Genomic DNA, 66,570 nt, shown 5'->3' on the forward strand with positions numbered 1-66,570 from the left:
GAGCTGAACTGCTCGTGGCCAATGGATATGTGCTGCGCCAGAGTCACTTCAGCCCCTTTCAGAATTCCAGTGAGATTAGGACTGAATAACATCTGCCTAAAACAAGACATCAGAAATCTGACTGAGGGGGGCACTTTGGATCAGCAGCACCTTCTGGAAAGAGTGTGGGCTGCTGAATAGCTCCTAAGGGCCATGCCATGTTCTGGTGTCCGGGATTTTTGGGATCCCCTGCAAGGTATGGACACTGTGGGGGGCAGGGGGAGTGGGGAACAGTTCCCATTCAGTATCCCTGACTACACCCTATTTCCCTACCAGCTTCAGACACTGGTAAGACCAGATCTTACTCTCATTCTGCACAACTTGGTATCATTACTAGTTTAACACTTGGTATCAGGCCAAGTCTGTCTGCTCTGATCCCTGGCCAGCTGCCCCTGGACTGAAACTCCAGAACTGCCACTTCCTGATTCGAAGTTGGACTAAATCATGATATCCCTGGGCAGACTTGGTGTTTGTCATATTGGCCCCCTCCAAGGAAAGGGGAGCTTGATCCATTTTCTTATAATCTATTTTAGTTTCCAGTCAAGTTCCTCCACCATCTCCCGTTACAAGATATCCCATAGTAAATCTTAACTGACAGTATTTGCAGCTATTTGAGTGTATCTACAGATGTTTTGAACATGCTTCAAAGTCAAGGTTCAAATCAACTATGGTCTCTCTCTTGACCCTGTATCTCATTTCTTCTCTATGTGCAGTAAGTAAGAAGGATCAATAGCAGCAGGCATGGGATAGTGTACTTGTCATTCATAGCTGCCAAAGCTTCCTTGATTTTTCTCCACTGCTATCTCTCTGGAAAGTCATTACTGGTGTCCTCTCTCCCTTCTCTCTTCAGCTCCCTCTGTCCTTTTTGTGTGGCAAGAATTTGTGGCTCTGGCCACTAACTGGGTTTTTTCTTTAAGCTGTTGTGATGAATTAATACATATGTCAAGTTTCTTGCAAAATAGTAGCTGCTCAATAAAGGGTTATTACATTTTTAAAAAAATGATTATATATTCAGAGGGTGACAAAAATATGTATGCACATTTTAAGAAAGGAAAAAACTGCATTAAAACTGTAATACTCAAAAGACGAATGCAAGTCACGTTTGACTTCTGCAGTTACAAGAGGTGCTCAAAGTGGTTACCATCAGCGTCAGGCACTTCCGATTATGGTGCACTACTGCTTGAGCAATGCTGCCCAAAGTGTTAACATCTCTTAAGATGTGCATACATTTGTTTTGGCAGCCCTGGTATATACTATAACTTAACTTACTGTTCTGCTCCCACATACTGTATCTTTACATTTCTCAGATTGAAGGTTTTATGACATAATGGATTCAAATCCTGAGTCCACTGTTGGGAGGCCTCAGGCATGTTATTTAGCTCTTCTGGTTCTCAGTTTCATATCTGTAAGATGGAAATGATACCTCTCTCGCTCTCTTGCAAAATAAACTGTGGTCATATAGATAAAATGCTTAGCACACTGTGTCGGGCTGGCACACACAGCGATAACGATCATTACCATTGTCTTTGGGCCTTTGCTCATGTTAGTTCCTCGTCTTCAATGCTGCTTCTCCTCTTTTCCATTTTTCAAAATTCTAGAAGATCGGGTTGAAATACCCTTTCCTCTCACTGGATTCATGTTTCCTTACCTGTGTTCTACTGCATCCAGGTGATGAGTATTTGACTTACCACTTTTCCTGCTTGACTCTTTATCCTTGCATTCAAAACACTCCATTTTCTCTTTTTCTCCCAGTGCTCCTCTAACACTTCCATCACCTGATTCTCGACTTCGTTTATCTTTCCTTCTGCCTGGAATGGGTTTTCCCATTTTTCTTTGCTACTGGAATCTTATCCTTCAAGTACCAACTCTATGAATTCTTCTCTGTTTTTTCCAACTTAGAATTACTTAACCCAGCTTCAGTAACACTGTTTAATTATATATTATGAAACTTAACCATTACAACATTTTAATTATATGCACATATATATTCCCACAAGACTGTGAACTATTGGAGGGAGGAATTATATCTTATTCATATTTGTTTCCCTTAGTACCTGATGCTGTCCTCAAAATACAGTAGTTATCCATCAAATTTTTGTTGTATTTGTACTACACAGATATACAAATTTATAGTGTCTGCCTATACCAAGAGGTCAGAAATACGACTGAAGGTGGCACTTGTGGATCATCAGCCCCTTTGGGGAAGTTCGTGGGGTGCTGAGTGGTTTTCAAGAACCAAATGCATAGACAGCTTAAAATGGGTTACAGTCTCTATCTGAAATAAAATATCCAGACATGAATCTAAGTATAGACTAACATCTAATGACTAACAAAGTCCAGGAAGCAGAAGAGAGATTGGGTCATATGCAGGGGAAATAGGTCAGTGAAATTTTAAAAAATCTAATAAACTCTGGCTGTGATTTTTAATCCCTGTGTAGTACATAGAATCCTTACTGAAATTTATGGTTGTGGAAAACTGGCCAGTGTTAGTTTCAGCATGGTTGACTCAGGGGCACTTCCTGTTATCAATAGAAAGCTGCCATACAATTAAATGGATCAATGATGCAGTGAACTGAATTAGTTGTGTTTTGATAGTCAAGTAATTGAACTAGTTGTGCATTTTACATTTTTTTTTTTCAGTTGTACGAGCATGATCTTTGAATCTATCGTGTAGGAAGCGGCTTGGGCTGCTTTAGCTTATTGATTTGAGAAGCATTAAAAGGAACCAGGCTTAGTTAGAAAGACAGTAAAGTAACATCAATAAAATGGTGCAGGGAACGCACATTTGATACACTGAGTAGCTTTATGGAGACTTAATGATTTTTGAGAACCATTTGCAAATCTGGTCTAATTCAATTAGTACCGTATTAATATAGCTTCAAGTATGGTGGAACATTCTGTTATATATTTACTGCATTTGCTTCTGGTCTACAGAACATTATAATACATATTATAATGTCAGTGGTGTGCTGGTAGGCAGGTTTTCTGTTTTGTTTTGTTTTCTTTTTTAAAGCCCTGATTTTTTAGTGTTTTCCTATGTCTATGGTATAAATACTTCCATTATGGGCTGGTTTTAAAATACCAACAGTTTAACAACTGCTCTCAAAGATTCTGAATATCTGACAATCAGCAACTAGGAGCTGGTACAGCATTGCAAGTTATTACAAACAGTGGAGGAGAGCCTGCTAAAGATCTAAAGTCATGCAATTTTAGGACTAAAAGCCTTCAGAATATTCTAGTCCTTCTTCCTTGCAGAAGAAAAATATTGACAATGAGGATAAGTGATGTCCCAAAAGTTATGCAGAAAATTACTAGCAGATTTGGGAGGAATCAAGGTGCCTGGACTACCCACGCAGTATTCTATTCAATAGCTTTACACAGGGAGTAGAGGAAAAAAATAGACATTGGGCATGAACAGAAACATGACTGTATAATATTGCTTTGGGATACGAATGGGGCAGAATGGATGACAGCTGCTGTGAACATGAAGTTCCCATACAGCTGCTACAAACTGTGTTGAGAACCATATAGGAAATTGTAGTTTGTAATCTTGCTTTATAAATGGGCATACTGCTTAACCTTTTGGGGCATTGGTTTTATGATTTTTTTTAAGTGTCAGTTTTTCATATTAGTATATTGCAAACTGTAGTGTGTGTTAAATAATCTAGGGTACTTATTAAAAAGCACCGCAGGTGGGAATGTTAAGTCTAAAGGCCACACTCTAACACTAGTTGAGATCCTTTTTAGAGGACTTTTCAGATCGAAGATGCTCTGTGTGTTTACTTACAGCCAGGGAGAATTTCTAAAGTGGTAGCTCCCTAAAATCATTCTTAGATTATCTACACCAGGCACCTGAGGAGCTTTTCAAAATTTCTGACCCACCACTTCCTCATCCCCCAGTCCCACCCAAAACCTATGAAGTGAGACTTGAGGGGGAAAGAGAGCTGGGAAATGGTTTTTTTTTTTTTTTTTTTTTTTTTAAAGTTACCTATTTGATTTTGATGCCCAACCAGAGTAAGGAATTTCAGAGGTTGTTAGCCTAAAGAATGCTTTGCAGGGTAAGAAAGTGGTAACTAGTTGTGAACAACTGACCAGTAGAGAAGGGGCTGTGTACAGGAGCTTTAAGCCTACCTGATGGAAGAGCTGGAGGGTACTGTCTGATCGTCAGCTGCAAGTGTCCTTGGAGTGCTCAGCAGTGCAAGACCAAAGTATGGCGGGGACTAAGGTGGACCTGAACTAAGGCATTGGTGGTGAGTCAGTGAATCACAGATCTGAACTTTGCGAGCCTGTATTAAAAGCACAAAGTTATGGAAATCTAGTGCTTGAAATGCATTATTTAGACACAGTAAGTGAGCATGGTTCTTGCTCTCCTCGCTCCTGTATTTAAAAAAAAGGTTTGTCAAAAAACAAACAAAAAAACACTGATGAATCCAAGACTGTTTTTACCCTTTAAAATGCCATTCCTCCTTTTTAAAATATAAAATGTTAGGATTTATGACTTATTAGGCACAGTAAGTTTTAAAAAATGTACTGCTATGACAATGGTTGTTATTTGACTAGAAAATAGGGCAGTACACTGTAACTACATATAATTGCACTGTTATAATAAAGACTGCTTTAAAGAAAAAACAAGTTTTGGGGCTGGCATAGGAGAGTTTTAAGACAAAAAGCATTTGGCCGTGGCATCCTAGGTTCTCTACAAAGTTTCCCAAATCTTCAAAGTCTACTGACATTCGAGGTGCATTGCCTGCTTGTTAACCATCCAGACAAGAGTTATGAATCGGTGGCATGTCTCTTATCTCCCTACACAGGTCCACTGGTTCTAATGAAAGGTTGGAAAATAATTGAAGATTTGTATGCTGATTTTCACATGCTTATTTCCCTCAATCTGCATCCTCAAAGTGTGTTCTGGGGTGAAAAGGGTCTGTGATTATATATGTATAAAATAATAATGGAACTACACTCGCTGCTTGCAGATTCACAATGTAGATGGGAGGACCTGAAGAAAATGAAACCTGTAACATTTCTCATGTTTGCTGGTTACAGAAACTTCTGTTTTTGTTTAAAACTCACAGGAAATACTGACCTAGATAAATTAGAGGAAAAAAGAAAAACAAAAAACTTCCTTAAAATTGTCAAAAAATTGTTCTTACTTGGTCAATGAATCAATGATTATAAAATTATAAGTTTAACATGTGTTCAATGGGCCATATAATTTTATTGCAGAGGTCATATTATTTCAACAAGTTGACTATTTGATTCAGAGGGAGGATAACTTCTATATAGAGTATATAATTTCTAAGAACCATCACTTTTTAAGCTTTACGTTTTGAAATAATTTCATATTTATAGAAAACTGTAAAAAAAGTACAATGGATTTTTATATATACTTACTTCAGATTCCCAAAATGTTAACAATTTACCATATTTTATCATTCTCCTTTCTCTATACACACACACACACACACGTATTTTTTTCTGAACCATTTGATAATAAATTGCTGACCTGATTCTAATTTACCTCCAAATACTTCTGTGTGTATTGCTAAAAACAAGGTTATCCTCTTACATAACGACAGTGCAAATATCAAATAATTAACATTGATTTAATATTATTATCCAATCTATAGATCTCACTCAAATTTTACCTGTTGTCTCAATAATGTCCTTTATAACAACTTTTTTTTTCCTGGCTCAGTATCCAATCTGTAATACTTGTTACATCTGATAATGTCTCTTTAGTCTCCTTTAATTTGGGAGAATTTCTCAGTCTTTCTTGTTTTTTTCATGACCTTATCATTTTTGAATACAGGCCATTTTCTACAATGTCTCTCTACTATATTCGTCTGCTGTTTCCTCATGATGAGATTCAGGTTTTATGTTTTCAGTGGTAACTACACAAATGTGTGCCCTTTTCAGAAGACACATGATGTCTATTTGTTCCACTACTAGTGATGTTAACTTTTGATCACTTAAAGTGGTGTCTTCCAGGCTTCTTTACTTTAAAGTTACAATTTACTTTCAGACAATGTAAATATTTAGTTTTTCATTAAATTTTCACCTACTAGTTTTAGCATCCATTCATCATTCTTGCCCGAAACAATCACTAGTGTTGTGGTAGTTGTCAGATGGTGATTTCTAAATATAGTATTCCTTTTACGTTAGCTGTTATTCTATTTTAAGGAAAACCTTTCACTTTTCCCATTGATTCATTCATTCAGTTCTATCTGTTTGAACTCATGTTTTCTTGCCTTATTCAGAGTTATAATTCATTACTATAATTATGTTGAAGCTCGATTGTCCCAGATTAGCTGGTGGGATACCTCACAATCTGTATCTTAGTCATTTCCCCACCATTCTTTGAGCACTTCCTTATTTTCTGGCAGAGCAAGATATTTCAGGCTCGTCTTGTGCCTTTTCTGCCGCAGCACAGGAATCAGTAATTTTTCTAAGAAGACTTTTTTTTTAAAGTAGAAAATTTAGAAACCAAGATCTGAGTGTTAGGTATTCTCATTGTTACTGGGCTGTCATTGTTTGTAGTCCCTTTCAGAGGACAAAATTAGCAAATATATATATATATTTCTATAGTTATTACTATTAACCTATATGTGTAAAAAAACCATGAGTTTATAGTGATGTTTCTAATTCCAATCCAATACCACAGGGGTAGGGGGAGAAACATCATTTGTTTTCTTATGCTTTTTTCAAAAATGTGATTTTAGTTAACCATAAGCTGATGCAGTGGTAGTTTTGTTCTTAGAAAGAATCCCCAGCCATCGGTAGCTGCCTCTGGGCACAGAAGCACTGCTGATAACTGGAGAGGGGGACCAAACTGAAGGGGCCAGGCTTGTGTCAAAACTCCATGTGGTGACAGCAGCAGCACCTACAAAAAGCGTGGGTCACATACACTGGCTTACACCAAGAACAAGAAGAAAAATGATCCGCAGGGTGGGGACTTGAACGTACTTGTAATGATTAATGAAAGCTTCTTTGAAAGTGATGATTTTTTAATTACTTTATTAAATATTATATTCAATTTAAAGGCTTTAACCATCCATAATCACCATGATACAATATGTGTGTGTATGTGTGTATAAAAATAACCACTGGACATGCTTTAAGAGGTATAATTGTGTTTTGAAATCCATGTGATGTGAAATAGGACTTGATATAAAAAACGAATTAATCAGAAGCACAAAAAAACGGTAGGTTTTAATAAGACCCCATTGCAGATTCTGGAATGACTGTTGCATGCATGTCCCTAGTCATGTTGGACTTCTCCTTCAGTTTTGATTGGAGTAATGTGTGTTCCACAACGCCGATTCTAATGTCCATCTGAACGGTTTCTTGCTTCAGCTTTGTTAAGCTCTGTTTGATCTTCACCAAAGGAGCTGCAGAATGAAAATAACATGGAATAAAAATATTTATTTGGAGTATCATTATATTACAGAATGGTATAACATTTTCCTCACTTGGTCTAACGCCAAAAATAGGGTTAAAAACACAGCCAACAACTTACTGACATTCACATAATTTTGCTGTGGCATTTTAAACACTTGAGATGTTTAGGATGGGAAACGATACAGCATTTGAAGTACTGAGGCTGAACTCCCTGATTTTCCTAGGGGAGAGCTGCTAAAGGGATGTTTAAGGATGTCTTCAATATTTTTTTTGAATGGGCTGGTACCTCTGTCTGAAGGTAAAGGGGACGCCATGAGTGAACAAGAAAAGGAAGAATTACCTTTGAGATACAGACAATGGACTCATTCAAACATACTGCAAAACTACTACACATCCCATTTTGAAAGATCACTCAGTATACGAGCATCCCATCAGAAAAATCTTTCTAGAGCGCAGAAGGGCCTTAAGCAATCACCACAAAGTAATGATGGAGGATGATTACTAGAAGATTATTAATTCTTCTCTCTTTGACCTCTGCCCAGGCAGGTCCACCGGGGAAGAGGAAAAAACCAGCGGTCATCTGATCACTGCCTTTGTGTCATTTGGCATACACTTAGAGCTCTCTTGTACATAAAATGGAATAATGACTGTCTCTTTATTAAACCACAGTCGACACCCATCACTGTTCAGCTTAAGCTTCCGGTGCACACCGCAGTGCTCAGGCACCTACATCATCCATGAAGTGGTCCCCCCAATAAGACAAGTGTCCATCGGATACTCCACAGAATCTTTACAACATTACTGATTATACTCCCTGACCTGCCCTTCGTAGCCCCCTGGCAACTGTGTGGTTACCGATTGTGCCTCTAATCCCCTCACCCTCTCCCCCATCCACACTGATGTAAATAACAAATTATTTGAGAAAAAAATCTATTAAAATTCCTCACAGCCCTTTAAAAAAAAAGGAATAATAAAGCTCATTTGATAAAAACAGAACAAAATATTTATTTAAATTGGCACAACAAAGTGCATATTTAACTATTTCCAACTCTATCTCTGAATTAATACAATTTGAATATAAAAAAATCCTAAATTATAGAAAAAAAATACGGCTCTTTCCAGCTGATTTATAAGAAAAACAGTATACTGATTATAAGACATCATTTTGGTACCAGTACCTCTCCTCAAATTCATTTTTCAAAGCAGATTCCTTATTTATTAATACCATTGTTACATAGATTTCTTGAAGAGACAGTCTTCTCTTGCTCATTTTCTCCTTACAATGAGTGTGTACTTACCACCATCAGTCATACTGCTGCCTTTTTCTTCCATTTCTTGCTTTACCTTTTCTAGTTCTTCTGTAACCTTTCATTGAAAAAAAAAAGTTTTCATGAGCATTGAATTTTAATGAATTTTCAAAAATTTTGAACGATGTATTAACTAAATTAATTTAGATATAATACATACATAAAGGGATATAAAGATATTAGGAGTATTCTGGACACAATTTGAATAATAAGATAAAGTATACAGATATGCAAAGCTTTTTATTACCTTTTGAGAGTGACCCTAAGGTTAAACTTCACTAAATTGCTTCCTCATTAACTTTCTCAGATGGTAACATGATAAGAATAAAAATGACCTAAGTTGTTATTTTAGGTGTTAGGCACTCAAACCTTGCAGTTATCGCATGTACTATGCCAGTCTCTAATAATCAGTTATTAATTAAAATAGTATAAACATCCTAAAAAGATTTTGGATTTATAAAGGTTTATAGCTATCTTTCTTAATATTATAGTTTTATAAGAGAATATGCCACCTGTATCTCTATAGGACACTAAAAATAATGTTTATACCATATGGCTACATATAAAAATATTCTAACTACTCTATCCAAACTATGAATTCCAAGAGGCATACTGTGCTGTCATATTGGCTCTTATTTGTACTCCACATCATACTCAATATTATACAACTATTACTCACAAAATTCCAAGCTAGCATTAAAACTGGTAGGAAATACCATCTTTAAAAAAATTGAAAATGTTGATATAATCTAAAACTAAGCCATAATTATTATAACTTAATGGGCTTTATTTTTTATCATACTAGTGAGTAAAAACTTCCTTGGGAATAAAGTGTTCATCCAAGTAAAGCAAATTAATTTTTTCCAAGCACCTGAAATGTTACAGCTGAGGATAACGGCCTACTCCAAAAAAACTAAATGGTTCCCTGGACCCCCTTCAAGTGTTAATTTACCCATCCTAAGTGAGCACTTTACTTCTATATAATGCTTTATTTGCCTAGAATCACCACAGGATTAGAGTCTAAATATTTCTAAAGTTATATTTTTAGTATTTTAAAATGACTATTTATACCTTAAATAATCTCTATAAAAGGTGCTCAATTCTATTATAGAGAAGAAAAGTTTGTGACAATTTTGCTGGATTGTAATAAAAAATACACTTGGATTTTGGTCCCACATTGGCTACTGATCTTGTTTAAGGTATTTTTTTTTCTCTCAGTTCTTTAGTGAAAAATAGGAATATATATTAGGTGTTACTTCTCTTGCGAGATGATGAAAATAAATATAACGATATAGATAAATATTCCAGAAGTGCTCAGAAAAAATGGATTACAAACCACTCCCAATTTTGGGACAGAGAAATACTCAGGATCACACACAAGTTATTAACAACAATCAAAAACAAATATTATATCTTGCAGACTAACATTAAAATTTGTTATAGCTATTTAAGCTGGTGCTTTACCTACTCTGCTACATATCAATTATAATTATTATGTTTAAAAATATTAAGGAAGGTTAAGAATTTGCTAATATCAGCAGGACTTATTTTGAATTTAATAGAACAACTTAAGGCATTTTAAGGAAACAAGTAGTATATATATACATAATTAATTCCCTGATAAGAAAATTAGGGATTTTCTTCTACAGAAAAGGATTCAAAGCCACAGGAAATAATTATTGAAACAGCCCATGGCTGTAGCAGTATTAAAGCATCAAGACTGAACAGCCGGGCCCAGCTGACAGGTGAGAAGCTGGCAAGAGCACACAGCATGTACCTCCGCCAGCAGTCTGGTCCTTTCAGTCACTCCGCCATTTCCTTGCTGGTATCGCTCCCTTGCCTGAGGGAGAAAACATTTTGTTTAATGACAAATTCAGCACAGAAGCAGATTACTTAAATATGACCTCTTTGTGTTTGCAATTTCTGCATATCATTTTATGACAACCTCCCCCCTCATTTGCGAACACATTTATGAAAGTGACATTTAACTGTAACACTTTTATGTCTCTAACAGGCACCATTGTATTTAACTAAATCACTATAAAATGATGAACTACCTTAACCTTCATATACTGACTGTGTAACTCGCATGGGTATGGTTCACAATAAAAACTGTCTTCAGCCATTCTTAAACAGTATAGGAGAGTGGCTCTTGGTTGATCTAATTTGCATGCTATGCAGAGAAGACCAGTTCTTAAAAAATCAATTATAATAGAGCATCAGAATAAGCAATTAATAAGGATTAACAAACAGTATGACAGTATGGGCTATATTCTTGGGAACTAATCTAACAATCAATTACTTAATATCAACGTTTGAGAGATACATGGTGACTTTAATCAGAGATTTTACAGCATTTTAAAAGTAAAAATATCCATGAATGGAAGTACAGATGAGGAAATAATTAACCAAATAACACCGTGTTTCCCTGAAAATAAGACCTAGCCACACCATCAGCTCTAATGCATCTATTGGAGCAAAAATTAATATAAGATACAGTCTTATTTTACTAAAAGACCAGGTATAATATAATGTAATATAATATAATATAGCATAGCATAACATAATATCGGGTATAATATAATATACTACAATACAATATAACATAATACCAGGTCTTATATTAATATTTGCTACAAAAGACACATTAGAGCTGATGGTCCGCTAGATCTTATTTTTGGGGAAACATGGCAATAAAAAAGTGAAGATTACTGTTTGGTCTTTGAGAACTTCTGAAAGTACAGAAGTATCTCAAGTTTATTTCCATTTTTCTCCTTCTCACCTTGTCTGCTGAAAGGAAAAAAAAATATGCCTTCAACTGACATTTATTTGCAAGTGTTCGCATTGGTCTTCAACATCAGGAAAGAGGGGCATAAATCCCAGAGGAAAGCTTTTAGATCCCTATTGCTGGGACAAAGAACTGCTGCTTTCAAAGGCTGAAGGTTTTATTTTAGTTTTTGGTTGAAATTCTAAAACTCCACAAGGATTAAAAATTTTGCTCATTTAATTAATTAAGCTGCTTGTCTTTGAACATGTCTTACTTTTCATATTCTTTATTATGGGTTGTAAGCCATTATGGCAAAGATGTCTTTTCCCTGTGACACATGTAAATGCATACTATTCTTCTTCCTCCTACTCAGACAGTAAATTAACCACAGACGTGGAAACAAAACCAGGAGTCCTGACACTCTGCTCCTGTTCTGAGCCATGTTCCCCATTTATTTAAATCAAGTGAAGAAATGCATTTAAAGACTTCTAAGAGATAACTTCTATCACATGTAAAATGGAAATGACAAGTTCTATTGCCTTGCGTGGATTCCCAAAATGGGCAGAGAACTGATGTACAGAAAACCCTCACTTAACGTTGTCCATTGATACGTTCTTGGAAACTATGACTTTAATTTTAGTGCGGTCTCACAGAAATAAACAAGAGTTAAGTTCCTATGATATATCTCCTCATATCCATTAGTTTATGGTAAAACTGGTTTTGTATACATCGTTTTGCTTAAAATTACAGTTTCCAAGAGGTTATCAATGTTAAATGAGGACTTACTATACTGCTGTTTGTAGAACACATTTTACAATTGTCAAATGAAACGTGCTATGTCAAGTTTAGGGATTAGGGTCATTAACTGGAATGAAGTCCCTGGATATCATTCTTAAGTTACCTCGCTCAGCTGAGCTTGAGCTGCACGATACTCTTGAACCAAGTGCTCAAGCTGATTGTTGATGTACTTTTCTCGGCTGCCGATCTTTTCCAGAGTCCTAGTAATTTCATTATGGAGTTTGTCCAAAAAGCCCTAGAAATACCATGGGATTTTAATAGATAATTCACAAATATATTTTTTAAACATAGTTTAAAATGGGTTAAATCTCCGTCAATCCATCCCACAAATTCTCCACCACTTGTGAAGAAGAGTTTAAAATTTTCAATAGCAAAAGAAGTCTGCAATGAGAAATAGTTTGTTCACACTTTGCAAAATGTTGAAACTATAAAAGCACCTGAAAGTGTTAGTCAATTTATTTGTTTTAATGCTATCTAAAATGGATGTGAGTGGAATGTGCATTATATGAAGTTCATAGCCAAAGTAGGTAAGAGAATAACATGACTTCCTTGTAACACAATTCAAAGATAGCCGGAGTAGTCCAGTTGGAAGTGGGTCATTAAACTTATAGCTTTAGCTTGGGACCCATAACTTCTCATTCCAATTTTGCTTCTTTGTGGTATCCTCCGAAAGTCCTTATTTCTGACAGGGTAGCAAGCCTGAGGGAAGCTGTGGATTCTAGGCATGGCTGGCCTGGTGCTCTGTTATCTCTTAGGATTCAGAGAGGAAAGAATGATGAAATGTTTTTCTCTGATACACATATGCAAATATATTACATACCTAATATATATTATAGTGTTTTTATATAAAGTTACCTTTCTTTAGTGGGTTTAAGTGTTTGGGCTGCTGAAATGTAATATGGTACATTCAATCAGTAAGAACCTCAAAGGCAAGGATTGTGTCTTTTTTTCTTTCATGTTCTCCTTTAATAGGTGTTTCACAGATGAGTAAATGTACATTGATTCATCCGAAGAAATTCACATACCTTGGTCTCCTTTAGAGCAGATTCGATTCCACTTTTGTGCTGGTGCATTTGGTCAACATGGATTCTCCAATCCTACAGGCATAAGAGCATATAGGAACAAGTCAAAAATACATTTCTTTCTTTTCTCTACTTTTTTAACTTGTAATCTTTATTTTAATTACTTTGGTTGCTGCCCTATTTCAGATGGGAGAGTTTTATATATAGCTTGCAATCAGATTAGAAAGAAATATGCGTAGAGCACTTTAGGATAAAAGGTTCTAAATAAATGTAAATTATTTTATATGTTCACAGAATGATGTCTGACAATTTGAATATAAATTATTCCTGCACTGCTGGTGGTTAATATTTATGACTACCCATCAAAATGAAAAAAAATCTAATTACAAGAAAAGAAATACTTGTTTAAGCAGTAACTATTATGTTCACCAAAAGCAATTCAGGAATCAAGTCTCATATATCAAATATTAGTTTGTCCCTTGGAAATTAAAAAGGGGCCCTCTTCTTCAGTAATACACTGGAGCCTCTTTCTTAAGAAAGGAAGTTTATAATAATTATTAGAGCTCATATATTTTAAGATGTATTATACCACTACTAGACTGATCTGAATTGGTGTGCATATTTGACACCTCCTCCAACATTTTAATTTCCTGTAAGACATCTTCACAACTTTTTGGTTTATATTACTAAAAGTAACAATTTTGAGACTTGAGAAATACCTATCATAAGAGAAAAAATATTATGATAAGTTGAAATGACGGAATCAGGATATTCCTCAATCACACATATCTATTTGCATACCCAGATTCTCCACTTTGTTTATCTACAATATTTTGTGAAGAGAAAAATATTTTGTTACTAGTCCCATTCTACCGATTTCTTAACTTTGAAACATGGGCTAGTGACTATAGGGTAAAACATCTTTGGGTACTTCACACATATCAATTATAAAATTATTGAAAAGCTGCAAAGAATCTCACAGAGCGTTTAGTCTCACCTTTATCATTTCACAAAGAAGCAAACAGAGGCACAGTGAAAGAAAGGGGCTCACCCAAGGACACCCAGGTAATGGTGCACCTGGATCAGAAGCCAAATGTCCTAATTACCACACAATACATTTTGGGCATTCAGAGTTAATAAAAGGAGCAGTTGGTTACTTGACACCAGTGAAGGTGCTAGAGCAGAGAAGAAATCAGCACTTTCCTTTGTCCCTAAGCATTTTTCTGTCTCAGGAACAAAAGATATCTCATCAGAATATGAGAACTGGAAAGGACCTTAAAGATCATCTACCCATCCATTTAACAATCATCTAGTGCAACGTTTTCATTTTACAGCTGAGTGGGCTGTTCAGCACATGTGACTGACGAGACAGATTTGGCAAACAGGCCCCTCCAACTCCTCCAGTCAACACTGGAACAGAGAGGAGAAGCAACTGGCTGGCCTCCTGCAACTGAACCAAAAATGGTTAAGCCTGAAAATGAACACCTGTTTAAGCCCAAGCAAGCATCTTCAAGAAAGAAAATGAACCGAATAAGTATCATTTTTAATTACTTTTTTAAAAAAAGTACTCATCCTGCCTTATTCCAAAAAGAATTTCAGAAGCTTAATAAACACCAAGCTCACGTATTCCTATCAGTCTGTGTCTCTGTCCATCCATATATATATATATATACACATATATATATATATATATATATATATATGTATAAACACACACACACACACACACACACATATATATGTATAAACACACACACATACAGAGGAATGACAATTAAGTTCGCGAACTTATTGCAATGATGTTGCTGACCTTTTTTGATATCAGAGGGATTGATTATTCATTATGAATTTGTACCAACTGGACAGTTAACCAGTTTACTATTTGGAAGTGCTGAAAAGGCTGCATGAAAAAGTTAGACAACCTGAACTTTTCGCCAACAATTTATGGGTTTTTTTTTGTTTGTTCCAGGTGTACAAACAGTGCAATAGTTAGACATTTATCATTTATACCCCTCACAAAGTGATAACCCCCTGCCCCCAATCTGACACTGCATACAGCCATTACATTTCCACTGTCTCTATTCCTTATGTTGTACTCCACTTCTTGTGACTATATATATATATATATATATATATATACACACACACACACACATACACACACACCATGTTTCCCCGAAAATAAGACCTAACCGGACAAGCAGCTCTAATGCGTCTTTTGGAGCAAAAATTAATACAAGACCCAGTATTATATCATATCATATCATATTATATAAGACCCGGTCTTATAGTAAAATAAGACCGGGTCTTATTGGAACCCCCTCCCTACTCACCTGATCTGGCCCCCAGTGACTTCTTTCTTTACCCGAAGATAAAGGAAATATTGAAAGAAGACATTTTGATGACATTCAGGACATCAAGGACAATACGATGACAGCTCTGATGGCTATTCCAGAAAGAGAGTTCCAAAATTGCTTTGAAGGATGGACTAGGCACTGGCATCGGTGCATAGCTTCCCAAGGGAAGTACTTTGAAGGTGACCATAGTGATATTCAGCAATGAGGTATGTAGCACTTTTTCTAGGATGAGTTTGCTAACTTAATTGTCAGACCTCGTGTGTGTGTGTGTGTGTGTGTGTGTGTGTGTGTGTGTGTGTGTGTATATATATTTTATATAGTTTTTTATGTATTGTAATTGACGTGTCTAAAATAATTTGTGTTCTGCTTTTTCTACCCAGCATTATTTTCGACCCAACAAGTGTAAAAAATAATTTTTAAAAATGTTTTCACATTCAAAGTATTTCTAGAGAAGCAAATGTGCCTCAGTCATCTACGTATAACTATGATAGATTATATTGATGTTAAACTCCATGGAGGAGCTGGCATTTCAGTGGAACCTTGATGTATGAGTAGCATTTCAACAAGGAGGGTGGAAAAGAAAGGGTATTCTAGGCTGAGGGAGTAACATGAACAAGGAAATACAGGAAAGTACAGAGGATGCCAAAAAAAATGTATACACATTTTAAGAAAGTAAAAAAACATGTTAAAAATGTAATACTCAATATATACCGATAACAAAAGATGAATACAAGTCATGTGTAGACATTTTTTTGACACCCCTGGTATATAGGGAGCAAGTGGCCAAGGCTGGCTAGAATACCAAACACAAGGTTTTGGGATTGGGTGGGGTGGAGTGGGTTGACGAGCATGAATCATGAGGAAACAAAGCTGGAGAGGGAGGTTATATTAGGCTTTAACTAAGGAGTGTGGATTTTATCATGTGGATAATGGAGAGCTATCAAAGATTTTTGGTATCAGTTTTTAAGATAAGTCTGTGTTTTGAGAAAGTAACAGAATGAAGGACGGATTAGAGAGGCAAGAGACTAAGACAGGTAGGAGACCTGTTAAGAAGTTGTGTAACAGCCCACGCGATAGATTAGCAGGGTTTGAATTAGAGCAGTGCTTGTAAGAATAGAAGAGATGGATTCAAGGGATCCTATACTACGTAGAGACAGAACTAGCAGGACTTGAGGACCAACTGAGGGGAAGTGTGGGGAGGCTGAAGTGGAGGTGGGGGAGTAGAGAGAAGGTGTCTTTAAGGTTTCCAGTCTTAGGAACTAAGAGGATAGTAATATCACAGTGTAATGGGACAGAACAGATTTCTGGAAATCAGACATACTGAGGAATTTGGTTTTGGACATTTTAATTTGATAAGCCATTGGGACTATTTGTGTATTCTTACTGCCTTTAAAATGGAAAGCTAGTAATGATTTATAATTATCTTCCACACAAATCTGAGTGTTTTATTAAGACCTTCAAATGGACACATCTTCAAGATGTACAGTTATAAATAAAAGCCTTAAAAATGGTTCTTAACCTTTAGCCCAGCAATTTCATCTCTAAAAATTATTCCCAAGGAAATAATTGGGTATACACACAAAGATTAATGTACAACTTCTTTGTAAAAGTAAAATAGCAGAAAAGTCGTTAAATATCTAATGGTAGAGGACAATTTAATATTCATTTCACAACTAAAAATAATGCAGTATGATACCATTTTTACAAAGCTCCAAACCAAGCAAAATATAACAATACACTATTTGGCAATACATATGTGAAAACAGTTAAAAAAAAAAAGCTCATGACAATACATAAACTGGAGGACAGTGGTTACCCATGGGTGGGCAGGGGCAGCAACAGAGGAGTACACAGGTACACAGGTAACTCGAAGGGTGTTGTGATTGGTCTATTAATAGTTCTCGAGTTGGGTAATGTAGTGGGTTCATGAGTGTTTGCATTATTGTTGGGCTTCATAATTACATATCTATTGTTTATTACATACATACATTAACAATGGGTAATAAAATGCTAAATTCATGTTTTTAAAAAAATATTAAAAATCAGCAAAAATGCACGTTAATCACACACATAACAGTAAAGTGGAAAAACATTCCCAAGAGTATATTCATTAGTTGGCGAATTTAGTAAAAATTAGTATTGTGTATATTTTTATGTCCATATGTATGTGTGTGGATTTGAATATTGGTGTTTTAATTTTCTTCTTTATCCTTCAAAAATTTCCAAATGTCCTACAAGAGAATTTTATCACTTTAATCAGAAGGGAAAAAAAGTCAACAACCTTCTGGATGCAAAGAAGTTCTTGAAAGAGGTTTAATTAGTTATAGTGGAAAATATAAATGACTATACTTGTAACATTTTACAAACATGAATATAAAAAGGCAAAATACATAGCTTTTAAAAAATTACAACTGAGATGGTTAAAACCTTTAAAAGTGTTTGTGGTTAAGAATAAAGAAGTGATGCATTTCAATGATATGGACCTGATTCCCCAAATAAGTAACAGAAAAAAGGAACTGTTCAACAATAACAGCTCTTAACATTAGCAGAGAAGCCAAATGTGTAACCACATTTGGTTACAACACACTTTTATATATACAAAAGGTTCCTTATTTGATACAAAGGTTTGGATGCTAAGCAGGTCCGTTCACCTCTTTTCCACCTCTACCCATGACTCTAAGATGTGATTTGCTGGCTGGCTGTGGGAAGAGCATACTTCCTGCTGCCATGATGCTGGCCTTGCTATTCTCTTTGGCCAGTGGAATGATGGTGAACATGGCCTATGTCAGGGCAATGCAGAAGCTGTAAGAGGCATCCACCAGCTCTCCTGCCCTTTCTTTCAGCCCTGATATAGGCAGGCCCCACGTAAGGGTTATTGCTTCAGTCTGGGTCTGGGAATAAGAAACATGGAACACATCACAGCTGGGGTAGAGCTGCAGCTGAGCCACACACCTCAGCAGACATGTATCCTGAGTGAAAATAATGTGTGTTCTTATTATTGTAAACCACTGTGATGCGGGGGTTGTTTGTGATACAGAAAAACTGACAATAGATATTTTATAGGAGGAAAACCAAGAATTAGACAGGTTAAATGACCTTTCAGTTTGGAAAATGGAAACCAGTGCATTTCCCACATAGTATGTGCTTTTTTTTCTTTGTGATAAAATGAATTATCAAAGAGTATCTAAGGTAAGCCAAGAATTCTTTTTGCTATATATAGCAAGTGAGACCCCAATGGCCACTGGAGTTTGCTGGTCACCTATTCCAAAGTGCTCCAGGTGTGTTTATTAAGCATCATCTCTTCTCTCTATCGAAGTTGAGGTTTTCGTCTCGCTCTATGGAAATGAGAATGCTAGTAATGATACGGAATATCGTTTCTTTAGACTGTCTAGTTTTCAAAATCCTTTCATATAAAATCTCACAGATAATTCTCCCTGTCACTTGAAAGGCAAAGGTATTGTAACCATAACCCCCGCCCCACTCCAAATTCTTTAGCATCGAATTATGTATCTCCCTTTTTCAGAAACTGGAGAGCTGTGATGATATATCTGCAGATGGTGGTTCACTGCATACCATAAAACTCAAATGTATGAAATTTAATTGCAGCTGTTAAGGTGACTGGCAAAACTATATGGTTCTCTGGGTTTTCCTTCAATGGAACAACATCTGAATGATTTCCTTTGCATATGTAGAGACATTTTGTTTCTTTGTTTAGATCACTTACTTAAGGCTCAAAGCTCCTCTCTGAATCTGCAGGGAAAGAGAGATGGAAACATGAGCTAGGGATGGCGAGGCAGAGTGTCAAAGGAGTCTTGATTTAAAAAGGCACCTTTGTGTGTACTGGGACTTTTTTGTTTTTTCCTGGGCTCAGGAAAAGTCCATGCCAGAGCACAGCTCACTCTAGCAATTCCCGGGTCTAAGGCCCCTTTTGCTCCAGCCCCCAGGAGCAGGAGCAGGGCCCCAAGGCTCTCCTGTGTCTTGAATTGCCTATATCACAAAAATGTTATTACTTCTGCCATCTACCCTACCTTTCTCCTCTATTCTTAATGCTCCTCCCTCAATTCTGTTGTGAATAACTACTAATGGAATCTTATTTCAATGTTCTGTTCTTTTGCAGTTTTATTTTAGTGAACATAAAAATATTTACAAGGGCTCCCTCCATTTAAGGTGCCTAACCCCATTTTTTTCATTAGGTCTTTGTTTCCACTCTGAATTCACTTTCTCTAGGGATTTTCAAGATCACTCTGAGGAGGAAATCCTGTACCTCCATTTCACAGATTGGGTAACAAATTGAGGTTGTGTGATTTTTCCACTGTTGATCACAAAGTAAATAGCAAATCAAATGTCTTTTTTCTCACTTACAGATTTTCCATTACACCAAGCTGCTCCTTTCATTTCCTTACTTTGTCACCCAATTTCAATAAGAAGCACAAAAAAACTCTAACAACTCCCAATTCAAGTTTGCACATTAAATAAATGTTTCCTAGCTCAGTTGTTTTGTAAAGCATAGATGCTACAGGAGGTTTGCTGTTTCTTATCTTCTGTGGATGAATAATCTGGATAGCCAATCTTGTTAGAATAATCTCTCAAATAAGTATATGTAAACTCCAAAGGAGGATTTATAGGAGGACTCTCCTATCAATAAAATGCATAAGCTTTAGTACATAGTTTTGTGTGGTATCCACTTTGGCTACCAGAAACGTTTTCTAGCTCCTAGCATGGGTACAGAGTGTTCCCCAATAGTCACATCCATTGTGAGATCTTGTTAAGTCTACTAATAACAACTTCAATGTTAATATTCAAGGAATGCTTAGTATTGTTCATGCATTATGATAAAAAACACTGTCCATATCTCATCACATACAATTCTCTTAAAAACCCTACTACGATGAGGAAATTGAGACATAACTACTTTTAAATAGACTGCCCATGCTCACATAGGCAAATCTGTGGTAGAGCCCAGATTTGCTATGTCACATCCCTAATGGAATATAGTAAAGTAGAACTAAAAATTTTAAGGGGACAAAGATTAAAAGAGACTTTAGTTTTATCTGCAATATTTGAATTTTTACAAGAATGTATATATTAACTGTATTATGAAAAAATGAATTTCAAACATTTTAGGATAAAATCATGGCTTCATTAGTGAATTTCCCCAAATATATGAGAAATAACAAGCTTACACAAAGTCTACCAGAGATCCAAAAAAAAAAAAAAAGGGAGAGCAACTGCCAACTTGTTTTATGATACCTGCAAAGTATTACACTGAAATCTGACAGACACTTAAAAAACAAGAAAAATTACAGATCAATAACTTTTATAAACATGGATATAAAAATCCTCAACAAAATACCAACAAATTGAATCCAGTAATATATAAAAAGGATAATATATCATGATTAAGTTGGATTTATTCTAAAATGCAAGGTTAGTTACTCAAAAATCAATCAATATAATTCACCATACTGAGAGAGAAAAAAAGAGGAGATAAATCATATGATCACCTCAACAGGTGAAGAAAAAGTCATTTGAAAGATTTAACCCCCATTCATAATAATAACAGCAAACTAGGAACAAAAGAGAAGTTCCTGAATCTATTAAAGGATTTTTATAAAAATCATAAAGCTAACATCATACATAATGGTAAAACTGAAGTACTGAAAGCTCTTCCTCTGCTAATGGCACTTATATATAACATAGAGTTCTTTACCAGTACATCAGATAAAAGAAATAAAAGGGATAAGGCTTGTAAAGAAAGAAATGAGATTGATGTTCTTCACAGATGATATAACTGTATACACAGAAAATACAAAAGAATCTACAAGTCTATTGTTAGAATAAATAAATGAATTTAGCAAGCTTGCTGGACATGTGTGTACCTACACACACACACACACACACAGGGAACTGTATTTTTATATACAGCAACAAATAAACAGAAAATAAAATCTAAAAGATACCATATTGAATAGGATTAGATAACAATAAATAGATTAATGTAATAAAATAGTATCCAGACACAGACTTACACATACCTGCTTGTTTTTTATGACAAAGCAGAGCATTGGTGAAAGGATATTTTCGATAAACTGGGTCAGTTGCATACATATATATGAAAATCAAATAAATCTTAAATTCTACCTCACTCGACACACAAGAATCAACGTAGGTGGATTGCAGATCTCAATGCACAAGGTAAAGCAATAAAGATTCATAAAGAAAACACAGGAGAGTATCTTCATAACACTGGGATGAGCAAATAGTCTCAAATAAAGCATAAATATTAGCCATATTCTCCGCCCCCTAAAAAAGATCATTTTGAGTATATTAAAATTAAGCCACTGTTTATCACGATACACCAATAAAAGTGAAAAGGGAAGCTAAAGAGTAGATATTTGTTAATATATGTATCAAAGGACTCATACACAGGGTATATAAAGAACTTCAATAAATCAAAAGAAAAGGCAGATAACCATACAGCAAAAAACAAACGAAGATACCCAAATGGCAAATAAACACATGGAAACTTCATTGGTCATCAGGGAAATGCAACTTAAAACAACAATGAAACATCACAACATACCTATTGTGATGACTAAAATAAAAAAGATTAAAACAATACTGAACGTTGATAGAGATGTGGAGAATTGGAACTTTCATACACTCCTGGGAGGAGTATAAATTTATATAACCACTTGCAAAAATTATTTGGCAGGGTCTGCTAAAGCTGAACATATATACATACGCTATGTCCTAGTAGCAATTCTACTTCTAGAAGAAATTCCAGGAGAAATGTGTACATATGTTTGCCAAATTACATAAAAGAATTTTCAAGGCAACAATATTTATAATAGTCCCAGCCTTTATATAAGCAACTCACATAAGCCCCGATGCGGGCTCCTCTGGAAGGGCATGACCTTGGGTTAGGTAGCCCTTTGCCACTGTCGGAACAGACAGCTGGAGGTTGTCTACTGACCTGTCTACGCTCTCTGTGGCTACACAGCAAGTCCTTGCCTATAAGGGGATCTGAACGGTTCATCCCGTTTCAACCACAGGGAGAGAAACTTAGTGATTAAAATTGTAACTGTAGCTGCAGTGGTAGAGAGGTAGGGCCAAGTGCGAGCTCCAGTCCAAAAGTGGTCACTCTCAAAATTTCAACAAGGAATACTAACATTCCTGTGACACGTTTAATGCCCCAGCCATGTCAATGATAACATTCTTTGGATATCTGATGGCCGGAAATCAGGTTAAGTGAGAGAGGCAGAGAAGACAGCGTGATAGACGGAGCTGTGTATGTCTAAGTTCACTGCAGCAAATATTCTGGGACAGGTCGATAATTTATCCTGCTTTCTGCAAGGATGTGAGTGGTGTACGTATCTCTCTCCTCCACAAAAACACTCCTTTCCTAGTCACAGGGCTCATTATGTGTATTTTCTTTTTGCCTCTTTGCAGAAGCAGTTTTGCAGTCTCTTCTTGTTTTGTTAGATTAATTTTCAGCTTTGATTCACTGCTCACATTTGCCCATGTATTTGTGTGTGTATGTGTGAGAGAGAGGAAGAGTGAGATTCTCCATTAAATTAAATAACTTTTTCATGAGACTGAATTACTTACTTAATGAAAAATGCCCATAAGGTTGTGGAATAATTACAGATTGTGGCTTCCCTGAATTTTTAAATGGTACATTTTTCTTTCATTGCCAGCAGCTTAAAGTTGTCTGTGGTACGCCCTTGTGGTGTGAAAGCAAGATTTTTCTTTATAAGCGTTCAAAGAACTAAACATATGACTTAAGAGTTGAATATTTATGTGTGGTGTGTGTTGTATGTGAGTATTTGTTGCAGGGGGTGTGGGAATCATGATTGCTAGAAATACTACATGTTTCTGCAGGAAAGTCCCGGCTTTCTAGACATTCCGCTGGCAGAGAAAATTAAGACAGTATGCACAGGCGGGGTGTCCAAACTTTTTTCAACATTTTTCACCGAGGGCCTTATGCGGTAAAATACACAAACAGACGGGCCACTCGAGGTGAAGTACGTATTGCTTCACCTGGTTTATTTAAGTAAATTAAATATATTTTTGGAATTTGCTGCGGGCCAATTAACAATGGATCATAGGCTGCAGTTGGCCCACGGGCCGCAGTTTGGACACCCCTGGCATAGAGGGTTAGCAAAGGCTATCGTAACAATCATTGGTATTCTCACACCTGACTATAATTGAACTAAAACTGGGGATCCATAATTTCTGAATAAAATACCTTGTTAGTTAAATAATTACATTTCTAAGGTGCGCTCAGAGATTATCTTTATGGACTACCACCTGTTCCTAAACCGTTTTCATATGTTGACTCAGCCTTATAATTCATGCTTACTCCAGCCATCCCCCTTTTACATGACCACAGATCTTCTGAGTGCGGGTTTCCAGACTTTAGGAAGAGTCACAAGCCCAGAGAAGAAATTTGGCAAGGCAGATAGGGAGTGAATAGGACTCTTCCTTCTGAGAATGCAGGGACACTCTTAGGCCAAATCAGAATGTGCTTACTTCACAGGACGCTGAGTAACTGTGGTGGATAGCTGGAAGTCCCTCTTGACAGTCCCTCTCAACTTCAAGAGTCTACTAATCAAAACTTTGATCTCATACTGATGCCCCCCAAATAAACAAAAAACTGAAAAAATAAAGTCATCGGCATATTTGAAGAATCAAGAAAGAAATACAAATTGTTACCTTCGCATAAGGAAACAATCAAATATAATTGGATAAAGACTATGGGAGTAAAATTTGTCCAGATTTTAAGAAGTGTGTGATAAAACACAGTGATAGTGAGAACTAATTTAATATCATTGACTGGAAAAAGAGTCAAGCCCATTAAAAAGTACATTTTATAGGGAGGTCCACATGACAAATGGTTTCTGCTTCAATTCATATTTTATATTAAGTAATTTAAAGGAAACATTGAATCATACTTTGCAATAATGAAATATTTAGGCAGTCTAGAAATTTTAATTATAATCAATATGTATTAATTCATTGCTCTCGATCACAAATGTCTATTTGAGGTATACCTGCCGTGAGGCTTTAGTAACTTCCCTCTACAGTATTTATATAACACCCAGTCTTTATTGGTTATTTCATTAAAATCTGCTACCACTGTTGATACTCTTTAGTTAGAGCTGATGGTAATCTCTGAAGCACAAACCCTTGTTCTCCTATTTCCACTTGTGATAAATGAAACCTTTCCCCGATCCAGCTGAAACATTTATCACACTCAGGGTAAATAGGAAGGAAGGCATCATCAACTATCTTTAAACACAGGATATCTTGAATGTTCAACAAGTCTGTGACAGAAGCAGCTAAAAATCTTTTCCAGTTGCTTAAGGACGGGTGGGTTTTTCTCCACCTCTTTGCAATATTTTTTCACATGTATAATTTTAAGCATAGCATTCTTTCTCAGAGCTCTGATCTTCTATCCATGACCCACGTGCTACAAAGGAAAAAAAAATAGTTGACCTTGCGAATACAACTTTAAGTCCACAAAATAACATCATGTTTTAAAAATGATACAAAAATCAAAACCAATTTTGTTTTGTGTAGTCTCTTAAAGAAAGCTTGCCTGTACAAGTCTGCCAGTGAATACTTCCCCTCATTCTCTGAGATGAAATGGCAGTTGAGTAATCATGCAGGCTGCTCTAAAAATGTATGTGTGTCTAGTTAATTTAGGCAGTTTATTTTCATAGCATTCACCTCTTTTTGATTATAGCAGGTGTTTCAAGGATAAATTTGCTAAAAATTGTATTTTATTTAAATAACAGCAGTATGTACATTTATGGCCTTACTATATTAAAAATATTTATTGTCTGGCAGCAATAAATACAATTATAAACATTTAAGACAGTAATTAGAGCTATTACTCCTGCATGGAGCCTCATGGAGGCCAACTTATAGCTACCTGTATTTACATTTGTTACTGGTAATTGTAAAAGCTGATTTTTAAAAATTTAGTGCCTTAATTTCTTAAATTATGTGAATACTTCTCAACAAAATGTCTACCAGAAAATCTATAAGAATTATAAATGTAGTTTCTCCAGTATTCATATAACAGGCAGAATCTCATTTTAATGACCAACGTATACATGAAATGTATTCCTGTACCCTAGCCCACAGATTATATGTTTTTGCACATGAACACAAGAATCCTATCAATACAGCCTACCTAATAACCAGAGTACAAGTCTTCAGAAATGCTCTTTATTCCCAAACTATAACAATTTATAAATCCCAACAGGTCAGAAATATTTAGAGAGCTAAATTTTATTAACACTTTTCTTACACTGCATCCAAACACAATGATGGCTGATGGTCAAAGCAAGTTACTCTCTCCACCATTTTGGAATGAGAAAAATACCCTCTATTGCTTCCAGATACAGATTTGTCTACAATAGTAAAAAGAGAAGCCTACCATTGTACATTTCTGCAGGACTTGGCTTCCAATTTGAAGAGACTTAGATCTAATACAGCAATTCTGTAGTTCCTCCAGGTTCATTTAAATGGAATTCCATCTGCTGATTAATGAAAGCCTCTTGCCTCCCTCTCAGGTTTTAGCTCTGAAAGTGACTAGAGAGCCCAAAGGCTCAAGACTATTGCTGTGATTCCATCAGCACAATGACTCTTCTAGAAAGGTCTCCTGCTGCGAAACACCCAAGGCAACACCTGTACGGCTTATTTACGTTAAAACAAAATCCAATTGCTTGGAGTTGAAATGTAAAGTTTAAGGTTCTTTTTACAACTGCACCCTGAGAAAGTCAGACACTGAAGAACAGGTAAGGGTGTTAAAAAAAAAAGCAGTTTGGTGAATCAGGGCTTGACATAATTAAAAATACGTGCTGTAGTACTTTCAAAGCCTTAAAAAATTTCCATCTAAATCCCTTTCAATGAACCTAAAGATTTACATAATGACTAGAGACTTTTTGGTGAAATGAAGGAAGTACCTACCCAACTAACTTTTAAAATAACAAAGCAGGAAACATTTAATTATAATTTTGGGGGAAAAAGTCTGTTTAAGTCATTAATCACAATTTTAATTACAATATCTACAGGGCATTAAAGCATGACAGAACATTTGTTCACTGCATTCAATACCTAACATTAAATCACTATAATATACAATCTTTTAAGAATAAATACTGTATAATTTAAGAAAAGGGCCTATGAAAGGTTTAGTTGAAAACTGATTTCACACTTTCTGCTCTTATTCCTGGAGGAGAAGAATAAATATTATTAATATTTACCTGGTCTCTATTGTGGTAAAAACCCTTTACTTGAAAAAAAAAACCATCATTCTCTTGATAAAGACTAGTAAGATAGGTCATTTTAAAAAGCCACTTTCTCTTGGTTCAATGAATGAGGTTGAGAGACTGAATACAGTCATGTGTTGCTTAACAACAGGGATATGTTCTGAGAAACATGTTGTTACGGGATTCCATCCTTGTGCGAACAGCACAGAGAGCACATCCACACACCTGGAAGGTCCAGCCCACTACACACCTAGGCTACATGGTACAGCCTATTGCTCCTGGGCTACAAGCCTGTACTGCATGTTACCGCCCTGATATTGTAGGCAGCTGTAACACAATGGTATTTGTGTAGCTAAACATAGAAAAGGTACAGTAAGAATACAGAATAAAAGTTTAAAAAATGGTACACCTCTACAGATCTTACCATGAATGGAGGTTGCAGGACTGGAAGTTGCTCTGGGTGAGTCAGTGAGTGAGTGGGGAGTGAATGTGAAGGCCTGGGACATTACTGTACACCACTGTAGGCTTTATAAACACTGTACACTTAGGCTACACTACATTTATAAAACAACATGAGATTAAATCGAGAACGAGAGAAAATAATGCAATCAAGAGAGGCAGTAAACACAAGATGTATGAGTCCGCTGCTGGTGTAACACAACATACTGTTTTACAGCAAACTGTATAAATATTATACACTTAGGCTAAATTTATAAAAAAAGAAATTCTTTCTTCAAAATAAATTAACCTTAGCTTACTGTAACGTTTTACTTCATAAACTTTAATTTTTTTTAACTTTTCAACTCTTGTGATAAGACTTAGCTTAAAACAAAAAACATGTTGTACAGCTATCCAAAAATATTTCTGTATAAAAATCCTTATTCTATAAGCTTATCTCTACTTTTTACTTTTTCTTTTTAAACATTTTTGTAAAAACTAAGAGACAAGCACACACCTTAGCCTCGGCCCACACACGAGGTCAGGAGCATCAGCATCACTGCCTCCACCTTTCCACCTTGTCCTGCTGGAAGGTCTCAGGGGCAATGACACGCAAGGAGCTGTCAGCTCCTGTGATCACAGTGCCTTCTTTTGGAAGACCTCCTCAGGACCTGCCTGAGGCTCTTTATGAGAAGGTGTCACTCTTTTCAGAAATATTACCATGGAGGTTTGTTTCTTTTTTTTTTTTTTTCAGTCATAAGATTTGCTTGTAAGCAGATAACGCACCATGGATATTCCTCTCTATTAATGACAGCTATGACATCCCTAGGCAATAGAAAATTTTCAGCTCCATTGTAATCTTATGGGACCACCATCTTATGTGTAGTCTGTCATTGACCAAAATAGCATTATGTGGTACATGACTGTATACAGAGAAACAAAACGACAATGGCCAGACCATCATACAAAATAGAAGTCTGACCCACAATCTGCAGCAACTAGTTTAGGAAGCTAACCTCTAGCAATCAGCCCAAAGTGATCAGGAGTTAATAACTGCCAGACAGATTGCCCATTTCATGTGCCCCCCACCCCTTCCAACGTAGGACCAATCAGACAAAGCCAAATGTCCTCCCCTAACCAATCGCATAGGAGGACCTGCTTATAGATAGATCGCCTCCAAATTTCCTGTCATATCTGAACATATCTGAAGCCTTCCCTTTTTTCCCACTATAAATCTTTTACGTTCTCCTGCCTGCCTTTGAGCCTCTGCCAAACACAAGTGACGGTGGCTGGCTACCTTGCTATAGCAAACTCTGAATAAATAGCCTTTACTTGTTCTCATTTAGGTAGTCTCTGTTTATTTCCACAAAGTCAAATAAAGGCTTCCTTATTTATAGTAAAAAGAAAACTCAAAGAGACAGAATAATTTTCTTCAAGAAACAGCACTATTTATTTAGTGATTCAAAATTAATCAAAAACACAAAAAGTGAAATCTATGAATGTACGTCCACATTTCCTATTCCCACAGAAATATGGGGCACATCGAATTCTTTGGCAGCTCTGTTTCAACTACTATTATTATTCAACTCAGCAACTGTCAATTGATTCACTTAAAAGATTAAAAAAAAACTATCATGGAATAAAAAATATTTCAATCATGTAGGAAAATATTATCCTTCAATAATTGTCACCAAGGACCCTGAAGAAGAGCCCCTTGTTGAAAAAAGGTAACAGCAGCAACAACCCACAGCCTGGTCTGACTGTATGCTCTTGGAGCAATTACACACAATTTCTAAATCTAATTTTCTTTTAATTTTCATTTCTGCCTCCTCCTCTCCATGTTTTGCCTTTCAACTGGACTCCCACCTTCAACAACCACTTGTTTCTCTAAAATGACTAATTGGCAGATTCCATTTCTTGCTATTGGCCTGTGTTCTCAGATCTTATGGTCCCTATGCTTGCCCATATTCTAAGCACCAGCTCTCCCTCTGTCATTCCTCCACCCAGATCTAGACCTCGTGCTTTGATCCCAAACTGCTTGGCCAAAACATGTCTGCTACCTGGCACTGGATATTGATGGTAACCTTCCAGCACTACAGACAGCCACCTAAAGTTATGGTTTATAATTTTTAAGGATGTTTGGAAATGCTCATGATGGTATGTTATGTTTAAAAAAAAGGTATAATCTCAGCTGTATACATAAAAGCACATAGAAATAGTGGTCAAAATATTTTAATTCCTCTGGCACCATTCTAAGTGCTTTACGTATGTTAATTCGTTTAATCCTTTTAATAACCCTTTGAAGTAGGTTTTATAATGAACTCTATTTTATAGATGAAGAAACTGAGGCAGAGTGGTTGAATAACTTGCCCACAGGGTCCAACAGCTAATAAGAGTTAGAGCCAGGATTTGTATTCAAGCAAACTGGATTCAGAATTTTTGCTTTTAAGCAGTATGCTATATTGTCACTACTCAAATAGGTAAGAGCCTGGGTTGCAGGTTCATGTATCATGTCTGTCACTTACTAGGCAAAGGCAAGTTACTTAATTTGTCTGTGTTTCAGTTTCTTCAAATGTAGTAAAAGGTGCCTTGCATCTCATAGGGCAGTGGAAAGGATTAAATGAGTTAATATATATGAAGTGATAAGAACAGCACTTGACACACAGTAAACACTTGGTCAGTGTCAGTTATTATTATCATCATGTTATATACACCTCTACTTGGGGAAAAAATTAGAATGATTTATCAAAGTGCTACTTACATGAATCTGATTACATCTGCATATAAGACTATCAGGCTGATGTTCATAAGTACTCCCTTAAATGATGGAAGCATTAAAGCAGAAATTTTATAAATTCTTCCTGAATACTGATATAGGCACTGAATATAAAGGGCTATGATAGAAAACAGTAGTATTACCACAACAATATTGTAACATAACAATAATTAACACTTATTAGGCTTTAACTCTGTGTCAGACACTGTTCTTGGTACAACAACTCAGTGAGGTTTAGTCCCATTTTACAGCTCAGATGAGGAAAAGGAGGAACAGAGAGGCAGAGTAGCCTGTTCTGGATCACACAACTAATAAGCAGTGTAAATATAAATTCTGGGTGCCAAGGGAAGATGTATGAGACAGGCTCTGTTTTCTTGGGTCTTTACAGCCACCACAGTTCCACTAAGTTGCTGAAATTTTGCTTCAATGAATGAGGAATTGAAAGTGCGACTACATGTGTGACTGCTATCTTCTAATTCACAGCACACTGCCTGCCCTCTCTCCCCACGAAATATTGCTTCCACGTTATTTTTATAATTAAAAACAAAATTTTAGTTTAAGAAGACTCAGAGATCAGGCTAATAATTCTTGACTAGGTACAGATTTAAATCTAGTCTGATTATAATCACATTTGTTTGCACTTAGTTTTAAATTCCACCAGTTACGTAACACTTGTGAGTACTGCTGGGTCTAATAAAGAACAATACAACAGAGATAAAAACACAGCAGAAAAGTAAAGGGTAAGAGAAATAAACAGAAGAAAATAAGGAGGGAAAGAACAAAAGTACAAGATGTAAAGTCACCGTGTACCAACAATACTTGTAGACAATTTCATTAGCTGGCACCGACATCTACTTAGCCTAGCTGTCCTCAGATTGTCCTTATAAGGAACGGATTCCTGAGCCTTACTCACTTGGTCATAATGGAGGCATTAACTAGAGTGGAATGACATAGGATTTGGCTGAATTTATTGACTCTCTTGGCAGATTTCTGTGTCTTTAGAAAGATTATTTCAAGTTGGGGCAGATCTGAGTTTGTCTCTGGGTGTATAAACTCTGGAGGTAAACACTGGCAGCAGTCTCTATAAACAACACTACAAAGGAAACTACCAATATTGTCCATTCAAGCGAGCATATAACAAAAATCCTTTATCTCCATTGTGGAACATATTATTTGTATTTTTGGCAACATATTTATTTTCCTAATTGTAATTTGTTTAAGCTAATATTAAAATTTGTTTGCATTCTTTGAGAACTGCAAAAACAGTAACAGGAAACAGGGATAAGTTAGCCTAGCAATAAAAACTTGATTACAACCTTATGGAGAATATACAAAATAAAATATTGGTATATAATAAGATCTCATCAAAGCATACATATTATAGTATTCAGAAAGAACAGAAAAGGAGAGTTACTTTTTTTGTAATTCCCTGCTAGGACGCATACAAGAAATAAACTGAACTTGTGAGGAAACAAAGGCAAAATAAACATCTGACTCAGTGCCAAATAAACATGGGACTTATTTACTACTAACACAAGAATATTTTAAAGAAATTTATAATGGATTTAAATAATGGAGGCCCTTTATTTCTTATCTCCCACATATCTATGCTACTTAAAAACTAATCTAACAGTGATCAGTAAAACACGCTGATCTGAAAATAATTAATTACTGTTTTCCCCTCAGACACAAAGTTGAAATCTCTAAATGTCCTACCTAGCCTTTGTTGAGTAAAAGGTTATTGTTTTGGCCAAAAGTAAAGGAGAGGGTTTGGTTTTGGTAGAGTCAGGATTTGGGGAAGAACGGGATCCACCATGATGCTGGGGTCAACCTCTTCTGATGAAGGATAACGAGTCTGTGAGGACGCTCATACGTAACCAGATTATTTTTATTTCTGAGACATAAAAAACATTTATCTATTCATTAGTCCCTATTTTCTCAAAACAATGTATAATTTTATTTTTCTTAAGTAAGCTGAACATTTGCTGCATCTGAAGTACTTAGAGGAAAGAAAAGCTTGTCAAATACTAAACACAAACACCAAATGATTTGAGAAGAATTCTGAAAAAGCAATCAAATGTGACTTTAGGTCAGTATGTCTTACCACAAAAATCTAAGTTCAACATAATATTGACATATTCTAAAAAAATGCTAAAAAGAAAATTCTAAAACTTGATCTGACATTTTGGAATCTTGCCTATAAAATTGGATGGTGTAATTAATTTGGCACAGTATTTCCTCCTAAGATCAAGGCTGGTAATGTGTCATGAGGGTGAGAGTCCAACTTTCAACTGGTTAAGTTTTCCCCAAAGCAGGAAAACATTGATTCTCTAAGAACACAAGCTTTTGATTACTACAATATTGGTTTGTAATAGAATTTGACCTGCACTTAGTTTTGTAAAAAACTATATATATTAGCAGTTACATTTATATTCTTTTTTCTTTATTCAGTTACTTCTATTATGTGGAAATCAATAACCGTGCTTAAAAAAAACACTCTCTTGTGATCCTATTAGGTTCTAAATGAGATGTTTGATTTCAAGATTTTACTTGGCTTGAAAGTAAACAAATTAAACTTGCTTCCTTGTGGGATTAAGAGGTACTTGAGAGTTCCCAACCACACGATTATTTTAACATGTCATTCTAACTAGAGTCCCAATAGTGATTTTTAATTTTATGAAGAGACTTTGTTCTGAATAAAACTAAAGAATCAGAAGTGGGATTTTTAGAAAAAAATACATTTTTGCAAACGATGACTTGCAGGATCTAATTAGTGAAGAAATTCTTATTAATATGTATTTATATGAGCACATAAGAGATATGGAAGCAATGAATTCACCCCTAATGTAGTCAAATAGCTGTCCTCCATAATGATTGGGTAAATACCTGGTAAACGGGCTGCAGGATTTGCCCACTTACCTTAGATAACGTTTTTTCCACAGCTATTCACAGTCTAGTCAGACCTCTGCTGCCCTTATCCTGTTCTAGGACACCCTACAAGTCTAGGCTACTTCTTACCTTCTCTAGGATACAGTTCTACAAGCCCAAATCTGGACATTCTAAGAATGAATTAGCTTCCAGGGCACTCTGAAAACAGCAATCTTTGCAGGGCTTCTACTTTGGGGGCCGTATAGGGCCACATTATCAGAGCGACACGCTTCCCTGGAACCTTGTTCCATAATTCTGGGGCATGTCCCCAGCCTCAAAGGCTGAAAATTCCTTAGTTTCATTACCTAGATGTCTCTCTAGCCCCTTTTGTACAGATGACTATTACAGTACTAATGAGAACAGTCTTGTCTAGTCAGCTATTCGCTTGTTCTAAAGTTCTTACTAATAAATTGTAGGTAAAAAGGATGCAGAAACTTGATTAAATGGACTAGTTCATTTGGCCTAATTCCCAAATCTAATTGCATATGATTTTTTTTATTATTTTCTTAATATTTAACTTTTAATCATATGCACAGAATAGATTATGTAAGGCAACTTCCAGGACATCTTCTGTTTTGCCATTCAGCAGAATTCTAAATCATCTTCTAACTCTAGTCAATTGGTATACACTCCTGGAATTCTAATTTCATTCATTATTCACCTAAGATCCATTCCTTGCTTTTTGGATTCTATTACATTGTTTATTCATTTAATGACAATTTATTAAATCTCTAATAACACAAAACATTGGAAACTGAATCTTAATGCCCTTCTTAAAATACTGGTGTAGTGGGAGCACCCTTGACCCTGAAATTGCCTTATGAAAATCTATCTGAACAAAATGTGTTCTCTCCGCTATACCTTATTGTCGGTCCTAATCGTGACTTTCAGTTGTGGTAGTACACGCTCCACTTCTAGACTCCATTCTGCAGCATCTGTTGTGGATTCTAAAATATCTTCTTGTTTGGCAGACTCGTTCATATCCTAAGAAAGGAAAGATATCACAAGATTGAGAGTTTATAAAAAGAAGTGGTAAAATTTTGAAGCATTTTAGCAGCACTGCACAATTTACATCAAGCATGGCAGTGTTAAAATTATAGTGGTAGAAGAAATTCTTTTTTGTCCTCCTATCCATGTTGAACGAAAATAATGCACCAACCTGGTAGAAAAGCAAAATAAGTATTTTTAAAAAGAAGCAAATGTATGATTCAACTATTTTTACAAAGAACAAAGTTTTTGAGTTATCAGAGTGAGCTCATTGGGAGATACTATCAATGGACAAGCCCTTTACCCATGGTAACTGGTAACAGTAGAAGAGACACACACGTTTGGTAAGAAAATACTGTCTTGGTTTGAATGTACTATACTGAAATACAAACCCAAAATCTGAAAGACAAAAATGGTAAGATCCCAGAAGCAAAGGGCTCATTATTTATAGATTTTGTATTCATAATTAAAGTGATATTTTAGTTAGGTAAAACTATAAGGTAGCTTAAAAATGTTATTGAATACAGCCCTATTTGAACTCAAATAGTGTGGGGGCCAAATTTCTGCATTTGCTTTCTGCTGTTCAGTAATAAAGTCAATTCATGCCTGTTTTGGAAGCCTTTCTGTTTTCCCCCATTTTCTCAGCTTCTCACATTTCAGCATTAAGTATGTATGAATCTGAAAATGTAGAGAATGCACAAATTAATTACTTAAAGGTAAAGCCTAACACGTTAATTTTGATAGCAATTTTTCCTTTTAAGCTTCCTTGATAAATTACAAGAAAATGTAAGGGAAAATTTATTAATATGGAAAAAAAGAAAGCCGAGACATAAACAGCCAACTACAATGTCTGAACCTTATATGGGCTCTGATTTGAACAATCTGTAAAAGGACATTTTTGAGACAACCAGGGAAATTTGAATGTGGAAGAGTATTAGACAACATTAAGGAATTATTAATATTATTAATTTTATAGGTATGATAATAGCATGGTGGTTATGTTTAAAAATAGGCCTTATAAATTAGAGATAAATTCTGAAATATTTACAGGTGAATTGACATGATGTCTAAAATTTACTTTAAAACTACGGGGCAAAGAAAGGAGGGGGTGTTCGGAAGAAACATGATTGACAAAATGTTAGCTGTTGAAACTGGGTAATGTTGCATAAGGGTTCATTATCATATTCTCTAATTTTGTTTAAGTTTGAAATAGTCCATGATCATATTCCATGATATAGTCTTTTAAAAATAAAATACTATGTAAACAATCTCATGGTGAAATCACATTCTCAATGTGAATTTATGTCACTAATAGACATTTCTTAAATGAAAGCTCATTAGACAAGTCTTTCCAATTTAGTCTACCACGAAGTACAAGAATAACCTTAAATTGGGATTTGTATTTTGGTTAGAGCCTGAGGTCTTTAGGGGCTTTGAATTTACTCCTCACTGAGTCTTTAGGGCATTACTAATGGAAGAAAGCACCTCTCTCCTGCCCCTAAGCTCATATTAGCAAGTTCTGAACAGAGCCTTGGAAGGAGTATATATTACTGTTTGTTCAGAAATTCAGGGGGCTATATAGTTCTAACCACACAATTAGAGAATGGATAACTAAACATGCTTTTACATTTTATAATATGTGGTGTGAATTTATTTAATCACATTTTATTTAAACAACCAGCAGTATTTTTTTTTTAAAAAAAGCATTACTTTAAGAAAACTAAAATGTAGAAACTCTAAGTGAAAAGTGTTCCAGATTATATTTTAAACATTACAGTTCTCATTTAAATGTAGAAACACTGTATTATTTTGAGTATTTAACAGAATGCTATGTATGTCTATGTAAACTGAATCCAGGGTAGCATAAGGGCACCATAGCTGGCGAGAGGTTGCAGAATTCACGAAGTAGACATGTGTGACGTTGTATCAGAATGTATGTGACAGCAGGAATAGAGATACTGGGCCTCACAATTGAAACCTAAAGCCATGGGGAAAATTCATGTTATATAACTCCACGTTGGCACCCGTAAAATGCATACACTTGGAGGAGTGAGGTAATTGCAACTCGTTGGCCCATCCCAATATCTGTGCAGCTCTAGGAGGCTCAATTCTGACCGACTCATTTTCCAAACCAAACGGGGCAGACTTGAAGGGTTGGGGGTAGAGTGAGAGGATGTATACACCACCAGTGGTATGTGAGCCCTGACATTTGGGGTGTGTGTGAAATATACACACAGGCTTGCTCCTGCCAGGGTTATGGCCCCCATATCCCGAACCCGCAGAGCCAGACTGAGCCAACGGGGCACATCCTTTCAGGAGCAGTTTTGTATGATTCTTAATAGAACGTAGATATTCTGCTCACTGATTTAAAAATAAGTTTGATTTATGGGACCACTGCTTGGGTGAGCTGAAGGTGGATGCACTGATGAAATCTGAGCCAATGCTCCTGACCCCGTCCCCTCATTCCCACCCCTCCTTCTTCCATTCCTTACAGGAAGGTGGAGTCCAGAATCACCAAACTAGGCCAGAGAGGGTACCCATCCACATTCCCACTTTTTTCCAGGACTGAACATAGAATTGTTTAAGTTGTGCATAACACGCTCAAAAATTTTACTCAAGGATGGGCACATTTTTCTAATTTTCACAAGGGAAATGGATTAGCAGTGGTCCTGTTTGAATCAGACTCAGAATCTAAGAGTAGGGTGTCTGGAGACTAAATACTGCATTTCGATATCCCAGTGCATAAGGTACTATTTGTTTTTTATATGGGGTCCTTCAGAAAGTCGCATTTACCCTTCCTAGCTTATTACTAAATGTAGCTGCTCCTAAGTTTTCACTCACTTCTAGGCCATAGTTAATATATGAGGGGAAATGGCCCAGTCATTAAATGAAGAAAGGGCAAAAAGAGGACATTAGGCTTGGTAGAGCAGCACTAACTTATTCAAACTATACAGCTTCTTTCTACCTCCATGTTTGCACACCTATTTCATAACCTCGTTCCTCACTCTAAATTTCCTAATGCCTAATAAATGGATACATTAACTGAGCAAGCCCTACATAGGAAGTATAAATCATTTAAAAATTCTATACCATGTCTTGGTTATAATACTTTGAGAAAACCTTTCCTTTCCAATTGTTTCTCCATTTAACAAATGGTATTTTATGTGGCTCAATGAGTGTAAGAGAAATACATTGCTGTTTCCATTTAATCAAAATTTTATAACATCATGACAAAGTCCCTCTCTGAAACGTTAACTAAGATAAAGCAGAGCTCTTGGGAAATTGTGTTTTCCAGTTAATGCTGCTGAAGAAACAATTAGCTCAATAAGACACAGGCTATCCAGAAGTCTCATTTATAATTAATTAATTTACCAATAAACCATTTGTTAAGCTCCCATAACATGCAAGGTAAGAATCCTGGTACTGTGCTTAGTGTGGAAAGATAAAAGGATTTAATCCATGACTGCAAAGAGTTTACAGCCTATTAGGAAGGGTCTGAGGCTAGTCAATGGGGTAATAATTGGATTGGTCCTAAGAAAAAGAAACTGATGATAACTGACCCTAAGACTGCCAAAGGAAGGGTGGAAGATAACAGTCTGAACTATCCCATAACAGCCTTGGGTTCAAATAGTGGGGTATACCACCAAAGTCATTTCAAGTATCAAACAGGCAGTATTAATATTTCCCAGGTAGTATTAACGAAATACTATGTTCTATATACAGGGGTGCCAAAAAAATGTATACACATGATCATCTTTTGTTATCGGCATATATTGAGTATTACAATTTCAATCAAGTTTTAAACCTTTCTTAAAATATGTATACATTTTTTGGCACCCTCATATATACATATGGCATACATATATATATGTGTATGCATGTACATATGCATACACACGTGTGTGTGTGTGTGTATATGTGTGTGTGTTTCCAAAACTAGACTGAGTATGGATACCCTACAATACTGCCCCTGATCACTGATTGAGAAACGCCTTGTGTAGTAAACATATTAATATATGGCTGCATGAGCAGACGCAGGAGTGAAGCTCAAGGCTCCATGAGGCATGCATGAGAAGACATTTCCTTGGGAATGGAGACTACAATTTGGAAGATACAGAGAGACCACAAGTTCAGATGGGAATCTGACCAGGAGAAATCTAGATCACAAGAGCCTGGGCGGAAACTGGATTCACAGACTTCCAGGTGAAAGCGGGAGATGAAGGGAGGGCAAAGGGATCCCAGCACTGAACTAGTAATGAAGCAAGAGCAAGTGGAGGTGCTTGACTCTTCAATACCAAGCCCAAATCCCTGCCTCTCAGGAGGATGCGGCACCACTGCCAGGCTGGAGACTGGTAAAGGGTGACATTTACCGACCACAACATAATCTTTTCTTGATGTCGCTTATTGTACTATTCTTTATAATGATGCCCCCAGGGCTGAAAAATCTGGATATGACTGATCCACACTAAATGACCCCAGATAGCTATAATTGTTTGTTTTTTTTTCATTCCTGTGTGTTTTTAAAGTGTTCCTGCAGCTTCTCTTGTTATCCAGATACTAAGGATCACCCTTGGATGTCTCCGTTTGCCTATAGCATCTCTTCCTCCTCTTAAACTGCTGTGAGTTTAAAAACCTAATATCCAAGCTGCTCACCGCAATAAACTTTAATAATAATAATAATAATAATAATAATAATAATAATAATAAAAACCTCTAATATACAAGCTTTTTAGAATTTAGGTAAATACAGGGGGGAAAAGTGAGAGCTCAGGAGACGGGGGAGCGGGAGTGAGACTGGGACTCTTCATAGAAATTTTTTAAAATGGAAGCAGTTATACTTATTTTGGTTGCTCAGAGGCCTGTTTTGCATTATTCCTCATTTGATGCTTTGTTCAAGATAGGATAGGTGGCCAAAAAGCTAATTATCAAATATAATATATATATAGGGTATTACCATGAATTAAGCAGGGTTTCTCCTAAGAGTATTAGTGTCTCTCTTTCTTTATCATAGATCAATAAAAGAAAAACTAGATAGAGGGATAAATAACAAGTTATTTCAATCAAGAAGTGTTCCCTCAAAATCCAATGACTTTAACAAATCACATTTTAAGGCAGAGAATGAAATTCTTTCATGTCTCTACAACTCAATTCTTCTTCATGATTAAAGCAGCATAAATCATGAGTTTGATTTACTGTTATCTTTCCAAATTAGGTTTTACATGATTTAACATTATTACCATGAAGAAAAATGTTTAATAACATACGAAAAGTACTTCACATTTGTTCTGAAATTAAATCCTGGCTATAATGTATTGAAAGAAATAGATTGATGGTAGCCCCTGTCTTTAAATATGTGAAGTTCATAAAAGTTATTTTTTAAGTTCAATTTTAAGATTATCAAAAGAAATTTTATCCTGACTTAAAATGTGAACTAAGATTTGAATAAATTATGCTTCCACAAATCAAAAAAGTGAAAAGCTCTCCAAATTCACACAAAATGAATTTAATTTTCTAATAAGAAATCTGAAATTATTTTTCAATGAGAATTCAACTTCCAATATAATTCCTGTTTATCATATCAAATACCTACCTTTGCTACTACGTTAGCTACTTGAATATACACTAAGTGCTAAGGTAAAATCATCTCTGATTTTTCACTTTTCTCAAAATAAAACCAAAAGTACTCCAAGAAGTATGTATGGTGAAATTACTATAGACATTATCTTAGTGTCGCAGATTATGCAAAAATAAGTTCAATTCTTTATGGCTTGAATTTCTATAAGGTTTCTTTTACCTGAGATGGCAACTTCATGGATATACCAGGGCCCAAATACATTTGAAGAGCTCAATTCATATACCTACTGAGAGGGACATGAAAATCCAACTAATTGTCAAGATTAAATATGTAATCCCAAGAGTCTAGGAAAAGAGAACTAAGTTGTCTTGAGAATCACCACAGTATAGTGTAAATATAAAGAAGATGGGTCTGAAATCCCATCTCTACTCAATTCTACCACCATCACTTACTAGGTGTTGGTCAATGTTACTTAACCTCTCTAAATCTCAGGGTTCCTATCTGCAAAATGGGGATAATAATAGTGCCTTCCTCTTTGTAAGGGTTGCTGTGAGGATTAAATTAGATGATGTATTTAAAAGGCCTGTGCAGTGCCTGGTACGTAGTAAGCCCCCAATACACTACAGCAGTTCTTCTTATCATTATGTGCCCAGCATGGTACTAGATGTTTTTACATATGGGTTAGATGCCCAATAACACCACCACAAATCAAGGGAGTCTTATTCCCATTTTTGCAAATGAGTAAAGTAAGGTACAGAACAGTTAGGTAATTTTCCCAATGTCGCCTCATTAATAAGTGGCAGGGCCCAGGCAACGTTATTCTACAGCACAAACTCTGAAACATCTCACTACATGTCTATCGATCCTTTATCATAAAGGTTACAACTATATTCCCCCAGTTTATCACTTGTTTTTTAACTTTATGGCGTTCCCTACCCAATCCTCCATATATAAGGTTTTAAATTTTATGTATTCAGACTTATCAATATTTTTCTTTCATGGTTTTTAGTTTTCTTGGCATGCTTTTTCATGCCTATTTCAAACCATGAGCATAACACTTTGCACTCATGTTTTTGTTTCTTGTCCCTCATCATTTTTTAAATTTGTTGATCCATGTGGGGTTTATTTGGGTATAAGGTATGAGGGAGGAGTACATCTTTTTTTTCTCCAAATGAATAGCCTGTTATCCCATCACCATTTAAGTGAATAGTTCAATTTTCCCTGATATGCATTGCTTCATATACCGATATCACTATATATATTTGGATTCTTTTATGAACTCTGCACTTCATTAACCTATTTATGCGCATAATTTTTTTTCAGAATTACAAAAAGTTACACAAATAGCACAAAAAATTCCTGTATATCCTTTATCCATACTCACTAAATGTTAGCATGTTGCATAACCTCAGAGCACTTATGCGTAAAGGGATATAATGTTTATATGAGGATGCTGCGATTTGGAGAAAATTTCACATTTTTATTTGGATTTTTTTGTGCTTTCATTTCAAAAATGAATATATGTTACTTTGAAAAAGAATAAAGTATTTTCATTAAAAGCAGGTAAAATTATAAATTTGATTAACTTCCAAAAAGTATTCAGTACAGGTGGTAAATGCTTTAGGTATTTGAATGAGAGCATGTTTTAATGGTGACGTGAGGTTTAAATTTAACCTTACAAAGATGTATGGAATGTAAATAGGCAGAAAAGAGACAAGCCACATGTTACAGTCAAGAAAGCATCATAAGCCAAAATACTGAAATAGGAATAAATGTGGCTTGTGAAGATCACAACGAGAAGAGAGACGAGGGGCTTGGAAAGGTGAATGTTGGAGAACAGCAAAAAGAGTTGGAGTTGAATACATTGTGACAGGCATAGAAGCTAGGCTGTCCTCTAAGCCAGAGGGGAGGCAAAGAAGAATCACAAGCAAAGTACAATGACTTTATTTATCCAACAGATCTTTATTTAATGCCTACTCTATGTCAGGTATTGCTTTATTCCAGGGACAGAGAGTAAAATAGTAGAAATCCTCATAAAACATTCTAGCTATGTTTTATGAAGATTTATAGGTCATAGGATTAAATGACACTGGGGTGATTAAGGAAGATGTCACTTAGGAAGTGGAATTTGAGCTGAACCTTGAGCATTTAGAATCAGGCAGAGAGATGATGCGAAGGCATTTCAGATAAGAGACAAAGGAGAAGAGGAAGGATGGAATGGGATGGGATGGGATGGGATAAGAGCAGACATGCTTGTGAGCTTCTGAGGTGTTTGGAAACCTATGAGAGGATCCGTTTACCTGGAATAAATTTATTACAGGGGAAGAAAATAAGGCTATGTGGACAGTTGTCAAATTGCTAAGGGTCTTGAAAGCCAGGCCAAAAATTTGTTTTATAATCTCTATAAATGTCCCTGTAGGCACTGAAAAGCCATCAAAAGTTACTGAAGTCAAATGACCTGATAGATTTCATGTTTTGGTGAGCTAGAGGAGTATGATGAAAACTATTTTGGAAAAGGGTGGGTGTGGAATTAAAGGATAAGGACCAAAGACGAATCAGGACATTACTATTACATAATCCAGACAGATGAAAAGGACCTGATTTTGAGTCAGATGAAGGGACAGATATGAGAGATATTTCAAAGGCAGCATCCACAGGTCTTGGTGACTAACTAGGTGTCCTGGATGACAAGGAACCATTGGTCAGATATGCAAACACTAACACTGCTACAGCTAGAGCTGGGTGGCGATGGGGGCAGGTGGGTTTAAAAATCTTTAAACAGGTTTATAGAGGACTGAAAAAAAGTACAAATTCTGGGTATCCGTCTAATATGCTGAATTACATAATAAATATCAGCTATTAGTGTTGATTTAGGAAATATAACCTATCCATTTATAAAATGACATCTCTCAAATGATTGCTGGAAAATATCGTTATCTTACTTTTCCTCAAATTCTCCTTAGTCACTTCTGTAGGGGAGACCTTACGTGACAACAGATTTAGTCGAGTGTGCCTTCAATAAGTCATGTGACAGATTATGAGAATAAAACCATGGTATCACCAGGGCTTCCTAATTTCAAAATGGAAGCTTCTTGATAACTTATATCCCATGTAATAAGCTTCTTACTCAAAAATACTCATGGCAATATAGAAACTGATTTGTATTGTGCTATTGAAGCTTCTTCTAGTCTTCCACTGCACATAACATTGGTAATTAATCCCCACCTCTAGGAAAAGTGAAACATTCTACAAAATAAGAATTATGCATCAAGTTTATGCATCAAGTGCATAATCTATACCAGCACCATCCTGGGTGCTGTCCACAATTTAGGTTATGTTAATCTCAAAACAACCCTGGGAAGAATTATGTCCCTATTTTACAGATAAGAAAGCAGAGACACAGAGAGGTTAATTCACTATGGTCACAGGGCTAGAGTTGCAGAGTTAGGATTTTATCTACAGCTGCTATTTCCTCCATAGCATCTGCCTTGAAGGTATGGACTCAGATTTGGAAGGGACCCTGAAAAGTCCTTGACCTACTTCTTCCTGGGCTTCCAATAAAACCAGGATGAAAAATAAGGATCTTTCCTATTTCAAGTGTAGATTCAAAAATGACATTAAAGATCAAGCAAAGCTCTTCTTTTATACCCAGGAAGAACTGCTGTTTGAGCCTCCTCCAAGCAGTGAGGAGTGCTTTTTTCTCTAACCTACATTTCCTATTCACCTCCAGATGTAAAACGGACGGGGTGGCGCAGGTTAGTTACTATAGAATGAAAAGCATTGACTCAGTCCAGTCATATTGTGTTCCATCACATTTACACATGTGGCATTTTAATTGCTTCTCCTGTGAAAAAAACAGACTTCTCATTGTCAGAACACAGATAGCAGGACTAACATTCAAATGTTTCAGGAAAGAAGAAAAAAACATTTTCCTCAAGCAGGCATCTAAGTCACTGGTAACTTATGGGGCAAGTTATGTTGTAGTAGAACAGTATTTTTTTCCCTATATTACTCAGATAGGACATTTTGTGGAGAAGTGTAAATTATATGCAAAAATGAAGAAAATTTAAAGATATTAACTGAAGTAGATCCATCTTCTTCTCTTTTTTTGATTACAACGTTGCAGACCTGCCACTTTAAAACTGAAATGACATTTTTATTCTAAGCCCACATTTTTACTTCCTTACAGTTTTTGCTTTTTAAGCTAAAAATTCTCTCCTTGGTACAATGAATTTTTGCTAAGTAATTAAAAACCAATTGTGTTTAAACCTTTTGAGATAGTTGGTTTTATGCTGTCTAACTCAGGAGTTGGTTTCTAAAACCTCAAATTTAGCATCTCAAGGAAGAATGGTATCTATGGCATGTTTAAAAAAATGTTTTGAAATGAAGTGATGGGCATTTAAAAATAGAATTCAGAGAGCGCACAGCTTCCCTCCCATCTTTTTTTCAGTGGGGGAGAATGACACATCTGCGTTATGCTTCCAGAATACTGTCATTGTGATTCTACTGAGCTTTAGAATGGAGGGGAGCTACAAAGATCACTCATAATTACAGTGTCGCTACCATGAACATACACGCAATGTCCAATGGACACAGTCACATTAGGAATAGAAATGACCAGAATACCTCCCTCACACCTTGCCACCAGAGCCTTCCTTCCCAGCTCCCATCCCTCACATTTCTGAATATTCTGCTGCACCCCTAACCATCACAGGCCCAGCCCAACTGTCAGAGCTTTAATACAGCACCAGTGATCACTCTTAGGGAGGCTTTGGCTAAATTTCAGATTTCAAAAACATTTAGGAATCAGAGGGACAGAGAGAATGTAAAACTTCGTGGGATAGCCTTAAGGTCAAATATTCATCCATAATTTTTTTTCTTCCAAGAAAAGCTGTATCAAAATTTGAATAAATGACCTGCAAATGAAACCTTGGAAGATGAAACAATCCCTCAATAATTGCAGGAGTTACCTTCTTGAAAAGTACACTTAGCAAAACCATAATTGGGGTAAGAGAAGTAGATGGGGAAATCACACAATAAGAACGGCTTTAAATATGTTTTTTAAACTTCAAAGTAAATAAATGTTTTGAAAACACCTGCTTCCAAAACAAACCAATTCCATCACTGAAAGCTTTTATCATCAATAGGAGGAACCATTTTCTTAGAACACTGTTTTCAATGTTCATGAAACAATACTGCTGTTTCAGGATCCAATTAGGCAGACATTGCAAAGTTTAATCAATGGCCACACAGTGTCTCTACAAATTTCTCAAATTAGCGGCGCTTCGAGTCTGTCCTGGTAGTCAGGGAGATGAACCACCAGGTCACCTTCCAAGGATGTGCTGCTCAGCTGTGGGAATGTGGCCAGCACAGAGCTTCCTGCTGTTAGCTCCCTCAGGCTCTGCCTTACCTGCAGAGAGCCACATCACCTGGGGCTATGTCCTTCCCGGGGCAGCCTGCCTCCAGCAACTGAACCAATCAGGCAACAGTTGCTCCAGAGCCTTTCACCAGTTGGCCAAGGCTTTGTCAGCCCTGAATTGCAGCGAGACTTCACCCTCAGACCAGTGCCTTATTCCCACTTCCTTTCACAGTAAATATATTGCACTCCAAACTCTGTCAATGTCCACTTCCAGAGAACACAGTCGCAACACATGTCTTTTTCATTATATTCTCTGTTGCTCCATTTACCACAAATCTCAGGAAAATGCTTGCGTATACCCATTTTCTGGAATTATCGTGATACTTAAGAGCACATTTTTCAGGGTCTAGACTGCACTTTATTTCATGAAATAAAGGAACATAAGTAGATTCTTCCTGTGTTATTCTGCAGGGTACATAGAATAATTATTGTTGAGAAGTTCTATTCTCCTTAAAGAGTAAACTATACCTTGCCTATAAAATTCTAAATATAAAATAGCATTCACCCACGCACGTATTCATTCAATATTGAGCACTTTCTACCCATCAGGCACAGGTGAAAAAGCAGTGAAAAAAGCTGCCACTCTCGAGGAGTTTGGATTTCAGTGGTTCAGACTGACAATAAACAAATCAGAAATTAATACAATGCCAAGGTCTGTGAGAAGAATAATGCAAGATGAGGGAACAGAGAATGACTGGAGAAGCACATATTGTTTCTAAACCACAGTTCGAGAGGGATTGTTGTAATCCATACATTGCTGGGCCGGCATGGTCACATGTACGTTAGGTAGATCCATTTCATATATAGTATACATCATTCTTGTTCTAGGGAAGAATTCATCACATTCATTCAACTTTACTCAAATGATATTTCTTCTGCATTGTGAGTACACCTGCTGCATGAAATATAAAATCTTAAATCTATGTTATTAACCTATATAGCAATTCTGTCTTGGGGAAAGAGCGCCTGAGCCATCATAAGCTATAGACAGACACAGCTGTCTCAGGCAGATGGCTTCATGGGCAACATACTCATGAAACAATACTGCCAGATTTTTTAAAATATGAAAGGGTTTTCTGCCTCATTAGTACTTCATGGCTGACCAACCACAAACACCTGGCATTCAGACTTCTTCCTCTTGTGAAAACGCAACCATTCATGGTCTTAACTCGAAAGGGTATATGTGATGTAATTTTTATCCAAAGGATATAATACTTAGACGATGTATAAAGGCACAGGCAGGGGGAAATCCCTTCCTTATGTAGCTTAACTGAAGTGGAAAATTGAAATCTGGACCAGTAGGGACAGAGTAATGGTAGAGGCAAATGAAATGACTTTGCTCCTTCCCAATACTCAAACTACTTGGTCCAGAGAAATCCCAGGTAGCCTTTCCAGGTCTCTATTTATATCACCAATATAAGAATGAATGACACAAACGACAGGCTCTTTCTGAGGATAACTGTGTATGCATCTCTGCTTTCGTTTCCCTCACACTTTAGAACTTCGTCGGCATCATCTTCAACACGTAAAGGACCACCAAGCACCAGGTGCCCCTGCTGAAGGCAGGACTCAAACCATACCTACCCTGCTGAACTCCTGTTATGAGGCAAAGGGAAAAAAAACAATAGACCTGAGAGTCTGGAGAAACTGATTTCAAATTTAGCTGCTGTAATGTAGTAGCTTTTTAAAAGATTAACTGTCTCAAGATTATAAATTTCAGTTTTTGAATCTGTAAACTGGATATAACAACACTCACAAGGTCAGTAAAGAATGTGTTTTAAAGCACTCTGAAAACTATAAAGTGATCTGTGAATGTATTGTTACAACTGGAGTTTGTTTGGATTTAAAGGTTAACATATTATTCTGATACAATTTCGAATTGAGGAATAAAAAATGTATTCATTCATTTAAGAATTATTCAGTATTTTTTGTGTTACAATACAGAGTATAAAAAAATGAGTATATCCTTGTTATCAGATTTGAGAGAGGGAATGTGGAGAGAAGATGTGATTTTGCTTTTTGCCAACACTTATTGAGCACGTCCTGTGTGCCAGACATCATCACACGTAGTAACTATTTTATTCTTTAAAAACCCTGTGAAAATGTAGTATTTTTATCCTCATTTTACAGATGAGGAAGATAGGCACAAGAAGTTTGGAAATATGTCCAAGGTCAGACACCTAATAAGTAATAAAAGTATTAGAGTCAACTCCCACACCCAGGCAAGTTAGATACATTGTAGTGTTATATTACAACTCAAGTGGGGAAGGAAGCACACATATATTATTAATAATAACAACTAATGCTGAGTAACAATACTAAGGCAGTAAATGATAAATGAAGAGGTCATCCTAGGGCGGGGTGGCCAAAGGACTCTTCATATGAACCCAAGAGTAGATCCAAACTTGATTGTAAAATTCAGACAAAAAAAAAATTATACAAAGGAAAAATAAAAGTATTACATTCCATATGTACTTTTTTGAGCATGCAATAGGTATTACCTTATTGAAATATAACATACATATAGGAAAATACAAAAATTTCATATGTACTTTTGAAATATCTCCTTCAGTGGGATCTCTTTTATAGACTGGATTTATTTCCTAATTAAAACAGAGCAAAAACTGACTAAAGCAATGTCTGATTACCTATCCACATATCAGTCTTAATATAATTCATTTTATGTCAAAGAATTACCATTTAATTTAATTACCATTTAATTATCATTTCCCTATGATCAAGACCATTCAATACTGGCTCACTATAATGAAAAATAACTTGAAACCAAATGATATATATGCTTCCATAATAGAAAATGACATAAAGCAAATAAACTATTTTCAGTTTACATGAGAAGTACCGTATCGATTTTCCACCGTACAGATAGGAGGCTGCCCCACTTGCACCTCTGGATTTTTGTTTGCTATCAAATTTTATATATAGGAAAACAATGTGGAGAGCTACTTCTCAAATGACACACTAAACAATGGCCAACAATGGTTTCTACTTGTTTCAATTTCCAGCAGAACATGTGTACTGATTGTTTGTTGGTCCTGCATATATACCATACAACTTACCAAGCGATAGGTCTGGGCCTTCAAGACGTTGAGATCAATAAAGTTTTCTTCATTGTCTGTCTCTTCTTCCTTAGGAAAATAAAAGTTTTAAAAGTTAATAATTATAAAAAAGTTATAATTTAAAAAATATATTTCCAACTTTCATATATATATTAAGTTCAAAATAAAGACTATTTCAGGAAAGGGTATTTAAAAGCTTACTAATGTATATAAAGTTATTAGCAGCTCATCTGTTTTTTTGAGGTTTTGATGGTGCTATTTATAATGGGCCTTTTTTTATAGTCAGTGAAGACAGAAAAAAAGCAGAAGGAAGGGGCGCCACTGCTGTACAACTAGGGATAAATAAATGTAAAAATAGAACAAGAAACAGTCCCAAGTAGCTTATCCGAAATAGAGAGTGTGGTAAAAGTTAACAGAAATTTTGAGTAACGTGACTAAAATGGACAAAAATTAGAGGCTGACATAGAATATTCTCACCTGCTCCAGGGATCAATCACATTAATGCATACTTTTGACATCCCATCTCTTATATGCCCAAGTTTAATAAGTTAATAAGTTAAGTCACCAGTACTGCTTGGCTCGTGGCCTCTAAATCTATTTGAAGATATTAAATATTAAATATATTTAAAGGTATGAAATATATATATTTAAGATGTTAACCTTGCAGATTAGATATTAACTATCTAAAAGGATATTTCAGGTAGATTCCAAGCTAGTCCTGATCCCTGGGCCAGTTGGCGTGGGGGGGTAGGGTCAGGAGTGACCCTTTGCGAGGGAATCCTTTCTCCAATACACAGTAAATATGGAGTCTTAGCAGGTTATATAAGCATGTAGGACAAAACATTAGCTCCTCTTTCTCTTCAAATGTCCTTGTGGTGACAAGTGACATAGTGGGTGCAACAAATTTAACAAGAATATTCCAAGCTTCATTATATGGTAATGAAGCCAATGAAGCTTGGTCCTCAAGCCTTGTAAAGAAGAAAATAAACAAGTGGGAGTTAATCGATGGACACTTCCACAGGTAGAGTTGTATAAAAGCAGCAGTGGTAGATTTCCAAGATAATCGTTACCTTCAAGAATTTTAAAGTATGTAAGACAGTGGTTCTCAAAAGGTGGTTCTGAAACTAGCAGCATCAGCATCACCTGGGGGCATGTTAGCATGCAAATTCTAAGGCTCCATCCCAGATCTACTCAGAAACTCTAAGTAAGATGTGAGAAGGATGCTAATCTTTGGGGAACTGGAAAGACTGAAGTAAAATATAAAACAATATAAATGCAGACTCCATACACTCACGTGCTGTTTACTTTGAGAGGGGCAGTGGGGCATAGGGGTGTAGACAAAACTGATCTATTTACATCTTAAATCTTAAGCATATATGCAGAGCACACCTTTGAAGAGCAGCTAGTCTATTCTGTGTTTGCACTAATGATGGGCTACTTAACCATGAGAGTAAATGATTGAAATGCCAATGACTCGATGCCCATGGGAGAAGAGACAAGTTTATAATGCTTTTACAATAACCTCATCAGTACTGTTTACATAGAGAATCAATAAGTACTTGTTGAATTGTACTGGACTGAACATTAATAGGTAAAAAGCTTTAATAGTAGCTACTAGGAAAAGGATTTAAGTTACTAAACAGTATTAAGACAGCATTCAAGGGCGGCCGGTTAGCTCAGTTGGTTAGAGTGCGATGCTAGTAACACGAGGTTTGCGGGCTCAATCCCCGCATGGGCCACTTTGAGCTGTACCCTCCACAACTAGACTGAAACAACTACTTGACTTGGAGTTGATGGATCCTGGAAAAACACACTTAAAATAAATAAAAGTTAAAAAAAAAAAAAGACGGCATTAAAAAGAAATTTGAACATAGACTAAGAAAAAAGTTTTAAAATAAATTGAGGATTCTAATCTCAGGAATTTAGAAGGCACTCAACAATTTCTTATCATTTCTTTGCCTAATATGCACGCTCTTACTTCTCTCACTACCAATTACTAAGGATACGATTATATATAGTAGGTGAGAATATTCTCTGTCCTGATCCATACTTTTTTTTTTTTTTTTAAGAATTATCAATGTGTCCTATCGTGATCTGGTCAGTCTAAAACTGAAGTTTTCTAGTTTCTATATGATTATTACAGAACTTCACTCTGTCAGAAATGATCTTTACTATCCTTGAGCCACCTCACAAACTCTGGCTACAAAATGAAATATCTCACCATCCGAAGGCATTTTAGCACTGATCCTGTTCTCCTTAGCCCGAGGAATGGGAGAGGTAAGAAGGGGCCCCTTAGAATAATATGATGGCAGTAAAGAAGAAGAAACCCTTTGGTCTTATGACAGCAGAATGTCTTTACTTCACAGTTGCAGAGAAATGAGCAATGAGACTGCTTTCTAGTTTGTTTCTCTAATTTACACACCTAATAATGCTGCTTTGAATTTTAAAGGGTTCTCAGAAAAAAAAATTAGCTATAATTTTTAAAAGTTACACAGCAATGTGTTGACAGATGATTCTGTGGTCAAGTATTTAATGAACACCTATTATGCACCAGGCAATGCACACATAATAAACTGGAGGTAAATAAAAAGGCCCAAATTGGTTCTGCCCTCATCGAGTTATCTTTCTGACTAGTAGGTTTTCATGCTTTTTTTTCCTGAACTGGCAGTTTTGAGTTATGTGTCGTTAAAGATAAATGCTGATGCTGTAGGACCAGGTACCTGTTGATATACTAATAACTAATAAACAATTAGTAAGAAGACAAGATGAGAAATATACCTGAGTAAAATAAACAAACAATTGGGAATATGTGAGGTCTTAAAATTCTCTGGGTCTAAATGGAAAGATCTATTACACAAAGAATAAAGTCTAAATTCCTAAAAATGCCCCAAATGATATGGACCTGGTCTATCTTCCCAGTCCATCCTAAGCCACCCTCCACCTTACTCAGGAAATCTGGCCACAAAGGTTTCTCTCGTTCCTTGATATGCTAAGCTCCGTCCTGCCTCAGAGCTTTGTACATGCTGTACCATCAGGGTCTTGCCCAGTGCATGCTACAGATGCTCAACAAACACGTGTAGAATGAATGAGTGGATTTTTACCTTAACTTTTAAAATGTATCACGTTAACAAAGATAGATTTTACATTGATTAGTTTTATAATCTTTTTTCCTTCTATAAACATAATTTTGTATAAATGTCATATTTTTACATATATGGTTTACAACATTTATATTGCTGATAAAATACATTAGTTTGAAAATACAAAGAAGCATAGAAAATAAAATAATAATTCACAATCCTTCTACCCATATGTAACTAATATTAACGTGTTGACTTTTTTTGCATATTTTACATGGTTGAGTTTATGCATATAGTATGTTATCATCCCCATGTCACTAGCATTTCTTTGAGAACAATTTTTTCAATGAACCAGTCTCTATTTATTAGAAAAATGTATATTCAGCCCGTGCCACTGCTATACAGTGAAGAAGTACTTCATTTAACATGACTGCAAAACCCAGTAATTTGACTATGCGTATATGTAACTAGTGGTACATATTCTTCAGTGGGATGGGGGAAAAGGGTAGAGTTTTCAAAATTTATTTTTAATTATAGTTGACATACAATATAATATTAGTTTCAGGTGTATAACATAGTGATTCTACATTTATATACCTTATGAAATAATCACCATAAGTCTAGTAACCATCTATCACTGTACAGTAATTACATTATTGACTATATTCCCCATGCTGTACATTACATTCTTGCGACTTTATAACTGGAAGTTTGTACTTCTTACAAACAATTCTTAAAAACAATTTTTAATGGATACATCATATTTTATTTGGATATAGTCTAAGTTCTTTAATGTTCATTTCTAGCATTCACTATAAAACAATGCAGTGATTAATATTTTTGTACCATACAGTAGCTTAATATATTAAGCTGAAATATAGAATATAATTATTATATATTAATTTTAGAAAATCAACTGGAAAATTTAATGGTTTATAAGAATAAAATACACTATAGTTTTTTCCCTGCTATTTTGATTTCAGATATCTATACTTCCTAAAACACTAGGGTTCATCCATCTCTGGTTCTGAGAAACAGGTCTTTGTTTCTACCATTTTACTAGTCTAATCTTTTGTAGAGACTCGATCATTCAGCTTCACACTGTAGATAGGATATTTATTATAGATTAGGGAAAAGCCCAGATGCTGCCAACCAATTTAAATAATGTTGGTATTTACAAGTATTTTTTAAAGTTTCAACGTTTAAAATTTTAAAGTTCTAAAATTAGTACTCATCCTAATTTTAGAAGCATAATGAATGTAGTTCCTGAGAAATGGTGTTCTTATGAAGCAGAATGTATTAATCCTAAATTCTATTGTTCTGTTCTAAATTCTTTATTATGTATGGCCTATTTAAGATCATGAATGGTTGTTAATAAAATGCTGACTCATATAACTAGTGATCTACTATTTCCTGTCTACAGTTTCAGAACCTCTGCTAAAATTCAGACCTCAATCATTAGAGAACATAAGCATTAACTTAACTAAAGGTCTAAACAACGGAACTTGGTACTCTATTTAAAAGCTTTTCTTCTCTGAAAGAAATTAAATAAAATATACTCCAAAAAATGGAAGATTGGGGGAATTAAGGGAAAGAAAAAGAATCCAAAGGTGAAAATGAGCAATAAGTTCTGTAACACCCATACCACAAATTCTTCATCCACTTTATTTAACGTTAATTCTGCATCATCTTCTGGAACAGTTTCTTCTTCTAATTCTTCTACTGGGTATGTTGGTCTAAAATAATAAAGTTTAATATGAGATGTGAGTTAAAAAAACAAAACATTTTAGTAGGACTAAAAGGCATAATGTGAATATTAAGGATCTCCTCTACAACAGATCTTGTCCTTTTTCACCCATCTTCCATAATCACTGTTAAATGTATTCTTCCTCAAATGTTCTATATAAAGAAAAACATTTACCTCCAAATTTAAAGAATAAATTTACACAAATGGGATATACCATTATCCAATATACTTTCTTCACTTACTAATATATCACATTTAAACCCCTATACATCTTTCTCTCTTTGTTTATCAATGCATGTATTCCATTTAATAGCAGTACCATAATATTAATTTAACTAACAACCTCTGGCTGAGGATATTTCTAGTTTTTTTAATTAGACAATATTGCAAAGATCATCACTATACATTTATTATGTGTATATCATTAGAATAAATTTGTACAAGTAGAATGGCTGAGCCAACAACTTTGTATATTTTATTATTTTGCTAGATATTGACAAAACCAACTTCTAAAATGTTACCCTAATTTACACTCCCAACAGCAGTGACTACATTTACATATGTTCACCAATATGGTAAACAAGCTTTAATCTTTGCCAATCATTTAAGTGAAAATATCTCGTTCTTGTTTTAATTGCATTCTTTCACATGAGAATGGTTGAACACCTTTTCATGTTTTAATTGGCATTTGTTTTTCTTTTTCAGGGAAATGCTTATATATGACTTTTGTACATTAAGAAAATTAATACATGGCCTAACCTGTTTTAAAAATATTTTTCTAGTTTATTACTTATAATCTTGGCTATTCAGGATTGTTACAATTCTTGTTACATTAATTTGGCAACGTTTTCTTGCATGGATCCTAGCTTTAACATAAACAAAACATCCCACACCTTTTGGTATTTTCGTATTCATAGAGTTTCATTTTTCACATTTGCATCTTGGATCAATCTGAAATTTATTTTGTTAGAGGTAATAAAATGAGCTCTAGCTTTATTTTTATGTCCAATATTTCTTATTTAGTGGTCCTAACACTGAGTACTGATCAATCATTTCTCCATCAAGATTAACAACATGTATTTCCCATATTAAAAATACTCCAAAGTAGTTGGGTTTACTTTTGGAAACTTACTTTAAAAATCCATATTTCAGACAAGTTAACCAAATATAAAAATCAACATTTAATATTAAGAAAGAAAACTACTGCGAACCAAATCAATCTTCTTAAAGAATAAATTTCCTACTTTTTAATTAATTAGAACTAGTATCGCAAAAGCAATGTTCTTCTAGGACTTGTTTTGGCATATTTAGATATATAAAATAATCACCTATAAATATGTAACTTCTATGTAATTTACATATTACATAACTGATATATTATTCTTTAATGTCTATTTTCAATGTTTGTCACCCCTTTTTCTTCCCCATGTATACACAGTCCTTATAAATTATCCAAATCACAATACATGGCAAAGAATAAGGTACATCCAAAAACAAAGGAAGTACAAAATTAAATTGTGCTTGAGATACCAATAGCTTCTAGTGAATTTAAAACACATTGGGCAATAGATTTTAAATTTTTTTAAAATACTAAATGGAACAGCACATCTCATAATTTTTCTTGGAATCTAATAAATAAGTAATGTGGATCATGTAGTCATTCTTTATATTGCACTAAGTGGTAATGTTTGGGTTGAAGCATCAAAATTGTTATTCTTTAGTTCAAAAATAAACGAGTATCAGTAATTTCATAAGGTTCAACCAGATGATAACCCAAGTAGGGTAAGTTTTTAAAAATAGCTATTAATAGGGAATAGATTATTTACCGAAGAGAATGTAACTGGATACACAGTAAACTATTAACAGGAAACAATACATACACCTTTCTACAGAAGTTACTCTAATCAAAATCACTGCTTACTTATGTTTTACCTGAATAATGCCTTTCCAAAATCTCTAAGCTATCAATAACCCCAATCTTCAAAGGACTAAGTTTTACATCTTTTCTAATTATAGCCTATATAGACAGTTTCTGAATATTTTACTTCCTCATCCATTTATTGAGCATCTATGATATACCAAGTGCTATGCTAACAGCCATACAGTACATATGAAGATTTCACAATTTCTCTCAAGAAAGCAAGACCTCTAAACAAATGACTTTAATACCATGGGATAAACAGTAATAGAAATATAAACAAATCACTGTCAGGTCAGAGAAAGAAGCAATGGCAATGTCTAAGAGAGTGTCAGTAGGTTTCTTTAGTATTTTTCTTGCCCAGTCACTTTAAGCTAAGGGAAAAATCCCACCTGAAGCACTATATTAATTTCCATTTTTTTCCCTTAAATCTGCAACTATCAATTATCCACATGTATATAGCACGTTTGTGTTTATAAATAAATATATGTGAAAAGACTTTAAAACAATTTCTTAAATTTCCAATATATAGTTACAGTTAAACCTTTAATAATTATGTATTTGAACAGGCAAAGGGCACAATAATATCAGAACTGAAGACACCAGATATTCCAATTTTGTCTATAATGACTTTTCTAATCACCTGTGGCATTTTCAGTTTAGAATAGTCCAGAGGAAATACTTCTTATCTGTTCAACTAAGTAGCTCTGAACCCTTAGTAGAAAAAGCCATGCACATAAAACTACTATTGCCACTTTGGGTAATTTTTACCTTTTCCAGGAGAAACCAATATATTTTAAGGCTTCTTCAGCTAAACAGTCAAGAACATAGCATACATGCTCTCCATAACCTGACTTTAATTTTGAAGGAGGAAAATCTGCAGTTCTCCCCTGAAATACAAAAGATAAACAGGGTATTACTTGTTATTTATATTCCAAACGTCAAAATATTTTAAGTACTGCTGAATAAATTCATCACTTCTCTATTTTTCAAATGATTTAACATAACTGCAATTTCATTGCTTCTTAAAAATTCATCTCTTCAGTCTTTTTTAATCCATTGATTCATAAAAAAAAAGGAAAAGGAAGACATTTTATTGTCAAAAGTATCAAATTCAAAAGCAGTAACACCTCATGACAGCAAGACAAATCTCTTTTACATTACATTGATATTGTTAATGTAAAAAACCAGTAAAACTACTAGCTTGGTACCATCAAACAACCATATCATCAAACAACCATACGAAGGACAGAGTGAATCACTTGTCAAAAATTAATAACAAGTGTGCCCAAAATTCTTACTGCCTAGCCTCAGAAAAAGTTAGAAATGAAAAGTACCCAGGAAAAGTCAGAAATGAAAAGTGATAACTGATATTATGGTCTATTATGGTCTATTAAATCAAAGTTTTCTTTCAAAATACAGTGTTTCATCTTCCTTTTTTTTAAATCATTTTTTAGAGAAGAACTGATTATCCATAAATTTACCCTTGAGACATATCAAGATTAAGAAAAATATTACTATTTGGGGCTATAAAGGGTGTACAGTGGGCATTTTTAAAAGTGGCATTAATGTGATAATATCAACCATTCTGATGTTTTACCTAAAAAGAAATCCAGATATAATTTTTTATACATATATATAGATAGATATAGTTATTCACAGAGAATTTATCTAAAAGGCTAGCATTCATGTTGTCGAATTAACAATATTAAAATTCATAACTTGAGAATATGCAGAAAGTAGAGAGTTGTTTACACTTACAAATGATCGAAGCTCAGATAATATATTAGATATTGTTGCATTAGGGTCATCATATTCCTGAGGCTGCTCAAAGGGGCGTCCTGCTTTGCTAATCAACCAAGCAGCAAGAGTGCAAAACATGTAGAACTGTTCACCAGGGTTGGTAGGCAGTGCAAAATAGTGTCTGTTTCAAAACAAGAGGGGAGGGTGGAAATATTGAGAAGTCTATAGTAATTAAAGGAGCTAAGTCCAAAATTGCCCCAATTTTTTTTTCAAATGGCTTTAAAATCAAAAGACATTGATAACTCATTCTTTGAAATTTCTAATAATCCACAGCACTCCCACTAACGTTTTTAATCAACAGGACTAGGACAATAACTACTGCATAAAAAATATTAGATCAAAGACCTTACACCCCAAAAATGCAGGGCATGTTAAAAAACTGAGCACATAGAACTTTTGCCAAAATAATTTGTGTATCAGGAATAATATGAGAGTACTTCCTGAAAATGTAATTTGGAATCAAGAAAATCTTAGAGTTTAAAAAAAAGACCTTAATGATTATTCATTATGCATTTCTACATTTTTTACATCACTGGTATCTTTACTTACTGTTGTATCAGTTAACAGTTGTTCTCATCTTGGCTGCATATTTGAATCAACTGAGGAGCTCGTCAAACCACTGCAACTGGACCGAACAGTTCTTCCCTCATGAATTAAATCAGAACTTCTGAGAGTGAAGTCCCAGTACAGGTATGTTTTAAAAGCTTCCTAGATGGTTCTAAGGTGTAGCCAGGATTAAGAACCACTGAGTATCACATCCCCAGTCTAACAAACATTTGTTGACTGTTGTAAAATCCCTAGCCTACTACAAATAGTCCTATGAGGATCAATATGATATATACTTAAATATGTTAGGAATAAAATTTGCTAGCCACAGCATTCAAGTCAGTTTGACTAAAGATCTTAGTTTGCTTTTTACATGTAGCTATTATGTTCATAATTGTATTTATAGCTATTATAGGTATTTTCCATAAGAATCAGCAGTGAACTCATGTTTCCCAATTTCTTTCCTGCAGGATCAATGTAAGTGTCCTAGAACATAACAGAAAGCTGGAAAGAAAACAAGGCCATGAAGTCCTTACAGGTAGGTTTACAACCCTTTCGAAGCACCTGCTGGTAACAACTCATTTTTTTCTTGTTGGCTGATAAATCCAAGATAGAGGAATGGATACTGACACATTCTGTAGACTTAGGAAAATGACTCTCAAACTTGAGCATGCATCAGAATCACCTGGAAGACTTGTTAAAACAGATTTCTAAGCCCCACCGCTAGAATTCCCGACACAGTAGACCTGGGACAGGGCCTGTGAGCATTTCAAATAAGTTCCGAGGTGATGCTCGTGCTGCGGGCCTGATGACCACACTTTATGAACCATTAAATTAAGATACCTCCACACAAATTCATTATTCAAAGTATCCTGCTGAACTCCGGAGGAAATAGTACAGAGGTTATATCAATAGAAACTTAGGGCCATTTTCTTTTAGTTTGAAAAATATATTTGGGAAAAATTCACTTTTATTAACAGAAAATACTGCTTGTTTATATTATTCTGATCAGTTAATTTAAGTAATAACTCCCAAGCCTACAATTTCCATCTTGGATTAAGCTTACATATCTTATAACTCAAGTAACTGGAAGAGAGCAGGGAATGAGATCAAAACTGTCAAGAGAAATTATTTGAGCCTAGCTATTATTTGAGCCATTCAGAGAAAGAAATAAAGATTCATAATCTAAAGTAATAAACAAATCTAAGTATGTATTAATGTAAAGGAAAAACTATAAAACTTATTTACCTCTCCGTGCTAAGCTACATTGATTGGAAGAGAAAGTGCTAGCTGTCCATTATCCTCAGCAACTAATGACCTGGGCTTCCGGATATGATGAACTTTTCCCCAACAGAGGGGCAGAACTTTAGGCTCGATGAGAAAGAGACGGCTCCTACAGTTGTCATTTCATTTGTCTTTTCCACTTTTCCACTTCTTTAAACCATAGCAATTAGTCAACAAGTTTGCCAACTGCATAAAAAGTGCTAAGCAAGGTCCTAGGTATCCATGGTTACCACCTGTAGGGACAGGTTCTTGCAAAGGAAAACAAAAACTAGAGAGATCTAAAATGATCATGGCATTTGTCTTTGGAGATGAGATTATGGGTGATTTTAGTATTTTTCTACACATTTTCTTGTGTTTTTCTGAGTTCCCTGCAAGAGGAACTTTTATTACTTTTATACTCAGAAAAAACAGTTTGTGATTTGTGGAGGTGTGTGCTTTAAAGACTAGGCAAGCTGTCTTCCAGTCCTTTCTGTCGTTCCAAAACTTTCCTCTTTACTAAAATACCAAATATAAACTCCGTGAGCTCCACGGCCCTCCGTTGCCAAGTTTGGATGAAGTACCCTTTCCAGACAAGGCGGTGAAGACAAGTGCTGGCTAACCCGCGCTGGGCGTTCCCCAGAAGGCCGGAGGAAGGCCTCTTCCCAGGGCCCAGCAGGCACCCATGCGCGGGGACCACGGCACCCACCTGGACGGGGGCTTCAGGTTGTTCTTCCGGAGGAGGTCCTCCTCATAGCGGAGTAGCTTCAGCTTCTCCACCAGGTCCTCCATCACCACGAACATGTGGTAGGCCGCGCCGGGCCCCCGCTCCACGACCACCTCCCCCGCCCCTTCGCCGCGGGACCGGGACGCCCCATCCTCCAAACCCGACGGCGTGACCACTGCCGCAGCGGCCGCCATCGCAAAACAAACAGAAAGAGCCCAGCGTGGGCTCCGGCCCACGGATCTCAGCGGCCTGCGCAGTTGCAGCCAGGACCGCCGCGACCCGTTACCAGGCGACCGACAGGCAGACCGTCACCAGGGAAACTAGACTCCTCCTCCTTCCCTGAGCTCTTCTAAATTCCCTCCAACCAAAGCAAGCTTTCTGGGCTACGTCATGTAGGGTCTGCCCCTTCCCCTGCCTCTTGGAAGACAGTGGCGGGGAGGTAGCCACGCCCTCGTGGGGGGGCGTGGCTCCCAGGGCCCCACGTCCGGCCACGCCTCCTACCGCTGCAGTTTAAAGGCGGAGGCAGGGCCGTGGGTGTTTTTGCTGCGCTTTCCAGCTGGCCCTTGGCTTGCTAGAGGTGCGTTGGACCTGGTGGTTACCAAGGGCAGCTGAGCGGGCATCCGAATGAGCTGCTAGCAGTTTAAAAGATTAAAGAAAAAGGAAGACGAGCAGTATTGAAGGCTATACTAGCCCCCTGATTTTTTTCTTCTTCTCACAATTGAAAGTTTTCACAGTTGTAAAGGTAGTCGATATTCTGAGGTTTCCTTTTACCTCAGCAACCTCCCAAAGGGAAGTTTCTTTCCTTCCCCCCCCCCCTTAAAGTTAGTCTTTCTCTCATTAGTGAATGCTGTGTGTGATCTAACACTATGTTATAAGACTGTCAGTATCATTCCCTGCTATCAGCGCTAGGAAAGGGGTTGTTGCTTGGGAGGGAGTGGGGAAAAAGAATGGCAGAGGATGAGCAAAAAGGAGGCAGTGGGAAGGATTTGTTTTACCTCGGAAACAAGCATTCTAAACTCACATCCTTCTCCTAATCTGTTTCAAGCCCATTACATGCAGTATACAGTGTTGGGGTTCCTTGTTAAAATCAATAAAATAAAGGAAATAATCTTGAAAGGAATTTATTTTCCTGTGCTATAGCTCTAAGTGTGGTTAAAGACAGTATTACTACTGCATTGTACTCTGCAGCTATTAAAGGAAAAGCAAGAAAAGGGGGCATAACTGACCAAAGCCTTACCGTTCTCAAAGAAGTCTTGTGTGTCAAGAAGCTTTCCTAACAGCTATTTAAAAAATGAGGTAAGTGGTAGGTGCGTGGAGGTTTCCTGGGAGAAGAAAACTTGTGGCAAGAGGTTGAACATGTATTTGTGTTTATACTGTGTTTTTTGAGGGATCTCTGATCTCTTATATCTGCTACTAGAGAATAGAGAAGTCACATTTTTTGACATAACCAAAGTGTGAAGTTTATCTGTAATAACTTTTTGTTTTTGTTAGAAAAATGGGCAGAAGAGCAGTTTTCATTTTAATATCAGTCTAAACTTTCTGATACTCAGAAAGGTATCAAAGTGAAAAATCAGGCAAATACCTTTGTGTTTACCAAAAAAGTAAATACATCAAATAACTGATTTACGGTATGTAGAAAACAATCCAAAGGGGAAGGCCACTGAGAATTGCTTTTTAAGTAAATAACATTGTCTGCCTACTATAGTCATTTAACCAGCTGCTTTTAATAAAGGTGAGTGGGAAAATCAGGTATGGCTCTACCCCACAGCCAAATGAGTCTTTTTCTTTGCCTCCTTGGAACAGTGTTTCTTCCCCATACATCCCCACCCTAACCACCACATGTATGGATGAGGGATATTGTGGTATGCTTGTATAACTTGCAGAGTACAAGATAAATGAGTAGCTTTTTAGGATTGAAAAATATTAAAGCTCAGATACATGCTTTGGGGTGCTTAAACAACAAGCAACCTGTGGCTTTTTACACGGTTTTCAAAAAGGTTTCAGACTTTCAGGTAAATTGATCACACCCAAGGAGATAGACATTCACTAGAGGCGTGCTGCTGACATAAGACGTTCTGACATTTTCAGAAAGTATATATAGCACTCAGGATGAAATAGTCAAACATTGTTTTTTGGCTGATGAGAAATCCTCCAACAACACATGCACTTTGTGGGGAGAAAAACTCTTCTCCCAGAACCTAGCCATTTTCTTCCCAGGCGCAATAGTGGTGCAGTCTGTCTTGAGGCAGTATGAAGAATTATCTTCTCTCTTAAGTGTTGTGAGAAAGAAAAAACACTAAAATATAAAGTATCCCCCTGTAACTATGGCACAGAAAGAATGAAAGAAACAAAGGAAAAGCCAACTATTCAACATTGTTTCCCCCACAGAAAAAAGATGGTAAATAACACTGAAATGTCATTTCATTGTTATAAGACCCCAGGGATTATTTTTGCTGAACCTTTGTTTACCCACAATAGTTGACAACGCTTCAAGGGGTCTTTTCCTTAATGGAAGTAGTTTCTTCACGTGTGAGAATGCACACTCAAATCCTCTTTGAGCTGTCTCAGCCACTTGGAAGCTTTGGAGTACATTGTGTTAGTATTTTTGCAGGACTAGCTCATTCATTGACTAAAGAGTTAGACGAGAGCTTGAAGAGAATGGGATGTTGAGGCTTGTTCATACTTCCTTTCAAGAATCTTAAGAGAGATTTATCCCTGGCTTTATGTGTTGACCACAATTATAGTTGGGCTTCTGACTTTGACTTTTATCTCTCTCAAACTATCTGTGAAATAATTGGAAGTGCTTTTTAAGGCCCTTAAGATCTTTCTGTGACTGGGCTAATCTCTGAAAACTGAACGGCATACCAATCAAAGGTGATTTAAACTAAATGGATTTCGTTGAAAGATGTTGAGCAAGGCTGGGGGTGAAAAGAAGACAGGTTCAAAGATGGAGGCTGTCTTTCCAGCTGCATCTCCAAATAAAAAAGTCCTCCAAGAAGACTGGACAGGCTTAAAAAACAAAACTGCTTTTTGTTATAAATGGCTTGGTATCACCCATGAGATATGTTAAAAACTTAGAAAACCATTAATTGAATAGAACTTCCTTAACCTAATAGAAAGTATCTGCCCAAAATCTTGAAAGAAAAAAAAATCATATTTAAATGTGAAGCATTAGAAGCAATGCCTTTTAAAGCCATGAGCAAGGTGAAGACATCCAATCTGCAAAACTATACTAGAGATCAGAGCCAGTATACTGAGACAAAAAAATTAGGAGTAAGTTTTGCAGAAGAAAAAAACTGTTGCAGGTGATAAGATTAAGTAAAAAAATTCAAGAGAATCTATAGACAAGCTCTTAAGGCAGCTCAGTAATTGTCATATAAGAGATCCAAACTAAAGAAAAGTTACTTACTGGTTGGAAGAATAGTTAAAATGGCCATATCACCCAAAGCAATACACAGATTTAATGCAATCCCCTTCTAAATCCCAATGGCATTTTTTTTCAAGAAATAGAACAAAAATCATCAGATTTGTATGGAATCACAAAAAGACTCCCAATAGCCGAAGCAATCCTAAAGAAAAAAAAAGTGATAGATATTAGGAAAGAGACTCAACAGAACTTAGTAATGGGCACCATGAAATGTTCTCTGGGGCACTGATGGCACCACAAAGATGTTCCACGTTGGGGTGAGAAAGCTGGCCTTTATCCCCTGTCTCACTGGGTCACTGGCTGGTGATTAGCTCAGGCATCTCTGAGTGAGGTGGCTTCTGTTAGCCAAGGGTAGTTTTCTGGAGATGAATGCAGCTGTGAACACTGAGCGGCCAGTACTCCTACTGTTTACCCGAAAATAAGACCTAGATGGACAATCAGCTCTAATGCGTCTTTTGGAGCAAAAATTAATATAAGACCCCAGTCTATATTAATAAAAGACCCAGTTATTTTAATATAAGACTGGGTCTATATAATAATTATATAATATAATATAATACCAGGTCTTATATTAATTTTTGCTCCAAAAGATGCATTAGAGTTGATTGTCTGGCTAAGTCTTATTTTCGGGGAAACACGGGTAGCAACTTGGGAATGGGTGCATCAACCTGGGTAGGCACTGGCAGCTTTTGCTGCAATATTTAACATTAAAGTGCAACACTTTGAGTTTCTTTATGTGAGATATGTTCTGAAGTAATGCAGATGGTCCAGTTGGCAATGTCTGGAGAACTTTTTGTTTGTTACAACTATGAATGGGTGCTACTGGTGTCTAGTGGGTAGAGGCCAGGGATGCTGTTAAACATCCTATAATACACAGAACAGCCCCTAACAACAAAAAATTATCCCACCAAAAATGTCAATAGTACTAAAGCCAAGAAACTTTCACCTACAAGAACACATCTAAAACTCTCCACCATGGCACAGAGGTCTTGCAATGACCTATTACCTTTATGTATCCTGGAGACTAATCCATTGACATTATATGGGTCACAAATATCTTTCTTCATTGTTTCTAGAATCCTCTTTTGTATCTAAATTCTTAATTTTGATGAGTTTCTCTTTTCTTTAAAGTTTGTTCTGTATTTCCTTCAAGAAACCCTTCTCTACATTGAGGTTCAAGATACTCTATTTGTTTCCTTCCAAGTATTTCACATTTCTGTCAATACATCTGAAATTTATCTACTGAAATTCAGAGATGTGATTTGGTTTTCATGTGGATAACCCATAGCTTAAACAGCATTTATTGAATAGTTCTTTATATATTTTGGATATCAGCCCTTAATTAGAGGTATTGTTTGCAAATGTCTTCTCCCATTCAGTTGGTTGCCTCTTTGTCCTGCTAATGGTTCCTTTTGCTATGCAGTGGCTTTTTTTTTTTTTTTTTTTTTTTTTTTAGTTTGATATAGTCCTATTCATTTCTTTTTACTTTTACTTCTCTTGTCTTTGAGGTAAAATTCATAAAATCCTCTGAACCCAAAGTCCATAAGTTTAGTACCTATGCTGTCGTCTATGTAATTTATTATTTCAGGTCTTATATTTAGGTGTTTGATCCATTTTGAGTTAATTTTTGTATATGGTGACAGCAGTCTAATTTCATTCTTTTGCACTTGGCTTTCCAATTTTCCCAGCACCATTCATTCAAGAGACTTTCTTTTCTCCATTGTATTTTTTTGGCTCCTTTGTGGAAAATTATCTGCCCACATATAGGTGGGTTTATTTCTGGGTTCTCAATTCTATTCCATTGGTCTGTGTGTCTGTTTTTCTGCCGATACCATGCTGTTTTGATTATTGTCGTTTCATAGTATAAATTGAAATCAGGGAGTATGATATCTCTGGCCTTGTTTTTATTTTTGAAGGGCTAGATTAAGAAGATTCAGTTTATTTTACAGTCTGGGATGGCATTTTTCCACCAGGGAAAAATTAAATTCAAGACAAAGAGTAAAGAATAGATGCCACTAGAAAAAGTTTTCTTAATTGGGCTTCCTAGAGCCTAATAAAAGCAAAATCTGCTAGACGCTACACTTCCAAGCTAGCACTCTGCATTTCAGTGCACAGTACGCCAGGCTTTCTTGAACCATTTCTGTTCCCCAAATGGTTATTGCACCTTGTTTTGAGGCTTTGGGACCTGTTGCCCAAACTATTAGGTGATAATAAAACATTAAATTCAAATGCCCCATTTTAATTCCTAGCTGTTTTGTGAAGATGATTTCCTACCCCATACCTACATTTTTCGCTTCATGAATAGAATAAGTAATCCATTCTGCCTTTGTGTCTAATGAGATTTTGAACGAAAAAACTTTTTTTCTTTCTTTTTTCCTGAAGGTGTGAATGTGAAAGCCCAAACTGATAGATCCAGCGATCAGTGCTTTCCTTTTGACAACCACATAGAGTATGTCCTGGATTTTTTTTTTGCACAGCAAATATTGGGTATATTTAATGTGTTTGGCACTGTGCTTGGGGATTGTGATACAAAGACTTCGTAGCCTGTGTCCGTGCTGAAATATCTCATACTCTAATGCAAGATACACATGTAAACCGGCAAGTGCAACCTAAGGTACAGAGAAGTGGAGTGTTGTTTTGGAAGAAGACTCTCCAGACTTTTTATCCTACCCACCCCTCCACAAGACTGAGTTGGTTGTGCCTCTTCTTTACTCCCTTAGCCTATGACACTTTGTCTCTCTGGAGTCCCATTTTTCTCCTAAGCTCTGAAGGGTCGGGAAGAATTAGTAAGGGGAAATTAGTAGGAGAACCAATATGACTGAGAGAGACCTCTTGCCTGGAGAACAAGCTTCAGGGCAAAGGTGTCTAATGTGGAGGCTGAGGCCCTTTAGCCTCTTGGTTAAGTGTGCAGGGGCATGAGCTAACTCTCTTTGCCTGGAAATTTTAGCACGGGGTTTATCATATATAGTTAGTCAGGTATTTTCAGAATCTGTAGAAGATATGCATCTAGGGCTCATCCACTAAGAATTTGAATTAGAATGTGTTTAAATTCATTCTAAAGAACTCACCCCAAAAGTAGCCCAAAATCAAGAGCATAAACTAAAACCTCTTTTTATGACTTTCTAACAAATTATCATTTTTGATAAATCTTTATGCTTGATCCACATGCCAGGTATAGATTTTTCTTTTTTTAATTATAGCTGCAGAATTCAGAGAAATACTCATAAACTCTGTGTAAAACTTTTCTCCCTTCTCCGCAATACCCTAAGGCAGGGTGTGGATTTGTCATGGTAACTTTCAGAGGAAGAGTAGACAATTGATGTTCGATAATGTGGTTTAAACTCCCAGGAAGAAGGAAGCCCTTTCCCATTGTTCCTCCAGAGAGTAGGAATTAATGGTTGCCCTTTCACCTCAGAGTGCTGTGATAAAATGACTAACCACATACCAGCTCATTTTTCCCTATTAATGTGAAATGTTTACACTTATTTGGTCCATTTCCAGACTTCAGACTTTGAACAGATTTCCCTTGGCTAATTCTCATGCCTATAAAACTGTTTTTGTTTGTGCAGCTTTAAAATAAGATTTACTCTCTGATAGAACAACCCGCCTCTCTAAGTCTCTCAGTCTTGATTATCATATATTTGTTCTTGAAGATGAACTCTAAATTTATTTAATGTTAAAATATGTACTCTTAGAGTACTTTTTATAATATGGAGTTTACCATTCAGGGATATAGCATATATTCTACTTGAATCTCTTGTTGGTTTAAAAAGCTTTCTGAAAAAAACTGTTCTATTTTTGATTTTCAATCTGACAGTCAATTTTAAAAGAAATTCTTGCTATTTTTCCTATGCCAGTAAGTTAGCATTGTTGAGTATGAAAACTC

At 36.0% G+C, this 66,570-nt stretch overlaps 1 protein-coding gene across 1 annotated transcript; it reads right to left on the minus strand.

Moving 5' to 3' along the window:
* Positions 1-7,028: 7,028 nt before the first annotated feature.
* Positions 7,029-59,569, minus strand: IFT57 (intraflagellar transport 57). The gene is made up of 11 exons (XM_033088703.1): positions 59,240-59,569; positions 56,683-56,845; positions 55,693-55,811; positions 52,902-52,992; positions 48,177-48,245; positions 33,980-34,102; positions 13,338-13,409; positions 12,416-12,547; positions 10,525-10,587; positions 8,739-8,805; positions 7,029-7,430 (listed from the first exon to the last, which is right to left on the minus strand). Exons 1-11 carry the CDS (start codon positions 59,449-59,451, stop codon positions 7,252-7,254), a joined length of 1,290 nt encoding a protein of 429 aa, XP_032944594.1. The 5' UTR covers positions 59,452-59,569; the 3' UTR covers positions 7,029-7,251.
* Positions 59,570-66,570: the final 7,001 nt, after the last annotated feature.

Source organism: Rhinolophus ferrumequinum, chromosome 2 (assembly GCF_004115265.2).
Source record: "Rhinolophus ferrumequinum isolate MPI-CBG mRhiFer1 chromosome 2, mRhiFer1_v1.p, whole genome shotgun sequence".
In the NCBI taxonomy this organism is placed as follows: Eukaryota; Metazoa; Chordata; class Mammalia; order Chiroptera; family Rhinolophidae; genus Rhinolophus; species Rhinolophus ferrumequinum.

Excerpts from the sequence above, each read along its gene's own strand:
- IFT57 (XM_033088703.1), bottom strand. The coding sequence starts at position 59,451 with ATGGCGGCCGCTGCGGCAGTGGTCACGCCGTCGGGTTTGGAGGATGGG. Across the intron at positions 13,410-33,979 it reads CGATTAGGACCGACAATAAG|GATTGGAGAATCCATGTTGA; the intron begins GTATAGCGGAGA and ends TTATGCCTGTAG. Across the intron at positions 7,431-8,738 it reads CAGCAGTATGACTGATGGTG|CTCCTTTGGTGAAGATCAAA; the intron begins GTAAGTACACAC and ends TTCATTCTGCAG.